General features: G+C 45.0%; 3 protein-coding genes across 5 annotated transcripts in view; 2 read left to right on the forward strand and 1 right to left on the reverse strand.

Annotated features, from left to right (window-relative positions):
• LOC118775755 (glutamine--fructose-6-phosphate aminotransferase [isomerizing] 2-like) overlaps window positions 1-12,477 on the forward strand; it is an 18,100-nt gene extending 5,623 nt beyond the window's left edge. The window contains exons 7-19 of one of the 2 annotated variants that reach the window (XM_036525828.1): window positions 1,385-1,446; window positions 3,377-3,456; window positions 4,800-4,917; window positions 5,991-6,154; window positions 6,722-6,817; window positions 7,246-7,343; window positions 8,180-8,300; window positions 8,773-8,930; window positions 9,437-9,551; window positions 9,855-9,982; window positions 10,286-10,453; window positions 10,564-10,725; window positions 11,335-12,477. In XM_036525828.1, the coding sequence (XP_036381721.1) occupies window positions 1,385-1,446; window positions 3,377-3,456; window positions 4,800-4,917; window positions 5,991-6,154; window positions 6,722-6,817; window positions 7,246-7,343; window positions 8,180-8,300; window positions 8,773-8,930; window positions 9,437-9,551; window positions 9,855-9,982; window positions 10,286-10,453; window positions 10,564-10,725; window positions 11,335-11,379 (1,515 nt within the window). In that variant the 3' untranslated portion in view covers window positions 11,380-12,477. Of the gene's footprint in view, window positions 1-1,384; window positions 1,447-3,376; window positions 3,457-4,799; window positions 4,918-5,990; window positions 6,155-6,721; window positions 6,818-7,245; window positions 7,344-8,179; window positions 8,301-8,772; window positions 8,931-9,436; window positions 9,552-9,854; window positions 9,983-10,285; window positions 10,454-10,563; window positions 10,804-11,334 lie in introns of those variants that run through there. The other variant, XM_036525826.1, reaches the window with a different exon arrangement.
• Window positions 12,478-14,065: 1,588 nt separating this feature from the next.
• On the forward strand, window positions 14,066-30,701 carry LOC118774332 (mitogen-activated protein kinase 9-like). Of its 2 annotated transcripts, none has more exons than XM_036523631.1 (12): window positions 14,066-14,286; window positions 22,569-22,721; window positions 22,976-23,105; window positions 23,801-23,859; window positions 24,099-24,237; window positions 24,719-24,884; window positions 26,864-26,935; window positions 28,677-28,859; window positions 29,281-29,405; window positions 30,025-30,088; window positions 30,297-30,368; window positions 30,460-30,701. In XM_036523631.1, the coding sequence occupies exons 2-12, from the start codon at window positions 22,606-22,608 to the stop codon at window positions 30,594-30,596; spliced, it is 1,263 nt and encodes a 420-aa protein (XP_036379524.1). In that variant the 5' UTR covers window positions 14,066-14,286; window positions 22,569-22,605; the 3' UTR covers window positions 30,597-30,701. The 2 variants fall into 2 exon arrangements, with proteins under 2 accessions (XP_036379524.1, XP_036379525.1); XM_036523632.1 differs by having other exon boundaries at window positions 30,037-30,088.
• Window positions 30,702-34,304: 3,603 nt separating this feature from the next.
• On the reverse strand, window positions 34,305-55,825 carry si:ch211-247j9.1 (rho GTPase-activating protein 24). Its single transcript, XM_036523875.1, has 9 exons — window positions 55,640-55,825; window positions 49,067-49,183; window positions 42,619-42,826; window positions 41,673-41,805; window positions 41,241-41,314; window positions 40,669-40,790; window positions 39,166-39,571; window positions 38,575-39,120; window positions 34,305-35,634 (listed from the first exon to the last, which is right to left on the reverse strand). Exons 1-9 carry the CDS (start codon window positions 55,689-55,691, stop codon window positions 35,397-35,399), a joined length of 1,896 nt encoding a protein of 631 aa, XP_036379768.1. The 5' UTR covers window positions 55,692-55,825; the 3' UTR covers window positions 34,305-35,396.
• Between the last annotated feature and the right edge of the window lie 11,684 nt (window positions 55,826-67,509).

Below are 67,509 nucleotides of genomic sequence, written 5' to 3' on the forward strand. Positions count from 1 at the left end.
ACATTTATTCATTTGGCAGACGCTTTTATCTTAACCACTATGCTACACTGCCGCCCCACTGCATAAGCAGACAGGGCTGGGGAGGGACGGTCACAGAGTAGGGGTAGGGTTGGCCGGGGGTGGAGGTGGGGGAAAGGGTGCGAGTACGTCTGTGAGAATACAGTCAGTTCTTCCAGACTGAAGGAGGACATACCTTTGGAACAGGTCAGATAAATTGAGATTAAAATTAAGGCTTAGGTTTAATTACAGGACAAACTCTCACAAGTCATAGATAGAGCTAGCGGGATAAGTTAGCAGAGATCTGGGTGGAGCCAGCGAAAATTAGCCTGCTCAAAGCCATCTTTCCTTCATATGGTTTTTGAGTAAAATTTGTTCAACTAACTTAAAAATGAGGGGACCCTCTGAGTCGTGCTTCATCTTTTTAGTGGTCTCAGCCCTCGTGCTAAGTTAGAAAAGCGGAATTTATACAGTGGGTATCAGGTAGTGCAATCATTCTGGAGATAACAGAAGTTGCTCAAACGTCATTTAATTCCATATGAGGAGTAGGGCCCAGGGGCCCCCAAAACCCTGAAGTGATTCCGTGTCGTATGTTCTGAGTATTGAGCGATCAGGCCACTGTGTGGTAGACAAGGCTAACCCAGCTCCTCAGAGGGTTTGAGTTACTTTGGGTTTGAGTGCCCTGGAGTTACTTTGCTGCCTTCCCGTTAACCTGTTATGTAATCAAGAAACAATCTCCATGGCAACTGGCCCAAAGAACCTCTCTGACGTCATAACCTTATTCAGAGAGCCCCCTAGTAATCTAACTCACATTACACATGGGTTTTGCTATGTTTTATTTTAACGCCCCTAAAAAATGTTGTCTGTAGAACTGGCTCAGTCACATAATCCTCAGTCACACCCCAGAAAGCGCAAAACCCAAAAACCTCCCCCGTAACCCTCAAGCCTTGGCAGAAGAAGGGAGGGTTGAGACAGCCGCTAATGGAAAACAGACACACTCCTGACTGTTTTGGTGTTTTATTTGTTTTTTGGAAACCCTGTCCCCTCCCCTCTGCTCTCCAGAGGGGCAATGTGGTCAGAGTGCTGGAAGTAGAGTGAAGCCAGGACAAAAGGAGTTTTACTCCCTGCCCCATCCCCCACCCCCGGGCCCCAGTGCAGAACACTGACCCCTAGTGTCCCCTACAAACCCCCCATTTGCAAAATGGAAAGGGGGGTATAATGGTACTGAGGAACAGGGACTGTTCACTTTTAGCTAAAAGTCTTTTTTTCTCCCCGACACCCTTCTCTGGACTCTGGATTTAAATGTTTAATCGATCTTGATTTTTCAAATCGGATTTCGATCCAGATTTTTCAAATGGTTGATTGATCTTGATTTTTCCTCTCATAGGAAGGGGCCTTTGCCCTGGTTTTCAAAAGCATCCACTTCCCCGGAGAAGCTGTCGCCACCAGGTCAGTACAAATCAGTGTCTTTTTTCTGTAGTAGTCATCATTTCCCTTTGTTTCATTCATTCTTTGTTTTTTCTCCTGTGTTTTTTGTGGTTTGCTGGCAGCTTGTACGGCCACATGCACATTCTGATCAATGCTCCCCTCATGGGTCATCCTTGACCTTTCACCCTTTTATCTGAGTCTGATAGGCTTTATTCACAGTTAGACAGCCTCCTGTTCATGCGATCCCCTCTGAAAGCTCTGGGCTCAGCCCCCCCTCCCCAGGGAAGAGTCTTTCAGGTTCACAGAGTAAAAACTGGGATGCTTTTCAGCAGCCACAAGCCTTGTGTAGCGTTGTGCCTCTGGTCTAGTCTAGGTGAGTTATGATCAGCTATGGGAACAGAGAAATGAACCATTACAGAAAACGTTACTAAATGTGACAATAGGGAGAACAGCATCAGGACGATGTTAAACAGGACTGGCAAACTCAATTCTGTATGTAAGCATATGTTTGTTACTGCAGTTTCCCTGCCTGCTATTAATTAGCTAATCTCCCTATTAACACCAGTGAATTTCCTGGAATATTCCTGGAACTGAGGGCATGAGTATTAATGCAAGATGACACGCATCTTTTACCAACATTAATAATTAGAAAAGTAACTGAACAAAGAGTGGGCTGATTAAGATCAGAACGAGAACACTGGGCCCAGGTCCACTGATGGTATCCTGCCAGGAGCTTGCACCCCCCCACCACACACATAGCGCTTTTGGCTGACTGCGTAGTTGGGTGACGTCGGCTGTGCGGTTGGACAGTTGTACGTTTCATCTCTTGGCAGGGAAGCCTGGTTACAATTAAGCGCCATTGCAAACCTCCCCATTCTCCCCAAATGTCGGATCCAGCAGCTGGCCGACGGCAGCCAGCCGGTTTGGATAGGCATCAATCGCTTTCTCTGTTTCCACGGTGATGGATAGAGAAGCGGTAAACAGGGGCCATTTCGGGACACTGAAAGTGAGACCCGTGTAGAGCCCCACTCTTTTCCCCCATCCACCGCTACAAAAAACGGAGGAACATCTCTGAATAGTGAGGAGAGGACACCCCTGTGTGTGACTTGTTAGGGAAGGACCATTTTGATTCCCTGGATGAAAAGTGCAGACCTCCCAACTGTTGTTCTCTCCCCTTTTCCCTCTCTCACTCCCCCCACCCCCCCCCACCCTCTGCCTCACTTTTAAACCCCCCTCCACTCGTTTCCACACCTCCTCACGATGGTGTGGCTGCCTCTGCAATGAGTTAGGAAAAGATTACTTTGAGAGAGAGTTGGTGAGAGATTTAGTGACTAATGGGGGGCTAATCCTTATAGCTGCTCTTGGCCTGGCAGCCTTCCAGTCAGCTGCCCGAGAAAAGAGACCCTCAATACGCCACCTGGAATTCCAACCCAACATGAGTCCAGTGCCTGAATTATTGCTTCATGTAGCAGTTTTCACAGTTGTGGGTGTGTGTGTGTGTGTGTGTGTGTTCCGTATGTGTTCACTGTGTGAGTATGCTGGTGTGAAGAGAACTCACAAGCTTGAACATGGCACATTGCTAGTAAGAGCACTGAGGCAGATAACCATTTCAAATGTTGGGGTGAGACCTCAGTGACTCTGAGCTGGGGAAGGCCTGTAGACTGTGTGTTAGAGGATGTGGTCAGCCCTGGTTAAAGCATGGTTTAGCGGATGTTTGTGGTTGTCTGGTTTCCCCAGGCTGGGCAAAAGGCATTGTCACTGATGGGAAAAATCTCAATGTTTCTCACTTATACACACTCACACACACATGCCTAGGCACATGCACACACACTCTCACACACACACACACATGCACACACACACGCACTCACACACACACATTGAGGGCATTTTCCTTTTTACCAGATGCCACTTCAGTAATGTGTTTTCTCTCTGTCTTGGTCTTTATCAGAAGAGGAAGTCCTCTGCTGATTGGTGTGAGGAGCAAGTATGAGCTGTCGACCGAAGAAATCCCCATCCTGTACAACAACGGTGAGCCCCAAATTCCAGTCATACCCCATATACCGTATATACCTCCAAAGTTCCTGAAGGTGGGGTTGTAGTCACTTATTAAAGATGACTGTCTTACGTCTTAGCAAATATAACCTTGGGGTTCTGCTTGCTCCCATAATGTTGTTCCCCTCATTTCCTGATCGTTTGAACCTTTGACCTCTGAAGAAGTGATCAGTGGAGACATGCAGTGATGTTAGCAGGATGCATCGTTGCCATGTTAGCTTTTCCTGTCCAGAGGAGAGTAGAACCCACTAGCTCTCTGAGAATCGTGATTGATAAGGATAGATTTACCCAAGGATGCGAACAACTGACAAAACGCTAAGGCTAGAAGTAAAAAAAAACAACTTCTGGTTTGGTTTTTAACTGTCAGCTAGCACGAGGGCATCTGACACTAAATGCAGTTTTTTTACAGTGTTTTTCTCTTATTTTATCAGTTGTAGTACCAACTGATGATAATCAAGATCAGCTTCTGAACTGACATGTTCTCTGTGGGTTTTTTCTTTTCTTTTGAAAGATTGCTGTAATATGGGTACATCTGATAAGTTTTTGAAGGAAACCACCAAATTATTCATGCTTGACATCAGAGAAATTAGGTTGACCATATTTTTTAACCCTAAGACTTGAAGCAACCTGTGAATCCCAGCTTCAGAGCCTAAATTGTTTTAAATTGGGTTGTGCCGCCCAGAATAAAGTCTACCTGTCGTTAATTATGGGGCACAGGCAGGGCCTGCTACACCTGTAGCACCTTAGGAATGTGTGGGTTTGGACATGTCAGCCGTCATGTGTTTTATGTGATTACGCAAGACTAACCGTCAGCTCCTCGCTTGTAATTCAGTCAGCCTAACACAACAGTGTAAAGTCCAATTATGAAATTGTGTTTATTAGATAACAGTTCTTACTACTGGTGTTACATATGTAAACAATAAGTAACTATGTCAGCTGCTGAAGTGACCAGACAATAATATAATACAATCAAACTAAAACTGAACATGGATTTCCTTGTGAACCTCATTCTGAAATAACACAGATATCCTGCCTCACTTCAGGCTATATAAACAAAAGCAAAAAGTAACTATCCCAAACACTGAAGTCAACATAAAATAGGCTCTCAGAATCTAACCCTGAACTCAGGTCATTTATAAAGGAGAATAATATATATAAATGTAATGTATAATATGTGTAATGTAAATGAGATGGTATGACATAGCACAGTATATGCTACATCTGATGTGACAACATTAGTGTATAACTTCAATGCCAGTGAAGCAGACTGAAATTTGGAAATGGAAGAATTGACGGGTGTCTTTGCGTCTGTCCCGCAGGTCATTACAAAGAAGGCGTGGAGGAGAGAAACTTCCGGAACAGGGTGGACAGCTCCTCTGCCCTGCACTCAGTCTGCGACAGGAAGGCGGTGGAGTACTACTTCGCCTCCGATGCCAGGTGGGCTTCAGAGCTTGGTCGCAGGGGGTGATCAGCCCCCTCTTAGTACTTAGACAACTGAGGGCTTTTCACCACCTTTCCGCATAATTACCTGGAGGCTCAGGTGAACTTGTCAAAACCCTGGACTCTGGAGTGATGAGATGACTGAAAAATGAGATGCTGGTAAACACAAGATAAAACTGAGGTGGGACTGGGGAAAAGAGCAAAGATCTCAGTGGTCTCCACAGCACCCTCTACTGGTGTGAATCCCTACCTATATTTAAAATGATACTGAAAAGACATGGATTGTACTAGTTACTACTTTCTCTTTATTGCGGTCTGCATGACTAAGATTGGCTTTGGAGCACCGCTGATATTATACATATTTGTTTATGTTTATGTTCTGCTTTGCTTGTGTGTGCCTCCTCTGATCACAGACACCTGCTCTCTGTAGCTTTTTATGATAATCATTGAATCAGGCAGACATCAGCCAAACATCAAAACTGATGCTGTCTATCTTTATGAAATATATTCATTTATGACTGATTAGATCAGGCAAGGAAGTAAAACACAGTGGTGGTTTCATTTGCATTTTAGGAGATTTAGCAGTTGGTTGTGTTTCAGGAGATAGTCCAGTCTGCACACAGTCCAAATCTTTCCCAACATTAACCTGGCGTTTCTCCAGAAAGAAAGAAAATGCAGACTCACTGCTCCAAAAAAAAGAGAGAAAAATTGGGCCATATCCGATTGTGTGCTGTTGAAACACTACCACCTAAGGCAACTTTTCATATCGTAAACCTTGTTTTCCATTAAAAGAAATAATAAATCTATGGTTTCATGCACTTTTATCTCTACTAGCTAGCTCGTACCATGTCTGGCCAACTTGGTCATGCTGCACTTCTAATATTGTTCACTCCTTATGTGCCTTTTTGCTTGTGTCGTACTCTGCCTCACTCATAAGCAGCGTTGGATAAAAGTGTCTGCCAAATGAATGAATGTAAATGTAAGTGTAGGCGTGCCCTTTGGTTGGATTACATTGATTAGTTGAATTGACATATTGAGCTAAAAACTTCATGGTCCCCCTCCCTCTGCAGCGCCATCATCGAACACACTAACAAGGTGATCTACCTGGAAGACGACGACATCGCGGCAGTGGCCGAGGGGAAGCTGTCCCTGCACAGAATGAGCCGCAGCGCCGGGGAGGACCCGGTCCGTGCCATCCAGACCCTGCAGATGGAGTTGCAGCAGATTATGAAAGGTCAGAGGTCAGAGGTCACGGAGAATGACCCTGAGACACTCACCCATGCCACTTGTTACATAAGCCTCTCAATCTGGCAGGCCCGTTTGCTTACATTTTAAAGTGCGGGGTCAAACAGAGTCACGGGCTCTGGGTGTGGGAAAGCAGATCCCTGCCGGTCCGAATCCCGGTTTGGTTCCAGAACTGTCCCAGAGCTGTGGATGTGAGCCAGCCTGATGGCGGCTCCCTGGGTGTGCCGTAGGAAACTGCTGTCTGTCACGCGGGGTAGGGGGGGACCTTCCCACTCACTTCCTGGCTGTCTGCTTGGCAGAAACCTCAGTGTAACTCTGACCCCTCCCTGTCTCTGGCCGGCCAGCCCACGCTGATTTGGGGATTACGGTTCCCATATTTACTTAGCAGATGCCTCTTTGTGTATTTTAACATCTGTCCAGCTGTACTGAAGGTTTAAATTACTCTGTTTACAGATAGGACGGCTTTGCCCTTCCTCTGGATTTAAACCCGCAGCCTTCGGGTTACAAATCCCTGATCTAACCCTGGACTCTAACTTCTGCTGTTTTCTTGTTGTAGGGAACTTCAAGGCCTTCATGCAGAAGGAGATCTTTGAGCAGCCAGAGTCAGTCTACAACACCATGAGGGGGAGGATCTGCTTTGACACCAACACAGGTACTGTCCACACGCAACGCCTTGTTCTGGGGGTGTTGGACCCCTCTCCTTTGCACCCTCCAGGAAAACAGGACAAACAATCTGATTCTCAACGAAAAAAATGATCCAGGTTCTAAATTCAGACATCACAAAGCAAAGCATGTGACAAGGAAATAAGACACTTTGAAGTCATCAATTGAAAAACCTAGAGGGGCTCGAAGGACGTCATTGGCTGTATTTATAAGCCCCTTTCCTTTGGCTGCTCCTTCTGTATTTGTAGCAAATAAAAAATAAAGAAATGCCACTTAAAAAAACACTGTAATGAGGAGGTGTGTAGCCGTCCTGCTCAACTGTGTGCGATAGGACATTCTCCACATGGGAATGTAGTGGTGGGGTCAGTATTGGTGGGCCCTCCTCTTGATGTTCTGACTTCCTATTTCTCTCTGCAGTTGTCCTGGGCGGGCTGAAAGACCACCTCAAGGAGATCAAACGCTGCCGACGTCTCATTATGATCGGCTGTGGGACCAGCTTCCATGCAGCGGTGGCGGTGAGTGTTCCTGGGGTCAGGAGCGTGGCTGTGTGTGTTTGTGCGTGTGTGTATTTATGTGTGTCTGTGTGTGTGTGTACGTGCATGTGTGTTTGCGCTTGTCTGTGTGATGGAATGACCTGTGCATGAGAGCGGGCTGAAATGACTCAACTTCACCATGACGGTGAAACAGAAACAAAGCAAGACAAGCCCAACAGAAACATTCAGCTCCCAAACACACCTGCACAAGGGGGCCAGTCTGAACCACATTCCTCACACAGAATTTTAACCTGAGCTTCACTCTGAGCCTCTGTTTGGGGTGCCAGTGTGGTGGGGCAGATAAGGAACGGTGCTTGTAACTGTAAGGTGGGCATTGCCGCTGTACCCTTGTCTGAAGGGTGCAATAACTGGGCTAGCAGTGTAGTATAGTGGTAAGCAGAAAGGCTTGTAAAGGTTTCTGGCTGCTACCCTTGGGCAAGGTACTAAACCCACAGTTGTCTAAGTAAATATTCAGCTGTATAAATGGATAATGTGAAAATTGTAACCTATGTTGCTCTGGAAAAGGGCATCTACTAAAATGACAATGTAATATGATAGTTCAGTAAAATAACTGGATAATAAGTTAGCTGTAAACTACATGAAATTGTCCAGGATAAAGGTGTCAGCCAAGCAAATTAAAAAATATTATAATATATGCACCACATGAACAGAAAATTGTTCCTGCAAAATATATACAGGTGATGCTGAAGAGGATGAAACCACTCCCAGAAGTCAATAATTTGTATGAATGATGTGAGTGACCTCCCCTCGTGATGGTACTGATTAATGCTGAACCCCCCTCCCCTTTTCTCCTCCAGACGAGGCAGATTCTGGAGGAGCTGACGGAGCTGCCTGTGATGGTGGAGCTGGCCAGCGACTTCCTGGACCGCATCACCCCTGTGTTCAGGGATGACGTCTGCTTCTTCATCAGCCAATCAGGTACGAGAGGGGGCGTGGCTGACAAGCCCTGGCCCAGCACTTGAAGAGCGGATTACCTCAGCACACTGTATAGTGCTTTCAGTGATACAGTGCAGACACTGATACAGCTTATTCAATTTTGTGCCAGCGCTCTTGAATAGAGTGCCTGTTCCTGAATAGAAAACTAGTGTCACAGATGTTTTTGTTTCATCATTAATCAGAGGCCGTTCCTCTACAATTGATCCTTATGTGTAACAAAAGTAATACAGATGAAGTACTACAGCCCTACCAGGGGTTCCAGCCAGCCACCTTCTGGTTACAAGAGCATTATTCACCATGACTCCAGTCTCTTGCCAGTTGTCTCCATAAGGGTTGGGGTTAGGCATGTCTGTCTCTGGGTCAGTCAGGATGAAAGCCATGGGGGCCATGCAATGCTCAAATTCGTGAAGGTGTGAAAGGTGTGGGGTGTATTAACCCCTTGCTCCCTGCCCAGGTGAAACGGCAGACACCCTGATGGCCCTGCGGTACTGTAAGGAGAGGGGCGCGCTGACCGTGGGAGTGACCAACACCGTGGGCAGCTCCATCTCCAGGGAGACTGACTGCGGGGTTCACATCAATGCAGGCCCTGAGATCGGGGTGGCCAGCACCAAGGTAGGGCACAAGAGCACCTTCAGAATCTTGTGTGTTTGTGTGTGTGAGTGTGTGTGAAATAGCCAGGAGTACGCCAGTCATACCTGCCATAACACTGAGCCCCGAGGTACAGTTTTGTGTGTGTGTGTGTGAGAGCGAGACAGAGACACAGAGCGCGAGTGAGAGAGAGAGAGAAAGAGAGAGAGAGCTTTTTGCTGACAATAATGTTGGTTTCTCCTAAACATACACAAGTCAGTTTGTGGCCTGGCTGAGAGTAAGAAAGTGAGTGAGTTGTGTTGTGTGCTTGCCATTAACACTGCAAGACCAGAGCTGCTGTTTTCTGTGTGTATGTGTGTGTGTGTGTCTGTGTGTCAGCATGATGGGTTTCTCCCAGGCTACAGTGGTCAGTCTGTGGTGTGGCTGAAGTTGAGAGAGGACATGCTCTTCACGCTGCTGTGAAGGGTGTGTGTGTGTGCGCGTGTGTGTGTGTGAGCCCTTGCACTGACAGCGTTGTGGGTGTCTCCTAGGCCTACACCAGTCAGTTTGTGGCCCTGATCATGTTCGGCCTGATGATGAGCGAGGACAGAATCTCCCTGCAGAAGAGGAGGATGGAGATCATCAATGGGCTCAGGACTCTGCCAGGTGAGACCTGTTGTAACCACCACCCCCTCTCCCCCCCCGAATGTACCCCCAAAAACATGTCCTCCAAAATGTCCCCCAGCAAGCGATCTGTCCAGATCTCCGCTCTCTGTACCCCTAAGCCTCAGTGCCCCCCATCCCTTCCATCAAAATTCCCAAATTGTGTTATCTCTTATCCCTGACCCCACCCACACGGTATAGTGCATGACTTTGTGTGCCCATGCATGGCCAAACTGTGCTCCATAACAATTAACAAAAACAAATCTTAGCATGTAGTTTAATATGGTTGTGTCCTTCTTTCCTCAGAAATGATCAAGAATGTCCTGGCTCTGGATGATCAGATCAAAAGCCTTGCTGACGAGCTCTACCAGCAGAAGTCGCTGTTGGTCATGGGCCGTGGCTTCAACTATGCCACTTGCCTGGAGGGGGCGCTGGTGAGTCTCACGCCTTCTTTGTTTCCTCTCAAAATGCAGTTTGTTTACTAATGCTAGCCCATGATCCTCTCTGATCGATCTATCTGTCTGCCTGCCTGCCTGTCTGTCTGTATCTCTAGTATTTTTGCCAGTGTCCATTCAGTCACCTCTGTCTCTTGCTGTAGTCTTCCTATATCATCCACCACTTCTGAGGTGTCCTGTGGCAGTATTTCTTTCGATGTGTCCGTATATCTCTATATGACTGTCGAGAGAGACGTGTGGGTGGAATATTGATAATTGATTATTGATTACTGATCTGCACAGAAAATCAAGGAGATCACCTACATGCACTCTGAGGGCATCCTGGCGGGGGAGCTGAAGCACGGCCCCCTGGCTCTGATTGACAAGCACATGCCTGTCATCATGGTGATCACGAGGGATGCCTGCTACACCAAGTGCCACAACGCTCTGCAGCAGGTGACCGCCAGACAGGTGAGAGCTAAGGGCCCGCGTGCATGCACACACACAGACACACACACTCATGTGAAACACAGTGACACATCACACTCACTTTTTTTTTCCCCCTTCCTCCTCTCTTTTAGGGGCGACCCATCATCCTCTGTTGCCAGGACGACCCGGAGATCGCCAAGAATGCCTACAAGACGATCGAGCTGCCGCAGACGGTGGACTGCCTGCAGGGCATACTGAGTGTCATCCCGCTGCAGCTCATGTCCTTCCACCTGGCCACGCTGCGCGGATATGACGTACGTCACCGGTCTCAGACCTGCCGTGCCCTGACGCACCCCACCACGATATAACATCACACTACCGTCATTACCATTTAGCAGACGCTCTTATCCTGAGCCACTTACATAGGCTAGAATTTTATCCATTTATACAGCTGGATATTTACTGAGGCAATTGTGGGTTTAGTACCTTGCCTAAGGGTACAGCAGCCGTGCCCCAGCAGGGAAAAGAACCAACAACCTTTCGGTCACAAGCCCTGCTCCTAACCACTATGCTGCACTGCCACCCGCATGTCCCTTCCAGCTAGGGCGATGCACATCACTCATATTTTAACTTTCTGCTTCATATTGCAGTGCTGGCTCAGTGCATGTTAGGTGCTCTACATGCACACACTTCTGTGAGAGTGCAGTTGCTGGTCACACAAGTTTCAGAGGTTCAGCTTTGGGGCTATCGGTTTAACCACGCTAACCTTTAACCTATGCGCCACACTGCTGCGTCTGAAATAGAACAGAGCACACTGTCTGTTCTTCTCACCCTCTCTGTGGTTTTTAGCTTTTCCTCAGAAACAGAAACAGAAATGAATTTGGCTCTTATTAAATGGAGATTTTTTTCCCTCTGAACTGCAGGTGGACTGCCCCAGGAATCTGGCCAAATCTGTGACCGTGGAGTAACTTCCAACAGGAAAGTGGCCAACCGCCAAAGGGGACACCGAGAGGCGGCCTTCCGGTTTTAGTGCAATCTGTGTGTGTGGGAGTGTGTGTGTGTGTGTGTGTGTGTGTGCATATTGGACATGCATATTTATAACGCAGGACTCTGAAGTACCTTCTCCACACTATTGTTAGCACGTCCAGGAGTTAAATGGGATGTAATACTGTGAAGAACTGAATGACTGACTATAGCAGTACAGTATGACCCATTCACCCATATTAATTGAAGAAAATCAGAACTATGCATATCAAATCTCCATATAGTGCCTTAAACCATACAGTCTACTTCCATCTCTGTACTGAGCCAGAGAGACAGTACGCAATCCTGATGTTTACTTGGTGTATTGAAGTGTTTACTACTGTGCAATATTCACTACAAGGGGAACCAAAGAGCTCTTGCATCAACAGGGCAGTGGGAGTGACAGATATTCAATGATGTGAATGTTTAATTTTGTTTTTTTTTTGTATCATAAATTAGCAAAGCCAGAAATCACCATCGTACCCAACACTTAATCGTGCCAAAGCAAAACTCCAGACAGCATGGAATGTTTGGGAACATTAGGGGGGGGGATATTTAGCAACAATGAAAGGGAATATTTGGGAATATTGAAGGGGAGTATTTAGCAACATTGAAAGGGAATATTTGGGTTTATTGAAGGGGAATATTTAGCAACATTGAAAGGGAAAGTTTGGGCATCATTCAAGGGCTTGTTCCTATCCTTTTACTTAAGCTGTCAACATCAGGCATTATATGAACGAAAACATGGTTATTGTATTGTGGGACTGTACCATGAAACCCAGGAGAGGGGGAGACTGAGCTTTGGACGCGGAGTGTGGGACTCTGTGATGTCTCAGCCTGTGTGAAATGGACCGTTCCTAGTACACTGTCCTTTTTGGATCAAATTCATAATATACAGGAAGAGGCATGAGATAGGCCTTCAGGTCTCCCTGATCCCAGATCAGTAGATATACTCTACTCTTTGCCCCACTACCCTGTCTCATCCCCAGAAAAGAAATGTATTTCACTTTTAAAATTAATTTTCTTTAGCCTGATTTTAATATTTCATGCCTTTATTTTCTCCTCCTCTTTGAACAGCATGTTTTGTGTATTTTTCACTAAATAGGATTTTTTCCTTTTTACGACATGGGGAAAAAGGTGGAATTTCAACATATATGGTACATTCCAGTATCTTTTTCAATTCAAGTATTTTATTATCATGTTTCTCATTATTTATAACTTTTTTAAAAGGAAAAGAAGCTTAACTTATTTTTCCAAACTTGCTTGAATCAAAAAGGTATGTTGTTTTTTTTTTGAGGTTCTATTTATTGTTATTTTTTGTGTCAATATTCCTGTATCTTTTCATCCTCTCAAAGCTGTGACTGGTTGTTGGGATGACAATTTACAGATTATATATGAACAAAAATTAAGTGCCTTTGAGATTATATTTCATATTTTATTGAAGTGAGAAGCCTTGTTAGATACGTGAATGTATAAGAAAATGTGATAAATAAAATGTGATATTCTTTGAATTTTATGTGTCATTTTTCCATCCCTATTTTACTTCTTTTCACCCTGTTAGCAGTTGTCTGAATTTTGTCTGAACTTGAAATTTTGTTTGGTAAATCCGTATCATACTATATATGACTTCAGTCTACATGGTAGGCCCAGTAAACTTTCTAGTATTAAAAGTCCTTGGGTTGCTGTAGGGCTACTGATACGATTTCTGTCCTTTTCCCCCGCGACTGACATTAAAAGAAAACACTAGGGGAAAAACACATTTTCTCAAGTGAGTCAAACCAGGGAGGATCAAACACCATCACACATTCAAAGTGCCACAAAGTTTCTTTGCCTTGGCCCTCAGTACCTTCCCAGACCAGCAGCTGAAATTAAACTTGCAGAGTAAAAGGCTAACAAAACAAAAGGTAGCCATTATGGGTAAATGGAAATGAACTTGTCAGGAGCTTAAACCTCAATTTTAACCTTCAACATCCTCAGCCCTGAGATATAAAAAAGCAGTTCATATGTCAGAGGCCTAAGGGCAGGCAATAAACCGCAAACTACTGAAATTAAGTCTTCAGTATGAGGAAGGTCTTATATTGTGAGACAGCATCAATTGTTGCATGCTTCTTTCTTTGCTAGGATAATTTCAGGTTGAGTTTAAAAGATTATGGACACAACTGGGCCAGGATTTGTTTTAAGAACACTTAAAAAGAGTTTCTATAAAGCACTAGAATTAAGATACTACTTGTTAGAAAAGAAATATGAGCGATGTAAGCCTACAAGATTGGGCACTCTACCTGACAAACAGTAGAGACGTCTTGCTTTGAAAAACAAACGGTATATGTCAGAGATCTTGCAGTATTCACACATTTGTCAACCAGTTTCAATTTGTGCTGTGAATATATGTGTACGTTTTTTTACTGTTGTTTTATTGAATCACAATATTCTTTAAAGTGTATGTTAATACTACATCTACTCGGTAAAAGTATGGCATGATAACTGTTTTGTAGACATTTGGAGCACCAGTGGTATTACTGACAAGGAACCGATTCCGTGGTCTGCCTCTGAGCGTTTTGCAGTAAAACTTGAAATTGACACGACGGCTGCGTCATTACGTCACCCACGTTCACAGCCTGCCGTCGAATTGTTGTCCGCACAATCCTCCGCCCCAAGTCATTCCATTGACTGGAGTTAGGATTTTGGTATCTAACTTGACTAGAAACCCTGCTCCCGTTCGCTGCGGACAGCGAAGTTGCTCGATCGCCGTTTCTCCTGCTCCGTACGCCGCGTTGTCGTGAATGTTGAAACGGCGAGTGGCGACTCTTCCGCGGCAGTGCATGGGAGCGGACTGCGAGAAGCGAAGAGGGAAGGTAGGTGTAACAATTTTTTAGCCCGCCCGTCGGCTCGCATGCACCCCGCTCCTCGCAGAGTACCCCCGCAACATGAGAGACACGAAAACCGGGGCCTTAATTTCGATCCGCAGTTCCGGTTTACATTACGCAACGGCGGGGAGTTCACCGCGGGGGTTAAAATGCAGTACTTGTCCGGTGCTTTTGAAGAATACCCAAAGTCATCATGAGAGTTCTGGCCCTCTGGCGCTGCCGCAGCCGCAGGAATAGCAGTTGAAACATGTCATGATATCGATGGACCGGCGCAGCGACGTGTGTATCGCATGGTTGGAATCGGTGTGGATAGTTAACGAGAGGGGTTGCGGCGTCGGTTCTTCAGGACGATCATAACGGGGGGAAGTCGTAGCCTGCTCAGACCTGCCGCAGTACCGGTTTGAAATTTTGCCAAGACCGAAAGTATCGAATGGTCACAGCCCAATGAAATGGGGAAATGTCTTGTTTTAGAATTTACAGGACTCGCGCTATTACTGCTTTTAGCGTAGGTCGTAAAACAGATATCGTTAAAAGGAAATTAACGTGTTTATGTGTAACCCAAGCCTATGCAGGGTCACGTTTGCAAATAGTCCAAACACTCAAATTCTCCCGCACGAGAGGTTTAGATGCAGAACAGCTGGACACATTGTAGCTACCTGGCATTGCGCGTGTGTGCAGCGGCGAGGAGGCACGCCCAGGACGGCCTATTAACTATTTGTGTACTTCTGTATGGCCTCATGGTCTTTTGGTTTCAGCTCGAGTTCATTTCAGTTCAGAAACCAGCTCGTAACAAAATGTTGTATATTTTATACAGTCAGTGGCAGTTTCACAGAGTAAGTTTATTTTCATGTCATCTCAGTGTGCTTTTGGATTTTATAATCTTCCATTCAACACAAAGATCATTGTTAATGTATTCCTTTGCAACACTTAATGTGTCATGTGGGAGTAACATATAATGGGCTTTAGATAAACGTTTAAGGCAGTTTAACCAGTTTAAAGAAAGACAGTAATTGAACATTAATGCTATTCATGCTATTCTAACCTTTCCTTTTAAATCTAAATCAACTGTTCTGTTGGCTGTCATCACTGCACAGCTTGTGTCTCTTAAGCAGGTTGCAGGATACAGATACAGTAGCCTGATCTCCTTCTTCTGTTCCATGTATTTGTCATTTTATATTAATACACTGTGCTAGACAGTCACGGCACTAATCAGAATGCTTATGTAGGCTATGTTATTTAAAGAACGTGCATAGACCATCAGCTTTAGAAAGGACCTATTAATGCTTTGATAAGTGCTGTAAAACTATGCTCTATGTAAAACAAGAGTCCTAAGCTCACATTGCACTATTGGAAAACCCAGGAGTGATGGAGAGAGTGATAGCAGCTGATAGACCTTCTCTTTGGTCAGGCACAATGCCATTTAGTGCATTGGCGGCGTGATTACTCAGAGAGAGAAGCAGTACTCATGTTTAATTCCCAACAAACGTCCAAAGATTTGCTGCAATATTGGATTACCCAGAGTTTACAAAGCAGATCCCTATGAAACAGGCCTTCCATAGAAGTCTCTTAAATGTGGAGTCACCACAGTCCTTAGACGTTAGCCAGCTTTGTAATGCGAATTAGCCTCTCTCTCTCTCTGTCTCTCTCTCTCTCTCTCTCTCTCTCTCTCTCCCTCTCTCCCTCTCTCTCTCTCCCTCCCTGTCATCACCATCTCTGCTGTGAATGAGGATATGCACAAGGCAAGCTCTTTTTATTAATATTGACTTAGGAATGTTCATTTCGAGAAGTAATCATTGGGGTGTTACATCTGGTTTTTCTGGGGAGACAGCAGTTAATGCAAACCAAACAAAACAAAACAGTAATTAACATTTTGCAGAACACTGCAATGGGTAACAAGAGGTTTTGAGGCCCTCACAGTCTTTGCTTATATAGCATATGATTTTATGATGCAATACCAAAGCATTTCAATGCTTATGCCTACTCACTCATACATGTACAGTAAGTAAGCATGCAGACACGTGCAGCATGAAATGAATGCTGTGGTTTCTGTAGTGTAATGGTCATCGTGTTTGCTTAACACACAAAAGGTCGTAGGTTTGAAACCAAGCAGAAACAACTTGGTGGCCATGTGGCATAGTGTTAAGGAGCAGGGGTTGTAATTGAAAGGTTGCAGGTTCGATTTCCCATGGCGCACTACTGCTGTACTCTTGGGCAAGGTACTTAACCCAGATTTGCCTCAATAAATATCCAGCAGTATAAATAAGCAACATGCAAAATTGTAACCTGTGTAAATCGCTCTGGATAAGAGTGTCTGCTAAACTCCAATAATGCAGGTTTAAACAGGCAAAAATCACAAGTGAAATGTATCCCCTGAGCTTGGAGGATGGATGAACTTGCTTGAGATCCATAGAAAGGATCTGGCTTAAGCCAAGCCAGGTAAATGTCTTCGGTTTAGGGACTTGTGTAGAGGTGGACAATGGACTGAAGATGATAGTGTTTGCTTCCCTCAACTAGCTTTCTCATGGTATGAAAGGCAGTGTGGGGGAGAATGATCTGCGTGTGTGTGTGTGTGTGCATGTGTGTGCGCGCATGTGCACATGCGGAGCACTGTCTCCTATCAGGATGGCCTTTATTTGATTTGCAGTCAGCCCGTTTCGGTCACACCCATCATTCACCAGCAGCATGTGGGACAGATTCAGTCTAAGCACAGAGGATTGTGGTTCTACACTGAGTAACAAAAAGCTAACAATTTCGGCCACTTGTGCAGTATTAGAACTATATTTATCCTCAGTGTCCTTAATATTTCCAGGTAATTCCACACACAAACAAAATCCGGAGACCTGACTCAGAAGGCAGTGCAATTATGCAAACCTCAGTCGATGAAATGCGCAGTAAAATGAAAAACATGAGCATAATATGCATACCACAAGGAAAGGAAAAGGCATAGCATGAACAGAACACAGCAGTTTGACAGATAAGGGCCATTGAGATTCAGAACACATAATGCACATTCTGCAGTTACATGACTGTGGGTAGTGTATCTAAATTCCTTTAGAGAAATTAAGGAAGCTTGTCCTAACTGTCCGTGCAGCACATCCCAAGTGACTGATAGATGTGCAAAGTAACGATGGTTTAATTTTGTCATTCAGAGTTGAGGACTAAAACCCAGTGTGGTGAGATTGAGTCTGGGCGTTATTCCATCAGCCTGAGGCCTAATGTAAAATGTTGGTTCTGTAAAAATGGATTATTATGGTTATAACCAGCATGTTTCTTTTTATTCCAGGAATGTATTTTTATATCATTGAAAGCATATGAGCAATTAAACAATAACATACTATGTAGTTTTTCCTTCACTGTGTGTTGTCATTTGAAACAGACACTGCTACTTTTGGAGAAAGCACTGAACTGTTGATGGTGATCTGAGTTGTACTCCTCCCTGCTGATAATATGAATATGAGCTGTGTCAGAAGAGGCAGGAATATTTTTAAGAGTAAGCTTCCCCTTCACATGACCACATTTGAGTGGTGAACATCGGCCTGGTTGTATTGTGGTCTAGCAGCAATTTTAAGATGCATGGCTGCTTCATAGGCCTTCAGTTTGCATGGGGAGGTTGCGGCTAAAGCAGAAGGTGCTATTGGTGTGAATGCTGTAGTCATGACACACACACACACTCGCACTTACAGTATGTACACACATACACAATACATACGTGCGCACACGCATACATACAGTACATATACACACAAACACACACATACGCACATAGTAGCTCTGGGTTCATTGTAATTTTTAATGGCAAACTCATGACAGAACTTGCATACTTTCTCACCTCCAAGCAAAAGAATGTTACCCCATTGACCTTTCTGTGATTAGTGTTATTATATTCATGTCTTTCCTTGCACAGATATTTTTAGATTTCCAGTTGCTTTTGTAACCAGACTTCCTCTCCTATCATTTGTTTTTTCTTAGCGTGTACAGCTGTGAAGTGTGCGCGACCTTTATTCTGAATGTGACCCATTGTCACGGATGCTGGGCAGAGCGTGTTGATGCTCCACACGGCTCAGGCTTATGGTTGAGATGAGGGAAAGGAGGGGGTCGACGCACGGGCCGTCCTGCCAGGAATTAGCCGAAATGTGATGAGCCGGCAGTCCCCCCTCCCCCGACGCTGTGGAGCATTTATGTCTCTGACGGGGCTTAATCATGAGAGCGCAGGGCACGGCTTGTTCTCCCTGCTCTCCGCACACACCTGCATGCCTCTCGGGGTCCGGAGATCCCCCGGGAGTATAACCGACAGGAGAGGGGCAGAGCGTCAGAGTGACACCCAGCCCGCTGAAGGGTGAGGGTGTGGGGTTGCACATAGTTCTTCTGGAGTGTGCTCATGTTATAGAGCATGTGGTGCTGTAACAATGGACAGACTAAACATTGCTGTGCTATCATTATTATTACTACTACATTAAATTACATTACATCGCATTACAATCATTTAGTAATCACTGTTAGTCTGAGCAACTTCCAGCACCAAAGAACAGAAATGTACCCATTCAAATTGAATGAGCAACAGTGTCAGACCCTTATAATTATTATTCTTATTATTATTTGTTCACTTAGTCATATCCAGGGCAATACATTTTCACATATTATTCATTTATGCAGGAAATCACCTGGAAAGGTTTGGCTTGTGTTACCCGTAGAGGGTCACAATGACCTTGTCTACTGGTTGCAACTTCCGTTTCCTCTCTACTATTGCACTTTACCAGCACTGTGTTTCTGTACTGGCTAGAATATCTCAGTCTCCACAGCCTGCCTGATCTTGGATACCAGAGTAAATGTAATGATTATCCTGTGTGGAAGGAGTGGTCCAGTCCAGCCTACAGTGCTATGAGGTTCCTAACACCCATGGTTTCTCCTGTTCGTGTGTGTGTCTTCATGTGGATATAGTAAATAAGGCAGAGCAGGGCCAATCAAGAGGCTTCGGAGCGTGGGGTGGTGTATTAGCTTTCTACTGAGCTCTGTCATTGTGTGGTATTAGGCCTCTTGCATATTTTCTCCCTGTTGAGGATGAGAGATTGGGTTGAAAGTTTAGAGAGGGTACCTTGTTATTCCTGTACGTCCCTCCGTCCCTGTCTCTCTCCTCTTTCAGCGTGACAGCGGCTCCAACCAGGGCACCCCTGACCTGCTGCTACCATGGCGATAAGTGCAGCTTGTGCTGACTGTTCTCGGCTGAAGCTCTGGGGGTTTGCTGCTGTAACTGTGGTGCTGGAAGAGCGCTTTCTTTCTTTCTTTTTTGACTGAGTCTCCTTTCAGGGAAGATTCTTCTTTATTCTTGATCGCAAGAGTTCCCTGATGGGAGGACTGGCCCCTGTTTTACAGGGAGATGAATTGGTGTACACACAGAGGCCCCCCTTCTTGGTATGCCTAAGAATCAGAAGACTCACTCATACCACCATTTTTTTCACCTCAAAATGCAAAGGAGTTGGGGAACCAGGAAGCGCTGTGGAATAGCAGGAGAGAGAGAGAGAGAGAGAGAGAGAGAGAGAGAGAGAGAGAGAGAGAGAGAGAGAGAGAGAGAGAGAGAGAGAGAGAGAGAGAGAGAGAGAGAGAGAGAGAGAGATGCAAATGGAAGGAGAGAAAGAAGCAGAAACATTGAAGTAGTTTGGGTTCTTTTTCTGGTTTTACTATCTGTGACGGACATTGCTCTGTTCTTTGGTGTAGAGCTGCTTAATCTCTGCCTTCAGACACCACTTTGCTTTGCACTGCTTTGACTTCCATTCAGGGATGCTTACTTAAAATTATTTGTAGGGGACCTTCTTCTCATTCAACATTGAGTTTTAGGTCATTTGATCTCTTCAGAAATAAAAGTCAAAAGTCTGAATAAAAAAAATAATAACCTCAGGGAAATGCATACTTACATTACATTATTGGCATTTAGCAGACGCTCTTACCCACAGCAAGTGCAGCAGTGCCCCGCAGGGAATCGAACCAGCAACCTTTTGGTCACGAGTCCTGCTCCTTACCCACTATGCTATACTTGTCAGTAATGCAGTTTTAGAGATTTTTGGTATGCCTGTCCCAGTCACACTCACAGGGACTTATTTCTCCACAGATGCCCTCCCTGGGAGTGATTCCCCCAGAGACCCTCCATGGCTCTTTAGCAGTCCTTGATTCTCATCTCATTTTAAAACCTCCAGCCAGCTGCATTCTGCGCATGGCCACACGAGGGCCCTGTCCCTTTCTGTCCTTGACACCTCCCAGAATGCCCCCCCCCCCCCCCCCCGAAATCGCAGAGGTTACGGTCACATGTCTGTTGTTGGTGGGTCGTGGCCAGCTCCCGGGGCAGGGAAGGGGTTTTTTGGTACGTATTATCTCACGAAGGGTGTGCTGTCCGCACTGGCCTCCTCTGAGTACCGGCGGCTTGGATTGGATTTCCACCCGGCAGATTTTAATGTCATGAATCATGCCGGATGGATGGCAGAATTCCCCAGGCTCCTTCGGCTTGTGTGTGTATGAGAGAGAGAGAGTGTCTGTGTGTATGTGTATGTGAGAGTGATTGTGTGTGTGTGAGTGAGTGAGAGAGTGTGACAGACAGTGAGAATGAGTGTGTGTGGGTGTGTTTTTTATTAGTGTTTTTAATGAACCTCTCTATCTTTCTGGCACCCCCCCCCCCTTCCCTTTAAGTGGCGTGATCCAAACTCCACCCCTAAAGACCCACGTGTCACCTCTCCAACCCCTCTTGTTTTTGAGGCCTTTTATTGGGACATACTGTAGACTTCAAAGGTTTGAAGACAGACAGCTAGATGGTGCGCTGGTCAGTCAGAGAGGGGTGTTAGTATGGAAGGGTGAGATAGACAAAGGAGGCAGAAACTGTGATGGTTCTGCTGACCTATCACTGCCTTAAGCACCATTTATGGGGGGTGGGTTGTGTATGGATGATTTATTCTCAGCCTTAAAGAGTACACGCATGCCTGTTCCAGTGTCCTTAAATCAGTCTGTCACCTGTCACATGCACATTGTCACGCCTCCACATACATGTCGAAGTGGTTGAATGCATTTACATGCTATCTGACCATGAGGGACGCATATTGTGCCAGCACTGGCATCCGATGTGTTTTACTGGCTGAATAAGCTCCGAGGTGCATCAGCTTGAGAGTGTTATGTGGATGTGGGTATCTTCGTTTCACAGGGACAGTTTTAAGCTATGCACATGTGAGGAGGATCCTTGTTTAGTGCAGTTTTTGTTGCATTTATAAAACATACATTCAGAAAAAGGCCTGAGCCTGTCCTGTTGGGGATAATCATGCCTGCTCTCGGGATGAATGGAGCTGCAGCCCCCAGCCTCATGTCCCAGAGGCCACCCTCCTGCTGGGGTTGGTATGAGGAAAGTATGAGGTGTCGGGCCTTTGAGTAACGGGGGTACAGAGCCATGTCGCTCTGTTCCTGCTCCGGGGGGGAGACCTGCCCCACTGACCCGGTCTTCACACCCCCCCAGGCGGGCGGGGTTACCCAGCTTGTTCATCGCAGGCACAGATCCATCTCCTCTCTCTCCCGGACACTGGCGTGGCTCTCCTCCCAGGATGGGTCCAAAGGGACCTCTGTGGCACCAGAGCGGGTGGTGGTGCTGCCGTCCCATTGAGAGGTCATGCACGCACCCGTCGGCTTAAAGCCAGGGAACAAAGCCGTGTGACCTGTGCACATAGCAGGCATACCAAACGCACAGAGTTTCAGCGTTCACAATTCCCATGCTGTCAAAAGCTAGGGGTTTGATTTAGGGTGAGTGCTGTGCTCTTGGGTACAACGGTAGCACCCAGTCCAAGAGTCTAGCCCTGGGGACCAATGGCAGTGGAGTTTAGGCCACTGATGTCTATTAAAACTGGAATGACTGTCCCTAATCGCACATATACATTGTCACATTATCACATATGTGAGAATACAGGTGATGATTGATATTTACATACTATCCCCTGAGGGACAAATGCCAGTGTTCGCATGTAGTAGTATCCTTCAAGACAACTTTAAACATAGAGTTTAAACCACTGAGTTTTGTTAGAACTGAAATGTCTGTCTGTAATTTCTCAGATCAGGAGTGACTGTTCCAGTTCAGTGGTCTAAACTCGAACTTTGAGTCTTATTTTTGGCCCCCAGGAGTCCAGGGTATTGGCCACCCACTGGCCCACTCCTGTCCGAAACTTCTCTGGGATGCGAAGCCCATTAGGCCACTGAAAAGATCCTTTAGCCCCAGCTCTTTTTCAGTAAAATGAATCTCTCTCCTGCAGGTTTGATTGGATCACTGGCAGCTCAGAGGGCGGAGCAATGAGTGAGGGGGACGGGCACTTCTACAGTGTCCAGGTGGGTGACTCCACCTTCACAGTGCTGAGGCGGTACCAGCAGCTCCGTGCCATCGGATCAGGGGCCCAGGGAATCGTCTGGTGAGAGAGCTTCCCACTTCCTCGCTCCAGTAATTCTCATGAAAATATCACACCCACCTCCTCCTTAATATTAAAATAAGTACTAATGCTTCTTTCATTGTATTTATTGTTATTATAAGTCTCACTCCATTCCCCCTGTGCCACAGAGAAAAGTGGTGGTGGTGGTGGTGGTGGTGGTGGTGATGATGATGATGATAGTGATGATGATGATGGCCACATTTTGTGTTCTACCTCTCCCTCTGTCTTCTCCACAGCTCAGCTCTGGACACAGTTCTCGGTTTTCCAGTTGCAGTGAAGAAGCTGAGCCGACCGTTCCAGAACCAGACCCACGCCAAGCGGGCCTACAGAGAGCTGGTGTTGCTCAAGTGTGTCAACCATAAAAACGTGCGTAGCGTCCAAAACACTGAGGAAGCTCATCTGTCTGCTCTGCACCCACTCCCTGCTCTGCACAGGAGTCTGTACCTGCTCCTGTCTGCTTCAGCCATTAATAACTGCTCTCCTCTGCTTCAGCTGCTAATACCTGCTCACATCTCCTTCAGCTCATATCTGCTCTTTTTAGCTTCAGATATGAACTGTTCTCCTCTGCATCCGCTATGAATAATTTTTCTCCTCTGTTTCAGATGTTAATAACTGATAGTGCAGTGAAATGTGTGCATTTTCTGCTGCCTACTTTCTCTAAATTATCCTCTAATTATACGATTATAAATCTAATTCAATTCAACTGAGAAGAGTGAAGTTGTTCATTCTGCTGGAGATTTTGTTTCCCTCACAAACAAGATTTTGTTACAAGATTTTTTTCCATTTGTTCCCTAAAGAGCAAATGGCTTATATTTGGTTATAGCAATATCTGCCTTTTTGCAGGGGTTCTGGAAAGATATGCAGTGAAGTGTTTGTTTATGGTGGATTGAATGATATGAAATGATATTAATGGTTTGAAATGCTCTGTGACATCTATAAAGAACGTGTTATTAAATTTAATTTGATTAATTTGCACATGCAGGTGTGCTGACTCACCTGTCTGTGATATTAACCTGTGTCGTGACCTGTCTCAATCACTGCTCTGTCTGGTCTCATTTCAGATTATTAGGTTACTGAATGTCTTCACACCTCAGAAGTCACTGGAGGAGTTCCAGGATCTGTAAGTAAAGCGTCTGCTGCGAAGAGAGTGGAGAAACTCCACATCCTCTGGGCTGCAGGGGCTTCTGGAAGTCATCATGCTCAGTTGTGCCACTTTACTCAAGTTATTGTTTTTGATAAGGAGTTACATCACCTGCTTGAAGGGGTTGAAGGAACAGTTTCCTTACAGATGTAGCAGAACAGGTCAGGTCACGGAGGTAGTGGGGTTCTGTGAGATTGAACGGCTCTCTGTGTCTGCAGGTACCTGGTGATGGAGTTGATGGATGCCAGCCTGTGTCAGGTGATCCACATGGACCTGGACCATGAGAGGATGTCCTACCTGCTATACCAGATCCTGTGTGGCATCCGACACCTGCACTCTGCTGGCATCATCCACAGGGTGAGTGACACCTAGCCATCAATCAGTGCAGCTGTCTGCAGAGTGGCCCCGCCCCTAACTGTGTCATTCAGAGTGTAGAGTATGGGGAGTGGTCCTGTACAAGGGCATCCCATTTACATTTACATTTACATTTTTTCATTTGGCAGAGGCTTTTATCCAAAGCGACTTACAAGTAAGGCAGAGTACAACACAAGCGAAAGCCATACACAGAGTCACAATATTAGAAGTGCTGCATGACCAGCTTTCAGTAGTTGGCCAGACAAGGTGCAAGCTATCTGGTGGAGACACACCTCCTTAGAGCATGTATGTGTGTGTACGTGTGCTTGTGTGTGCATGCACATGCGTGTGTGTATGTGTGTGTTTGTAAGTGCGTCTGTATGCATGTGTATATGTACGTGTATGTGTGCGTGTGTGTGTGTGCGTGCGTGCATGTGTGCATGCATGTATATGCCTACTTGAGCATGTCCCTGTGTCCCCTCAGGACCTGAAGCCCAGTAACATCGTGGTGAAGTCTGACTGCACGCTGAAGATCCTGGACTTTGGGCTGGCCAGGACAGCCTGCACTAACTTCATGATGACGCCGTACGTGGTCACCAGATACTACAGGGCACCAGAGGTCATCCTGGGGATGAAGTACAAGGAGAACGGTGAGGGGGCCCCCCGCTGCATCTCACTGCTCATGTTATATAAACACACTTCACCCGTTCACGTTTTATCCCTGTCACTAATCTCAGACCACGCTTCAACGATGGGGGCAGTAACTCCCCTAAACCCACTACCAGGACAGCAGTGTGGAGCAGTGGTAACGAGCAGGGCTTGCGACCAAAAGGTTGTTGGTTTGATATGCTATGGAAATCAGCACTGCTGTTGTACCCTTGGCAAGGTACCCCATAACTGCCTCAGTAAATATGCAGTTGTATAAACGGATAAAATTCTAACCTTCTCTATGTAAGTTGCACGGGAATAGGAGCATCTGCTGAATGTCAATAATGTGATGTAATGTACCAAAGTGTTGCACCTACCTAGGTGATGCATGGCAGCCATTGTCTACTAAATTGACCCATATATCAGTGCAAGTGGAGAGGCAAGGAATTATTTATGGAGTAATAATGATGTCCATACTGAGAGAGCAAGCTTGGCCATTTGACCAGGAGACAACGGAACTCCCTCACCCTTTCAGTGTGGGCAGCTGAACCTGTAATGTCCACAGTATATTACACCGAGCACTGTCCAATATGGAAAAATGCCTCTCATATCCAAGAGGTTGTGCTTTGGCTTCCAAACATCAAAAATTAGAAGCATTTAAGAATCTTGGTGAGCAAAATATTTGTATTTGGCACCGCTGCCAAATCTACTGACCCGGCGCTGCGGTGAATGAGTTCTTGCGATGGGTGTGATGATCTGTTGAATGTTATGGCACAGACTTTGCAGCATCAGGTCCACAGGGTGGTTTTTAATACAGGGCATGTTGTGGAGGAGCTCTGCACTTTAATTTGGTCTAGTTTGTTGACTCCACCGAGACATAGGATAGAACAGAGATCAAGTTTTACTCTATTACTGGTTTTCTGTAGAGAGAAATGACATTGCAGTTACTCTCCAAAGAATCTGAGGAATTTTCCGCAAGGATGTCATGATGACCCTATCGTGGTCAGTCGGCTTATTATGTTAATTAATGTAGCTGCTGGAATTCACCACAGACTCCTCATCAGAAAGGGAGTGTGTCCTTTGCTCCTCCCTTTTTTCCACCCAGATCAGGTAACAGTACTTTGATGGCATGTGTTATTTTTTCCTTCATATTATGTATGATTTGTGATAACTTACATGTAATATAATTAATATTTATAAAACAGGTACACGGGAAAGGCTGTGAAACATTTTGTGACAGTGAATTGTAAAAATGTACCCTAACAAATAAATTTGATTAGATATGTGCTTCTTACAAAATCAAAAACAATTTGCAGGCAAAAATAGGAACAGGAATAATGGCACCTATCAACAAGAGAAACAATAGTGATTGTTTGTAGAGAATAAAGTTATATATTGCAAGTAGTCACACATTCTGATGAAAAATTATACAATAAGCATTCCTGATTATTGTTCAAAGGGCCAACAGGAAATCCATCCTGGACCACGTTTGGTCCGGGGACACCTATCTGAATAGCTTTGCCCTACAATCTCACTGCTATAGGCCTGGCCACCAGGGGGGCGCTATGACTAACATAAAGACCTGCTCACAGGCTTTCCCTTTGAACTTAAAATTGAAAACACATATAACACATAACACATATATTTTATGCCATTTTATTTTTCTGTACCTGTTCATTTTAGTCATAAAGTAAATGTAGAAAATCCTACTCCTTGTGCCCCATACAGTTTCCATAGTTTCCTCCCGTGCTAGTCTCTGGTTGGTTGGTGATGGACGTGTGGTGCTCTCTGTTGGAGACGTGTTCCTGTTTCCCTCCTGGAACAGCATGGTGTGAATGTCATGTGTGAGCTTGCCTGTGTGGCCAGCTTGCCTTCACCCATGCGCTTGTGTGCTCCATGTAGGGGCACGCTGCAACCCATGTGTGTGTTTGTTTGTCTGTTTCTGTGTGCGTGACCAGTGTGTTGTGTCTTCTCTTCCCAGTGGACATCTGGTCTGTGGGCTGTATCATGGGAGAGATGGTGAAGGGGAGTGTCATCTTCCAGGGAACAGACCGTATCCTTCCGAGACCATCCCCCAGTGTGTGTGTGTGTCCCTCTGTGTGTCTCTGTCTCTCTGTCTTCCAAGAAACGGACCTTATCCTTCTGAGACCACCTCCCTCTCTATGTCCCTCTCTGACCCCTTTCTGCCGCTTCTCTCTCTTCTCTACCTTTCCTTTTCATCTCCTCTCTCTCTTCTACCACTTTCCTGTTCTCTGTGTCTCTTTGCTTTTCCTCTCCTTCTTTATTTCCATTTGAACCTCTCCCCTCTCTCTCTCTCTCTCTCTCTCTCTCTCTCTCTCTCTCTCTCTCTCTCTCTCTCTCTCTCCTCCCCCATTTATATTGGACCATGCCGTGTCAGTCTCTCCATCTGTGTTTGCCACTCACAATAACACAAGAACTTGTTTCATTCAGTCCTCTTCTTTATTTTTCCTTTGTCTTTCCTTATTGTCATCTGTTCATCAAAGATCACATACCTCTCCCACAACCATGTTGTTTCTCTGTGTATCTCTGAAATGACATGAGTCAGTGGAGCCTCCAGGGCCTGCAGGATGCAGTAGAAGAATAGAGGTACGATAGAAGAATACGCATTATGAGCTTCATGGAGACGCACTGTTGAGTCCATTCAGTGCATTTCCTGCGAACATGCATACGGTAGCAGGAAGACGGCAGGCGCAGTGCATTAGACTGCATCCTGGCCAGGGTATGAGTGTCCGCTGATTGAATGAAACAGATGTGCTTTTCCCAGAATGCCTCTCTGTTCCTCGCACAGTGTCTCTCTCTCTCCTTTGGTGTGGGAAACGGCGCTTTGAGGGGTCTCCACTCTCTCACTAACTGCTTGTTTGGGTGTGTTCAGCAGCAGCTGTGTGGAACTGAGGATTCACTGTGTCGTTGAATTTCACACAGCGTTTTAATACATAATCCTGTTCCCTGTGAAAATGTGCATGAGAGCACAGAGGATAGCCTTTTCTGTGTGTGTGTGTGTGTGTGTGTGTGTGTGTGTGCGTGTGTGTGTGCATGTGTGTGTGTACATACATATGTGTTCTTGCATGTACATGTGTGTGTGTATATGCCCCTGCATGTGTGTTTGTGTGCATGTGTTGGTTCACATGTGTTCACTGTGTTTTTTTTCATGATGATGCCAGATATGTCAGTGTTTCCTTCCTCTGTGTGTGTGTGTATGTGTGTGTGTGTGTGTGTGTGTGTGTGTGTGTGTGTGTGTGTGTGTGTGTGTGTGTGTGTGTCAGTTTGAGGTCCATTTAAAGTACAGCTGGATTTACAGTAACATCAGTGCTCTTGCTTCCATAGCTAGACTCCGTGGTGCAGGAGGTGGCTGTTTACATTGTTGTGGTGGTACAGTAATGTAGGCTCTCCATGATTGCCCCATTTACATGGCTGTTTTTACGTCACTCGGCCTGGGATTGAGGCTCACTCTGTGGTGTGTCTGCACTTCACCATTTATCCACTGCATCATTTCTTAGGATTCTGTTTGTTTGTGCAGTGTGTGTGTGTGTGTGTGTGTGTGTGTGTGTGTGTGTGTGTGTGTGGCCTGTGAATTTGCATTTGTGAATTGCTGTTTATTTTCAACTGACGTGTCTGTGCCTGCATGTGTGTTTTGTGTGTGTGTGGGTGTGGCAGTAGGTGTGTGTGTATGTGTGTGTGGGTATGGCGATAGGTGTAAATGTGTGCATGTTAGCTGTCTGTGCAAGCAAACAGTGCCACCTGAGTGCTGTTCTCCTGAACCCATCCCTTCTCAGACATTGACCAATGGAACAAGGTGATTGAGGTTCTGGGCACACCCTCCCTGGAGTTCATGAACCGCCTGATGGAGACAGTCAGAAACTATGTGATGAACAAGCCTCAGTTCCCTGGAATCAGCTTCACCGAGCTCTTCCCTGACTGGGCATTCCCCTCCGAAACTGAGCACGACAAGCTGAAGAGTAAGACCCTGTCACACCTCGATCTGCCCCCTCTCTCTTTCTGTCTCTTTTTCCTCTAACCCCCCTATACTTGTATTGTTTCAAATCTGATTCATAGTTAGCAGTATCCCTGTTTACAGAGCTGTAGGGTGCTGTAAAGTAAATCCTATCCCTGTTTATAGAGCTATAGGGTACTGTAGTGTAAACTTCATCCCTGTGTACAGAGCTTTAGCGTACTGTAGTGTAAACTTGGTCCCTGTGTACAGAGCTTTAGCGTACTGTAGTGTAAACTTGGTCCCCGTGTACAGAGCTATAGGGTGCCGTAATGTAAATCTTACCCCTGTTTCCAGAGCTGTAGGGTACTGTAATGGCACAGATGTTGGTCTGGCCCAGCATTCTCTTGGTATTTACCTCTCAATCTGTTCTCTCTTTTTCTCTGCAGCCAGTCAAGCTCGGGACCTGCTCTCCAAGATGCTGGTGATCGACCCCGAGAGCCGAATCTCTGTGCAGGAGGCCCTGAATCACCCCTACATCCACGTGTGGTACGACCCAACCGAGGCAGATGCGGTGAGTTGGACCGTTCCATTGGTAGAGCACAGGAAAGCTGAGCTTGACTTTCCATTCAACATTCCATACTTTCCATTCCATCGCATGACGATATTGTCATTTAGCACACGTTCTTATCCAGAGCAACTGACATATATTACAGTTTTTACTTGAGGCAGCTGCGGGTTAAGTACCTTGCCTAAGGATACAGCAGTGCCCCCCAGCCTGGAATTGAACTTGCAACCTTTCGGTTACAATGTCTGCTTCTTACCACAGTGCTACACTGCCGTCGCAGTGTACGCTTTACCTTATCTACTGTGTGTGGCCTCTTCAGCCAAAGCAGGCTTGGATTTCAGCCAGTTTAAGACGGGGGTCACTGCGCCGCTGATTAAGTCTTGGGTTTTAATTTGCGATAAAGAGGGAAGCAGGCCGATAAAGGAACCGCCCTCTCAACCGGAATATTGCAGGTTCCATTTTGCCGCTTTTCACTTAAGCAAAGTATTAACCACATCTAGCTCTGTTAATAACTGCATGTAAAAATGTGAGCTTTGTAAGCAACTCTGCATACAGGCACCTACAAAGCAAATCGCTGAAAGGCTTTTGCATTGTTCACATGTTGATCAGAGCTGATGTGTTTTAGCCTCCTCCTCAGATCTCTGACAAACAGCTGGAGGAGAGGGAACACAGCATCGAACAGTGGAAAGGTAAGGCTGACCCTGCTGGCTTTCTTCGACCCCTCAGCTGGTACCTATCAAGACTCAGCAGGCACTGATTTCTGCTTACCATTTCGCCCCCTAGTGGCAAGGCTGTGTAGGCAAGACAGCTCCTTCACAATTTTTTTTTTTTTTGGTTTGTACATGGGTGAACATGAAGAAGATGAGAAATACATAAAGTTATCCCTTTTTCTTCCAGAACTGATTTATAAAGAGGTTATGGACTGGGAGGAGAGGAACAAGAATGGTGTGATGAAGGAAGAGTGTTCAGGTGAGTTGTCTCTTCTGAACTCGCCTGCATGGAAGTGGAGATGAATGAAGGGATCAGGATCTCTGACGCTCGTCTCTGTCGCCCCCTGCAGATGCAGCTGTGAACAGCAGCACCACAGCCTCTCAGTCCTCTTCCATCAATGACATCTCATCCATGTCCACAGAGCAGACGCTGGCCTCTGACACAGACAGCAGCAGCATAGACGCCCAAACGGGGGCTCTAGAGTAGCCACTCCCTCCCTCCTTCCTTCTCTCTCACTTTCTCTTCACTTCAGTCTTTCTCCGCATATCTGTCTGTTTGTCTGTTTCTGAGCGCAAGGCCTTCAGGCAACAAGACGAGGTGCCCTGTTGGGTTTTTTTTTTTTTTTGAGGGGAACTTTTGAGCTGAAGTACACCCATGTCTCAGACATTAGTCTGTTATTTTGTGTGTGTGTGTGTGTGTGTGTGTGTGTGTGTGTGTGTGTGTGTGTGTGTGTGTGTATGTGTGTGTGTGTGTGTGTGTGTGTGTGTGTGTGTTGGGGTTTTGTCCTGTTTCCTCGTGTGTGTGAGGGACTGCTGTGGTTTCCTTTACCACAGAAACAACAAAAAAGCAAAACAAAACAAAAAAAAAAAACAATTCTGGTGACCAACCTGTTTTTACTGTTAAATATTTTAAACTTTAAGACTGACCGGTGGTTTGCCTGTTCCTTTTACTTTGGCCTTTTACTTTTTCTTCCTTTACTGGAAGCAGTTTTAAACGTGCATTGTGGTGAAGAGGGCTGGGAATGACAGCGTCCCATCTGATCAGAGAGTGTTGCACCTTCCTGCATGTCACCTGCACCTTATTTGAGTGATCCATGCATGGCCCAGATTGCCTCTACTCTTTTAAACACACATTAATTTCATCTTAAGCCAAGATGAGCACAGACAGATGGAAGAGAACATCCATCTTCACCAGGGTGATGTGCGTCAGTCATGAGAACTGCTGACAGTGACATTATTGATGATGGTAATGTGGTATGCTTGACTCTTCGTTCTAAGAGGTATTTGCTGTAAGCCGCCAATCAGAGAATGGGTCATTAAAACGCCTACAGTATGTAGTGTTATAATTGGGCTGCCTTTTGATAATAATGTACTCATTAGCATATCTGTTGCTATGTTTGTGGTGGAAACATATCAGCTGATCAAGTGTGGAGGTATATGTATGTACATAAGTACATAAGTACATATCAGTTTATTTACAAAAGATCAGTATGAAAATAATCAATCAGATTAGAGGTACTGACTATCAGTATATACTGCGAAAATGTGTATAATTTCCATAGCAATTTAAAAAAAATCAAGCCTTGTGCTTATGGATGCAGTGCACTTTGTAGATATTTCTGCCGCTTTCAATCATGCCAATCATGGGTAAGAGAAATGGGAAATAATAGTTGTGCAAAACATGTTGCCCCCCAAAAGAGTCCTGCAGATCAGAAATGCCCCAGTGAAACGGCGTGCAGATGTGCAAGCCTAGAATCTCTCCCGGCTTGTCCCCCGGGGTGTGGACTCCCATTGGCTTCCAGTGCAAGGCTTTGTTGTGCAGGTGGTCAGTGCTCTGGTGAGAACTCTGTTGGTAGGGGGCGTTGTTGTGACACACTCTATCTCCAGTTCACCTGGCTACCTGTGGCTGACTCCCCCCACCCTTTCCTCACTCCAGTTCACCTGGATACCTGAATCACACGCTCTGACGTGCAGGTGACTTCATGCTTTTTCAGATCCTTAGTGAAAATGTGCCAGCCCCACCTTATGTAATTCTTCTTGCTCTTCTCTTCCTCCTATTTCTGTAGTCAGCCAAGAAAAGCTGGCCCTTTCCCCCGGAGACACACTGCTCTGAGGCGGGTGGAGGGTGTGGTTAGGGGTTAGAGACAGACTGATGGACGGGACTGAGTCGGAGGACAGAGTAGAAATGTTGGTCCCTCCAATGTCAGACAACCTCTGGAAGACCAGCTACCTCTGTCTGGAGATGCTCCTTCAAAGAGCTGCACTTGCCTGATCTCAGGTCAGCTCTGTACACTCTGCTCTTTGAAAGAGCTTCACTTGTCTGATGTCGGGTCAGCCGAGTCCATCCTGCTCCTTGCTGCAGTGTCATAGTTTCAGTTCTGTTTTATATTTTATTTCTTCGTTAATCTGTAAATGTTGGACATGTGATGTTTACGTGAGTCCTGTGCTGTCTCCTGGCATTTCCTGTCAGTGTTACAACCTGTCTAGTGCACATTCAGTGTTCACCCAAATACACTAACAATGTGAGGTGACAACCGAAAGGTTGCTTTGCCCTTGGGGCCCAAACACATAGACACCGAAGTCTCAGCATTCCGGAATGTCCCTCACTGTTCTAATTTGGAAGCTCGGGAACCTCAAAGAGAATCTCGGCAGAACTCGGGATTCCACAGCTGCCTGTATCTCAGCCTGCCTTTGAACTGAATGTATGGGGAGAGATTTCGGATCAGGTGCTAGAGTCTGAGGCGGGCTTTATTTTCCTTGGTGTCTGTGTTTCTTGGGAAACTGCTCAATCTTACATTCATCTGTCATGCCTTAAGAGACAATGGGACTTTCATACAATGTGTGTGTGTGTGTGGCGGTGTGCAGGCGTGTGTGTGTGAGAGAGATATGAAAAGAGGAGACTCCATGTACAGCCCTAATAGGCTTTTTGTTCTTTTTCCTCTTCCTGTGTTGACTGCCTTCACAGGTCTTCTCTTTCCTGTGCCATTCATGCCCTCATTAAGCAGTCATATTGAGAAAAAGCTTTTCATTTGTATTTCCAGCTCCAAATTCAGACCTGATCAGAAATATCTCATATAAAATTGTTAGAGTGTGTGACTGCTTGTAGTGTATGTGTGTGTTTGTGTGTTTGTGTATGTGTTTCCGTTTCACAGTCAGCTTCCTCTCAGGCTGCTCTCTGGACAGCTCACACACTAAAATATAAACATAGCGTTGCATATTGAAAGCCCCCTATATAAAGTCCTGTTAAGCAAAACTTGAACTTTGTTGTCTTAGTCTTTGAGATCACTAAATCACTGTGCCAAGTTCCGCAAGACGTTCCTCATCCGAAGCATGCTCACTTTCTGTGCACTCAGCTCTGTGTAAAACATTTAACACCCAGGCACTCAGAAACTTTCTGTAGACAGTGGGGTGTATGCTTTGTTTTTAAATATGTAAAAGACCGGGGTTTCTCATTCTCTCAAGGGCTTATTTCTCTGGGTAAGTGTTTCTGCGCGATAGCTAGGGCGAACAGTTTACGGAGAGGGAGGGCAGGTATGTTTCTGTGTGTGTCTGTGCGTGACCGAGAATGTGGGAGGAAGAGCTCCTAGCCTCTCTCACATGTCCCGCCCAAAGCCTGTCAGCCCAAGTTACCTCATTAAAGGACCTAACGAGCTCCCTCCCTCCTAAAGAGGTCCAGCGTGCATTTTGGAATAATACGACCCAGAGCTTCACCTTCTCATGTGTTTCTGAGAAACTTCTGTCTTTTCTTTGTCATTGAGGTCAAGAATTGTTTTTTTATTTGACAAACTCTTTGTGACATAGCAGAATGACAGAATACTCCAATGAACTGAATATGTGATGCCTTGTGTGTCTGAATGGGCCTCTTGTGTGCTATCTGCTGAAGCACTGTCTCAATAGTCCCCCCTGGTGGACACATCAGGGAAGGAACACTACACTGTTTTTCCATGCCAGGTGTCATTATGCACATGCTTGCTCTATCTGAAAAACCAGAGACAGGTCAGAGGTGATAATCATTTTACAGAAAAACATGAAAATATGAAATTATCAGAATCATTATTGTGTGTGTGTGTGCGTGTGTGTTTGTGTGTAGGAAAACCAGTTAAAATCTGCAAAATAAATGCTTGAACAAAGGACAATATCATATAGTACATTCTTTGGTTATTTTATTTCAAGAAAATGTTCATCATGTTAAATGTTTGTGTGTGTGCGTGTGAGTGAGTGAGGGTATACATGAAGATGAGTGTGGGTGTGAGATAATGTCAGTTGGTTGTGCCTACTGGATTCTGATTCTCCTGCGGCAGAAATAAAGGGCATTACCAGGTGCAGAAGGCCTCGGGATGTGCCTCACAGGTGCACTGATTTATTGTGCAGATCAGCTGACACAGTGGGCTCTGTGAACACAATAAACCGTCCAGATTATTTAAAAATTAGTGAATCTACACAGCAGTAACCTTGGTTCTGCTCCTGCTGCTGTCTTGACCCCGTGATCATGTGGTTCAATTCCAGCTACATGACCTGGTCAAGTGCACTCTTTAACAAGAAATGGTCTGCTTTCATACAAACAGACATTAATTTCACAGACTGATTCAAGACTGGAGGATTGTACTTTGATCTGTGTATGTGAGAGTGTGTGCATGTGTGTGTTGTACGGTCAGGCAAAGATGTTTTTTGTCTATGCATATACACTAAATGATTATCACAAAATCTCAAAATTTTGAAAAGGCCATCGGTTTGGTGACAGTAGCACAGAATGGGACCCCCATGGAATTCTGGGACGTGTCCTCAAAGGCCGCAATGTTCGAGGCGCTCAGGGTAGCGGGCGTGTTTCAGTACAGGGTTGCATAGCTCTCACTCTGAAGAGTTCCTGCATAGAGTGGACCCAAGCACCAATGAGGCAGAGACCTGAACCAGTGCAGTGATCCAAAAAAAAAAAAAAATCCTTCACTAAAAGTAAAAAATCCTGAGATCACATGAGGAAAATGCTCAAACCGGAGTGTCGGCCGTGGAATAGCAGTCTTGGTTACTGGCTCTGATCTCCCGCTTGCAGAGTTTTATGCAGAGAGTCTAGGAATGGGGGGGGGGGCATCAATTCTGATATTCTGTTATTAATCTGATATTAATACTTCCACACTGCACGCATACATGGTCCATAATAACTTCATTATAGCCGCTAATAGCTTCACACTGTGGCGGTTTCTTCGACCTTGTGGCGGGCCCCAGTGATCGGGTTGGTCCCTCCACAGGCCGCTGCTTCTCCCCTCTCCTCACGTCTGCCCTCACAGGAAGCTCAGAAGCTCTGCACGATGCGCTCGGCCTTCCTGGCCTCGCTGCTGAGCTCGCCGAAGGTGTCGAAGAACTGCTCCATCTCCTGCTGAAGGGCGGTGTTGCGGCGGTCAGCGTCGGCGCGGGCCCGCTCGGCGTTGCGCATCTTCATCTCCACAACATTGTACCAGCGCCGCTGCTGCTCCAGGTTGGCCTGCAGCCCCGCCACCTCCCCCTGCAGGGCCTCGTTCTGCCGCTCCAGGCTGAGGGGACGCAGAGAGCCATTAGAGTGTACACACACACAGTGAGAGGAGGCAGAGCCCATGTACGCATACAAAGAGTGAGAGGAGTCAGAGCACATGTACATATCAGGGTTTCCGCTAGGATTTTTTCTTGCTGGTCTGGTGTCCAGAAAGAATTTATTTTACTGGACAAATTTGAAACTTACCGGTAACGTTTCCATAACAGTCTATGTTTCAAACGCAAATATAATTCACACCTAGGTTGAGGAAAGAATGACAACAACCTCAAATCAGTTTAACTATTTAATGAACAGTAACGATTGAGCAAAACCTCAACATTAGCTGCTAAAATGTAGGCTATTACGAAACAAATGCAGCCTGTTTTAAAAAAAAATCTAGGACTACATGGTATCAAATGTAGCCTATAGGCTACCAGGTAACATTTTATTTTCTCCTTTTTTTCATTGCAGCAAAGTCCTCTGCTGCCGACTTGAAATCAAACGTGTCCAATGTGACTTTGCAGCTTGCAATGTGCATAAGCCATATCACACTCTCCTCCTCTAGATGACTTTGCAGCACCGTCTTAATACGATTCTGCAGAGAGAAGTGGGCCTAGTAGCAAGTATCGCGTAATAAAAGAGTGCAAGAGGGCTGTTTCGCTGTCAAAACACAAATGTCCTGTTTAGGGATAGCCTTCATTATAGCTATGCTTTGTATGGGCATTATTACTGGACATTTTGACCGGCAAGTTTTATTTATTTTTTTATAAATTTTAACAGGCAAAAACCAGTAATTACCGGATAATGGAAACCCTGGTACATATACACATACAGAGAGTGAGAGGAGTCAGAGTACATGTACACATACATGTGCTAGTGTGTGAGTGTGTGTTAGTGTGTGTGTGCACGTAAACTAGGGTGAGAGTTTGCATACACACACACGCACACAGAAAGAGAGAGGGGGGCCAGAGTATACACATGCACTGGAAGAGAGAGAAGGCTAGGACCAGAGTATGTGCTGACACACACACACATATACACACAGAAACACACAGGTGGATGGATGAATGGAATTGGGTATGTACATAAAACACACACACTCAGACAGGCAGGGAGGTTGAAGGGGTATTAGAGCCAGAGTATGCACACTCGCACACTGTGAGAAAGGGCACCCAGCCGGAGTACACACGCGCACACAATGAGGAGAGGTTTCAGACTCACGGGCACACACACAAATCAACACAGTGGACAGGTGCTTCACGGCATGCACCAAGGCTGCGGCGTGTCAATCTCTTGCCAGGCATTTGTTGTTTGTTACACCCCCCATCTCTAATGGAAACCTCTATAAATAATTCACAGGGAGATCACTAACAGCCAGGCCGCCCTCTCCCTGCCTCCTCAGAGCCACTCCGCTCCACAGCCTGAAACCTGTGGCTTTATCGGGAGACACAAGGAGGTCCCCGCTGCTCTTTAGAGCGGCTTCCCGCCAAAATGCCATCGGCTTCCCGCGAAAACGCCATTTACGTCAGTGCGTGTTCAAACTCGCCCTGTGGGCACGCCTGGGTGGAATCTCACTGTTGTGCTGAAGGAAGAGACTGTTCTGGACAGCTCCCTGAAATAGCATCCTGCCCACACATACACTTAATACATTAACAGCGCTCTAATTTTTCCCACCCCTTGGGTGAATGCTGAAATTCTGCTGTACAATTCCAGAACATAACCATGGTTATGCAGTTGACTGAACCCGACTGGACCTTGACCTTTGACTCTTGCTTGTCCTGTTGCATGCAAGCTATTCCAGTTGTTGCAGGCGTTACAATAACAAATGTGCACCATTACCAGTGGCTGTAGTTAAAATCATTAAAAACACCCCAATGTTTTCCATTTACGTTACATTTATTCAAGAAAATACATCTTACACATTATTCAAATGAATATGCTAAAATCTGATCACTGAATATTCAAACTCAATATAATTCTCAGCAGATTTCCATGAATATTAAAAGTGTATTCACATGGTAGCAGAACGGCACTGTGCACAAGCTCCTCACATTCTTTGACACTGGCACCTGTTGCCAACCATCACAGATTTCAACCTGTCTCTAATTTTGACAGCTTTGGGTTGTTTTGTCTTTATTATCCTCTATTTTTCAGTGGATAATTTAGATCCAGCTGTGTAATTATTAATATGAAGCCAAACAAGGATAAAATGACTACAACCTTTTTTCATGGTTGCTGAATATGTGTTTTTTTCAATGTTGGTTAGCATGTTTTTTTGGCACTCAAGCCATAACTTTCTATTTGATCTTGAGATGTGGCAGCCACGGTAAGCATGGGGTTTTGAGTCTTTGGTGTGGAATGAAATCGGAATTCCTGAGGGACACAAACCTTGCTTGCATCTGAACCACAAAGCCAATATCCTCCATAATAGCACATGAGCAAATAATAATACTAGTAACACTAATACTAACACGAACACTAATACAAATACAAACATTAGTGCAGCAGGGTGAGACAGTGGTAATGAGCAGGGCTTGTAACTGAAACTGAAAGGTTGCTGGTTTGATTCCCCACAATGGCACTGCTGTTGTACCTTTGGGCAAGGCACTTAACCCACAATTACCTCAACAAATATTCAGCTGTATACATGGATGAAATTGTAACCTATGTAAGTTGCTCTGCATAAGAGTGTCTGCTAAAAGACATTAATGTAATTTAATGTATATACAACTACTAATAGTAATAATAGCAATACTAATGATAATACCAATACTACTACTAATAACATGATTAGTTTGAAACTAAGATAACACAGATATCTGACTAACTAAGATATCTGGACAGACACACAGAGGCAAAGAACTTGTGCCATGCCTGAGAGTATGAATCAAGGTGACTGTGAGAGCACTGATGGGAGTGTGGGGCAGGGGGCCCGTGGAGCTGTGGAGTAGAGAGACCTTACCTTCTGATCTGGGCCTCGTACTCGGCCTTCTGCCGGGCCATCTGCTGCCGGAGGCCCGCCAGGAGGCACTGCATGGTGTTGGAGGAGGCAGGGAGTGAGGGGTCCGGGGGGGCAGAGGGCAGGAACACCTCACTGCTGCCGCTGCTCAGGGGGGCGTCGGTCAGGGCGGTGGAGGAGGCGGGCGAGTTGACCCGGAGCTCCTCAGGGTCCGTCCTGAGGGAGGATGCCCGGCCTGCGCCGGTTCCGGGTCCCGTCCCGGCTCCGGTATCGTTTCTGGCACCACCCTCCTGCAGCAAGACCTCGCAGGATGACCAGGAGCTTTCATCTGCGCTGGTCATCCCGTCATCTGGGGCGACGGCGGCTGGGCTGCCGGGGCTGACGGGGCTGGGGGCACGGCCGCGGCTGTCGATGTTGTCGTACACGGACAGGGTGCTGTCGTTTGCGTCGCTGCCCCTGCGTCTCTCTGCTGCCCAGCTCCGCCTCTCTCTGCGGGCCCAGCCGCCTGGGAGCGCGCTGTCTGGCACGGGGCCATCCTGCCCCAGTGTCGGCGTGGGAACCGTGGGGGTGGGGGTGGGGGGAGAGGGAGGGGGCGGGGGAGGGGGAGGGAGGGCGCCTCCGGTTTCAGCTGAGTGCCGCTCTGGGCGGGACTGCTGGTGGCCGTCGTGCAGGGTGTTGCTAAAGCTGCTCAGGGAGGGTGTCTCGGGGTGGCGGTGCTCCGCCTCAGACCGGCGGCGTGGTGCAGTCTCACTCTGGGAACTCTGGAGCTCTCCTTTTCTGTCAACTGCGAGAGACAGGGAGAGCTGGCGTGTGCAGGCCGCGGGGGTGTGCTGCTCTGCCGGGTGGAGGGCCCCTGTGTGGGCCCCCTCCTCCTCCGCATCTCCGTGCTGGGCCGAGGGAAGGGCGGGATCCGGCCACGTCACGGCGTCCGTGTCTCTGCCGAACAGGCTGTCACACTCTCGGATCAGCTCCGACATCAGCTGCTGCACCACAGCTGCTCCTGAGGGGGTGGGGTCACACACACTCAGTGTCAGGTTTCATACTCTCAGTTTCGCTGTCCTGTGTTGGTTCTCACAATCACACATGGTCACACTTACAGAAACTAATACATATACCCTGTCTTACACACACATACAAACACATATGAATTCAGACACTTTTTAATGACTTAATGATTCAAGATTTGAAAACGTCTGAAAAAGAATTACACATTTCTGTGTAATAACAGCATTCAAACCTTGAACATTTCTACATGAGTGTTTACAGAAAGCATATTATGGTTTCTTTCCCCTAGTATTTAAAGTTACAAACTGTGATGCCATGTTAGCCGCTTCAGAAATGTCGGGGTTTCAAAGCGATGAAACGACTGTGAGCAGAAATTGCAGTCAGCATTGTGTGAAGGCTGCATGTGAAATTATCACTTGAACAACATCACTTTGAAGCTAACTTTGGAAGCTGCCGTGAAGCCCTCAAAGAGTAACTGTGTCTTTGAAAAATTGGTGAAAGTCATTGCCATGTATTTCTTCAAAAATTGAAAAGCTTTTCAAAATATTGGCAAAGTATTAAATTGAGAAAACATTGTTTTGTATTTAAATATGTTCTCAAAGCAACATGCATCTACATTTATTTGAAAATAATGTCTGAGAAATGCTTAATACTTAAAAAACTATGTACTTCCTCAAATTCTGGCATACACACACACAAGCACAAGTTTTCAAGAAAAAAAGTGTCTGGGTGTTCAAGACCAGGCTTAAAACCATCAAAGACCCACTCTAGACCACAGACAAAATCATGAGCCTAGATGGGCTTGACAGCCTGTTTGTTAAATTTCTTAATTTAATAAAAATTCCATGGTGCTGGCTCAAGATGGGTATTCAGCCAGGCCAGATGAAGGCTGGCCTGGTTTACACAGCAGACTGCAGTGGGAGGGACTGAACCACAGGAGCTGCTAAAACATTGAAGCTGGTCAGCTAAGCTGCGGATTCCATTATTTTAGTAAATCATACTGTACATAAAACTAGCAGCCTCTACCATGCACACAACTCACACACATAAACACACACGGACCCACATGCACATACGCACACACTAACAGACCTCCTATGATGCTCTCTGGGTCCTCAGCTTTGGGCCGCAGAATGTTGGGTCCGAACACAGTGGCCAGGTTCTGGATGCTCATTCTGTTGCTGCTGGAGTAGGACTGAACCTCGTTTAAAAACCTGCCAGGAAAAAAAAAAACAGACCTCTTGCTTTAGTACCATACCATGGCATACTCTAATATACTACTGGATTGGAGTGTCTGAGCCATAGCTGAGGGATCTGGGTTCAAGACCACAGGGAGAGACACAGCACCGTACAGCTTTTACACTCCTCTTTTACCCTGAATGACATCTGAATCAGTCACTATAAAAATATTGTGATAATGGTTATGTTTGGTCAAGTTCTTCCCTCAAATGGCTCCGGTGGATTTCAGTAACAAGAATGGGAGGTATGTCAGGTATGACTAATGTATTTCATCTGCCAAGTGAATGAATGTCATGTTGTGTGATGCTCTGAAATATGAAAGGGTCACTGGTGAATGAATTAGCTATGAATAATAATGCATATTCAGACGGGGGCTGCCTCACGGTGAGGGCGAATGATTGTTGGAGCGTGTGCTGCTGACTCACTGGCAGATGTAGTGCAGCAGGTTGAAGTTAGCCACAGGAAGTTCGTGTAAGAGTTTCTTCAGCTCCACCAGCCCCTGCAGAGAGAGAGAGAGACAAGGAAGGAGAGGCCAGTTACATCACATTACATTACTGGCATTTAGCAGACACTCTTATACAGAGCGACTTGCACAGATTTTTCTTATACAGATAGATATTTATTGAGACAGTTGTGAGTGAAGTCCAAGAATACAACAGCAGTACCCCAGTGGGAAACTGAACAAGCAAACGTTTGGTGACAAGCCCTGCTCCTTACCACTATGCCACACGGCTGCCCACTGATGCCCATTTGATTGATTGGTTGATTACAGAACTATGTGATGTAGCATTGTTTCCTGTTTTTCTGTGTGTGAGACCCCTGGGGTATGGGCGCTGGTGTCTAGCAGTGACGCATACCTGCTTCCTGTCTGTTAGAGTGTGTTTGCCGCACAGCAGGAAGTGCTGGTATCGGGAGAAGGGCACCACAGGTTCCGGCAGCTCCCTCAGGTACAGCTTCAACAGAGATGCCACTGTGTGCACGTCTGTACTGCTGGAATACACAAAACACACGTGCACAAGCATGTACAGACACAGATACACCACATACACACAGACACACACAGATACAACACATACACAACGACATACAAAGAGGTGCACAACACACACACAAACACACGTGCACATGGTTGCACAGCGCACACAGGCAACCACATACACACACACAGGACACACACATGCACCCGCATACATACAAAAAACACACACATACACAACAGGTAGGGTAGGGTTTTCAGTGGTTGTGTGACCATTTCTCCAAAAAGCTCACAGGTAGAGACAGGAAGAGATACTATAGCATAGAACAGGTGTGTTATGTCTGTTTTGGATTTGGGACAGGTGATTTATCTACACAGATACAGTTGAAAGGATAGCGATGATTTATTCATAATGAATTCAGAGTTGCTCGATTTAGAGTGTAATGGTCTGTCTTGTCCTGCCTCTTTCAGAGTTCCTATAAACATTGATGTATGTTTGGTCAGAGAGTGATGCAAAACTGGGTAGAATGCTGGGAAATTAGACTTCTTTTCCTTTAAGATGTTGCTTTATTTTTTTATAGACGTGGTCTATAATTTGTAATTCTAATTCTTATTAAACACTGAGGTGCACTGCCACAGCAAGGAGGTCTATTTGCTTTAAATCATCTTAACGTGCACTTACAAGCTAATGGAGTTACATGTTTTCCCAATCCTCCTCACCTTGCTGCCATTACCGTGGAGGGGTCTGCAGCTAACAAAGACTGTCACAAGAGGGCCTCCTCCCTTCTATTTGCACCTTCAGTGTCGGGAGGGCATCTCTTCCCTACCTGTCGAAGGATGGCTTCTCTCCGGCGTCAAAGGCCTCCTGCAGCTCCTTGACGAGTGTGGCCTGGCCGGGCTGGCGGAACAGGCCCACCTCCAGGAGCCCTCGCTCGCGGATGAACGCCACGCACTGCTCCACCACCAGGGGCGCCATGTGCTCCCCGTACCGCCGCTCGTACACCACAGTCTCCTCCAGCCGCTGGCCAAACACCCCTGGGGAGACAGAGAAGGAGAGAGGAAGATGCGGCCTCTGAGTGTATGTTTGGGGAGAGGGGAGAACCATTACTGCAACACGCTGAGAGAGAGAGAGACAGACAGACAGAAGAAGAGAGACAGACATGCAGAACGGAGATGCTGGAGATTTTTCCTGCATTGTGATTCAATATTCAAAAACAAGAAATTTTATGTTTCAAAACTCTTCCAAATAATCAATAATTCAAATCTGACATCAAATAATGAAAAACTGAGAAGGAAGAGAGAGACAGAGAGAGAGAGAGAGAGAGAGAGAGAGAGAGAGAGAGAGAGAGAGACAGAGAGAGAGAAATCCCACATCAAAGAAAGCCTGCTGTTTCAATTAAATATGCCATGCCTCTTTGTGAGAATGTGTTTTGAAGACAGAGAACTCATTATGGTTAAAAAAGAAAATTGTTAGAACCAGAATTGAAATGCTCATCCTCCATTCATCTTTCATATACATACATAAAATAAGCACATTCTGCGTATCACGCCCAGCTATTCATAGAGAATATTCCTCGAGAGCGATGTGATGGAGTTGTTTTTCTCAAAGGTTCTGCAGCTGTGTCCCTAACTAACAACCCTTTTAGTTAGCCCCAGCCTCCTCCCTACATTGCAGCCACCTGTGTGTGTGTGTGTGTGTGTGTGTGTGTGTGCGTGCGTGCGTGCGTGCGTGTGTGTGTGTGTTTTTTTGGGGTACCCTGCACACTCACGTCTCCTGAAGCTTAAAACCCTCCTAATCCTCCTGTAGGTGGCGCTGGAGAGGTAGCTGTTGCTGCGGCACACGGTCTGCTTGCTCTCAGGCATCCTTGTGTCCCGCGGTGCCTTGCTCCTGTCCCGGCCTCTCTCCCTGTGCCCCTCACTCCCTGGCCTCTCGGGGCGGCTGGGGAGGAGCCCGCCAGGGTGAACGCGGGAGTACTCCGGCGCTAAGGTCAGCGCCGCCGTCACTGGCATGCTGCCTCCTTCTGTTGACACAGAGGCCTGTATCCTCAGCTTCCCCCCCTCCACCTCCTCCTCCCAGCACTCTTCTCTTTGTTTAGTCAACTTTCTGCTGGCGAGGACAGGCTGTTCTGTCTCCTCTCTCTCTCTCGTGCTCTCTCTCTCTCTCTTTTCTTCAGGTACGCAGGCAGGAGTCCCTGTTTTAGTGTCAGTCAGTGAGGGGACCCAGCTCTGATGCTCGTCTGCCTCGGGTAAACCTGAAAATCTGACCCAGTGAAAGATACTGCCCTATCTGAGCTGTTAGCAACTTTTTGGAGCAACCTGTTGAACTTAATGACATTAAGCCAAAGATGTGAGCACCATCCGGAAACAGCACGTTAGTCTCAGCTGTCAAAAAAGTTACGCGTTTTAAATGTCATCAGAGGATGCAGGACTGTGCTAGAGGCTGCTGAGGCTGCAGCACCACCATCAGGCCACCTGTCAGTCAGGACAGAGCGAGGAAGAGAGGAGTGAAGTGACCGTGGATAAATGCGAGGCTGCTCTTATGGCTATGAAAATCCATCCATTCTGGGAATCCTTGTAATCCGAGCTCCAGATGAAATAGGTCCTGGTTTTGGTTCCAGTTCTGTTGCTGCTGCTCTCTCTTTCTTCACTTCACTCTGGTGCCGGTTCTGATCTGGTGAGGTATAAGACACGGGTGGCCGGACCGCACGCGTGTCTCCTCTACCTGTATCCCGGTCTGCGGGTGGGTGGTGAAGTTGGTAAGGGGGTTGGTGCCACAGAGAGACAGGAAGTTTAATTCTGCTCAGGACCAGGACTTCTCTCGGGTGGTGAGGTTTGTGTCGCTCTGCCAACTGGTGGCTCTGAATAGCTTTTTAATTTACACCAAGCTGAAAGTTGCCTCCCTCCTTCTCCCTCCCTCTTTCTCTCACACTCCTGGAGGGTCCTCCCTTGTTCCTCAGGAATGTGTTTTGTTTTTCCTCCTCTCTGAAGCAAGTGGCCCCCCCCCCTCGCTCTCTCTTCCCTGGAAAACAGTTTAATCCGTCTCCTTCGCTGCTCATTGGCACTCTGAGGTGTACTAGCAACGGGGCAGAAATCTTAAGCTTGCTTTTTTTTTTATCAAACTTTGCTCCTCCTCCCACCCCATATCCCAAAACCTCAAGCTTTGCCCCCAACACCCGACAGGTCCACTGCCCCCCCGCACTTCACATTCTGTGCTCAGTGGAGCGCAGCCAAGATGAAACCAACTTCACTCACCTTACTAACCATTAACAAGAGCGGACAGTGGCACCGGATTTCCAAAAATAAACACACACCCCCCTCTGTGCCCCTGACTCATTCTTCCATGGGGTGTCTTTAACCCCTGGCCCCCACGTTCCCACTGCCACCCGTTTTTTTGTTTGCACCCTGCAGCATAATTTCATTACTGGCTACTGATAAGATGCCCATCAGTGCATGACAGTCTGAACACTGGCTGAACATTGACAGAATGTTTAGTGGATTAAAGTACTGTGAGAACTCTTTCATCCTGTGGTGCCGACAGGGGGTAGAAAGAGAGAGTAAAGCAACAGGCTGCACAGGGGAATTCATCACTTGGTTAACCACTCCACGGCTCTGGCTTTAATGAGTGGATTCACCCTTCAACCCCCTGTTTCAGGGGTTAAGGTCACCCTGAGTGGGGGACCACATGGCTCAGAACAGTTTACCCACAATCCTGTCTATGTCCCCTGACAGACACTTACGTTGCAGCAGTGAAAACCTTTCAGCACTGCGATTATGTGAAGTAATATTTGGCAACTGTCTGTGAAAGGGCTAAAGCAAATAACATTTCATTGATAGTAAGACTTCCTTTTTTACCATATTCCCTATATTCACCAATCTGGCTTGAATGCACAGTATATTGATCATTGTTCCCACATAAATAACCAAAGCAATAGGTCCTGGCAGGAGATGGATGGATGGATAAGGGATCTGAGATAAGATGCCATGATTACAAATGGGAGACCAAATGGCTGGGGCTTAGTGCTTGGACAGATGTACACACCCTTGACCAATTCTCACATTTTGCTGAATTACAAATGATGCACTGAAATGTTGTTCTGTGTGATATTTAAAAAAATGAAAACTCAATATTAATAATGATGACACTGGTTTTATTTGAGAAAATATTAAGAAAAAAAAAAAAAAAAAACTTAAATATTGTCTTTCATTATATGATTTCTAATTCAGTAAAATATGAGAATGGTTTGGGAAGGGTCCGAATACTTTTGCAAGGCACTGTATGTGTGTTATGACCCCAAGTTGTGCTGTGATTTCACACACAATCTCCCTCTGTGATCTAGATGTGATCTGCTGGTTACTGTAAACAAAATGGAATGACTATGTGTGAGGAAGCTGGCCAAAGCTTCTCAGAAAAGTCACACACCTGTATTTAATGCACCTATAATTAGGCCGGTGTGGCCCACTAACCAATGGCTGGCTTCCTATGCACATCAGACAATTACATTGACAACAGACAACAGTTAACAATTAACAGGTTTTGGTGCAGTTGATGAAATATGATCTGCTGTTGGTAGGTTTTAATTGGATAGAATGAAAAGGGCCCTCGAACATTTAACAAACATAACAATCAACACAAACTAACAATTAACGTGCATTCAGTTTCTAGGGGTGGTGAAGGCTCTTCTTCACATTATGTCCACATTCTCCGTTCCATCACTGGTATATGTATAAAACAAAGAGAACACAGAGGGATGGCAGATGCTGTACGGTCAGAGCACCCAGGAGGGGCCGGTGCAGCTCCATGCTGGTGTTTATTTTGGGCTTCTCCAAACACAGAGACGCTGTGCCCACAGGCTCCCCGGCTATAACCGGGATAACCTTTCACCCACATGGTAATCCATGCCAAGCCACCGCACCCCCTTCCCTCGCTGTACAGTTATCCGCAGGTTCTCAGCACCTTCTGTGCTTTTTAATAATCGCTAAAACACCAACACCAAAACTGATCTGAGATTTAGCTCCAGAACTGTGATTTGCAAATGTCCAAATGCATGGTACAGGACAAAATACAAGATGGGAATTTTCAAATGCACACACAGAGCTTCCAAATCACCTACAAACACAAGCATTCATTCAGAAAAATGCTGCACCAGTTAAATATATTTTTTTATACTAGGCAATGATTACAGTAATTACTGTACAGTACAGTAATGATTGTATCAAATAGAGTCATTATAACTGAGTGAAATGTCAGTGATGAAATTACTCTATAAATGATTAGATATGATCAACTTTGTGTAGACAGACTGTTGGAGGAAATAGGCGCTGATCAATGCAGCTGTCTTTAAATTTAGTACAACATATCTGTTCTGTTTATGATTATGAGTACAATATTTTACAGTGCAGTAGCTCCACCCACAGAGGACACTTCACACATTGCAAAAAGATAAGATATTTAATCAGCCAGAGGGGCATTGCACAAGGTCAACAGCTTAAGAGAACATGGTCTGATGACATTAAAAAACAGGATCAATAACAATTTGGGGGGGGGGGGGGGGGGTGGACTGGAACCTTTACTCTTGAAAAGACTAACATGAAAAGGTATCAGAAGGAAGCAGCAGGTAGGGGCTCCAGGATCAGGGCCCTTAGTGTAAAAGTTGCTGGTTTGATGCCCCGCTGGGGCATTGTTGCTGTACCTTTGGACAAGGTACTTAACCCAGAATTGCCTCAGTAAACATCCAGCTGTATAAATGGACAACAGTTATAACCTATGTAAGTCACTCTGGATAAAAGTGTCTGCTAAATCCCAATAAAGTAATGAAATTTCACTACAGTAATATCCCTATGCAACACCCAAACACAGAAGGTGTATTCAAGGGTAGGATATGAACTATACACTCTCACAGCCTTCACTCTGAGCAGTAGGTATGTAACCTGAAATCCCTCCCCATACATCACACCAGACTACACCTTAGCCTACTGGCAGAAACATGAGATGGCATAACGAAGCTTGTTTCGCAACACAGACCCTCTTGTATTTCCTGACGTGTTGCACAAGAGTCTAGTCTGCTTTCAAATGAATTAGAGCGCATTGGAATGCAAAGGAAAACATCTGAAAATGATTTCATTTTCACAGCATGCGTGTAGACTGCGGAACCAATATTTTTTTGCTGCTAAATTTGCCAGTCCTATGAATAATCTTTATTGAAATTCTGTTAGAGATAAACATTTTCCAATATTTTGTTCTTGGTGCCTTAATCTTCATGGAGTTCAAATTTAAGCATTTCACAAGCACCAACAGTGCTCAGTTAATGTACTGAAAGAGAGAGAGAGTGGGGAAGACTGTTGCTTTTGCCTATAAATTGAGCACTGCACAATATAGGATATATTATAGTATATAGCGCAATATATATACTTAAAGCAGAAGAATCAAAGGCAGTCTCTGGAAGGACAGAATTATGCACATTTTTTCTTCTGTGTTTCCTGATGGCTCCTTGACTGCTCAGTGACATGGCAACAATGTTCAGGCTCCACCCATTTCACCTTGCATAATGCCCTCATACATACATCACAGTGACTGTCATGTCGATGTCATGTCAGGTGACAGCATTGCTAGGGTGCATAAGGTACTAAACTCACTCACAAGACAAGAAGTAAAATGGGCAAAAAAAAAAGAAAACACACTGGTCGCCCAGGACTTGAGGCAGGCATCCCTGATTTGGCGGGTGTATTTTGGAAGTCCCTGCATGTGGGGGGGCGGCATAGCTGAACATGAGCAGTGAGCTGCTTGGTCAGCCTGTGTTTTGACTGTGCTGCAGTCTGGATGCTGTGTCTGCCCTGATTGATTGAGGAACTCTTTCCAGACAATGCTGAGTGGCCACCTGGGTCCCCCATCACACCACCCTGAGCCTGCGTTATCAGCAGCAGGCACGCAGAGACGTGTTTGCAGTCCGCTCATGACTTTCCAGGTGAGGATTATTACATGTGACGGAGGTGATGGTACAGGTATATGGAAGTAAGTGTCCTGCCAATTTACCTGAGCATGTATGCTCTGAGAGGTACATGAGTTCAGGTGTGTAATCACTGGGATTACATGAGCCAAGGTGTGTTGTATATGTATTCATCTGACTCCAGGTGTGTTGTAAGTGGATTTACTGCACTCTAGGTGTGTTGTGTATGCATTTACATGATTCTAGATGTGTTGTATATGGGTTTAACTGACTTCAGTTGTGCAGTGTAGTGTTGTTCACCTGCTCCCAGGTGACTTGACTGGGGCTTTACCTGTGAACGGAATCCACACGCCCTTGTTGAGGGTCTTCAGCCACTCCTCGCCTTGACCGCAGCTGTTGGACAGGAAGAAGTAGGAGCCAGGGCTGACTGGCACGTCTCGGTTCCCTCCTTGGAGACAGGAAGAGGGATCAGTCTTCATTTATTTACCCATAAACCCACTGTAGGGCATTACATAATGTGGCATTACCGTGTAAACTCAAAAAATAACCCTAGCCAGTCCAGCTGACGTATCTTACATTTCACACAGTCTCCAGAAACTTCGTTTTGGTTCTTTCATCTCTTCCCAAGGACAGAATATTCTGAGTGGAAAACACATAATACTTACTCATGTAATAAAGCCGCACAAACAGGATGTCACTAACCACACATGAAATTAACGTCAGTGCTAAATATAGCGCTGAGATCACAAATCTGTGATTAGATTCACATGTAAGTGTAAAGCAATGTGTACAACTTAAGGTTTCATCATCATTCCACATGTAATGTTAACGTATACCACACACATGCAAGAAAATCTCCAAATACCCAAAGTTTCGCTTTGTTTCTTACAGACAACAAAGGAGACTGATAGAATGCAATTATCTTTCTCGCATTTTACATTCACTGGGGCAGATTTGCTTAGATAATCTGACCTCCTGACCTTGAAGCAAAGACAAAGTACCACCCAACTGTGGTAAAAACACTACACTGCCATATTGGTAATGCCAGTATAATATTATGTAATTGTATTTTGAAATATTCTGATATTTCAAAATACCCACCATGGCCACATAGAGACATAAATGAATAAAACACATAATGAAATGTATGGTTTGCAAAGTCATTTCATCTTTTCCTGAGACAGACTCATATCACATGGCTAAGATAGGCTTAGCAAAGGTGCTGATCTTCAAGTTATGCATGGACTTACACTGTATCGACTCTACAGGTACAATGTTAGTCTTACTGTCCCAAAAGTGCCATGTCACCCTTAAGTAATGCTTACAATGAATACTGTGAAAAGTATTTTATAGAATGTACACTATTTGGTAACATTTTTCTGCATAAAATTATGGAACAGTGCTGTGGCATAGTGGTTAAATTCATGGGTTTGTCCACAGAAGATTATAGGGTTTACTCCCAGATGGCACATTGCAGCCAATTGTGCTTAGCTATATTATTGCATAAAATGTCAAGCTGGGGAATATCTAAAGTGCCATGGAAAGGGGGCAGTTGCCCAACAAATAAATCCATTTTATGTATATGTATTTTGGACATTGAGCCAACAGCAGTGGTTCTGGGGCATGTATATTCCTCTAGCAACCAGCTTCTTCTGTTGTTTTAATGAATAGTTTTGCGGTCTGTGTAAAAAGTTTTGACAAGCGGCCAGGTGTTTCAAAAACTTGGTTTTAGGACTTGTGGGAGGGGGAAAGAAGCTGTAAATGAGGCCTATTGTTTTCTTTCTGTGGAGATCAGGCTTTTAATCTTCCATAAACTGTTTTATCCTGTCTGGATTTGGGTGAAGGAAAGTGCGCCCAGCGAACTGGTAAACTGTTATATTTAGTGGTCTGTTGTGTAATCACTCAGATGAATGGTGCCAGGCTCCTTATCTCATTGGAGCTTTGCTTCATACCATCTTGCTTAACAAATGTTAGCAAACATTGCATTCTGCATTATAAACTTACATAATGTCTGTTATTTCAGTACCCACCAATCTTGCGATGGTATGCAAGAACTGGAAAAAAAAAAAAAATCTTTGCTGGCTTACATTTGCTACTTGCTCTTAAGGATGAGGCGCCATGGAGGACACAGTGATTGACTCCCTAAGTGTGAGAAGAGGGGAATTGTCTGGCTTGTCTGCCAGTTATCTTGTCTTTTCCCACACTGATGCGGTCGGTGCTACCTGTATGAGCCTGCTCATGGGAGCTCAGAGCTACCTGTACAAACCTGTTCACTGAGCAAATCATGGCGGCTCCCCGAACCTCAGCAGCCAGCCTATATGAGCCCGCCTGTCCTGGCTTTGGAAATTTACCCTTCCTCCGCATGCCAGGATGCCGGTGAAACAGGACCAATCCCAAAAAATGCGAACAGATGAGAGGCATTTGCTGACTGTACCAGGCGTTGCACATATGCTATCCCTGAAACAAAGCCTGCCTCTTCTGAAAAACACGCCTGGAAGAGCATTATATGATCCCTTTTTCTGTTAAGAGAGAGATTTCTCAGCAAGAGACACTGAGCTTAAAACACCGACAGGCTTTCATGCTGTCTGTGCTGATAACAACTTTGCTGACTTTTATTTTGAAATAGTCTCCCTTGCGCCCCCAACACCCAGGTAACCTGTTCTAGTCTACTGAGCAGCCTTGACTTATCCTAACATGTACATGTTACATGCAGAGTCATGTAGGCACCTACAGGCACAGAGGCCTTGCTAACAGTGGCGGCTGGTGATCTTAATTAAACAATCTCACATTGTAGCTTTCGCAAGCACACAAACTACAATCTGCGCTGTTTTGCCAGCATAATCATTTACTCTATTTATGCGATTGGTGTCGATTGTTCTGTGAATTATTTGTTTTATTGTTAATCAAGGAGGATAAAGGGGAATAGGTTGAAAGTAATGATAGATTTAAAGGTAGTGTTTCCGCTTCCCTTGTTTCCAGCCGCCACTTGTTGCTAATCATGAGTAAAACCTTCTCAGATGTCGTGTGAGATGGTTTTGGGGGACAGTCTGATTTTAGTCCCGGACAGTCTCTGAGTCCCCTTTGGCGCGGTGATAAGGAGACGGCTGCTCAGAATGAATTAGCCCATCTCATCAGTTACCCTCCAGCACTAAATGGGTTCACGAGGGACCGGAGAGCATCACATTTCCTAATCCAATTAAAAGTAATATTGCCTTTTCTTACATTTCTCCCTGGAGTTATTAATCACCATCCCGAGATCTGACCGTAATTAAAGAGCACTCTCAATTCCGCTCACATTCAGGGAGAGTGCAGTAATTAATTTTGGAGCAGACACTTTCCTTAACGAGAAGGGAGCTGTAAAGATCCTGTTTAAAGTGGCTGATCAATACCTGCTCAATTGTCCTGTTACCCTGTCCTATGCTGGGCTGTCGCTGTGCTGTCCTGCTATGGGCTGTTTCAGATGCCAGACAAAATGCTGCCTTACATTTAAAACTATTACAGGACTCCATTACAATGCTGTCCTGTTCTATAGACTACTGCATGGGCCAGACTTTACACTAGCCTGCTCCATAGACCATTGCAGTTCTGTCACTATACTGTCCTGTTCTTCTACAGACTTTTGCATTATATAGACTGTTCATTATGCTGTCTTGACCTCTAAACTATTGTACTGATCTCATCACTGTGTCCTTGTGATCTATATAATATTGCATCATTAATTCACTATGCTTTGTTGCTATTTCACGATCCATTCCCTGCGCTATCCTACAGAGTCCAGTCACTATGCTAATCTGTTGCAAAGGCTATGCGCAGGATCCAGTCACCTTGTGCTTGTACACAATTACAGGGTTCAGAAAAAGGGTCTCAGTGCAGAAAATCAGATCTGTACATAAAGACAACCCTTACCCAGCCTTTATCCTTAAAAACTGCCAAATTTACTACAAGCCAGAGCGGAACGCAAAATAATATAACTTCAATAAGAGCCTCATCACAACCCACTCTCCCACTAGTTAGGAGGTATCCACATCAGCTGTCTGCTACTCCTCAGTATCAATCCACAACTATCCCCTATTGAAACATGCTTAGACAGGCTATGCTTTTGGTGCCATTCTCAAAGATAACTTGCTGTTATCCAAGCCATGCCCCATCCTCTTCGCAGCACTCTGATGCAGAATTACAGTGTACTGAGTAGACAGTTCATTGCACCCAAAAAGCTCTGCTGAATTACAAGAAACGGCTCTTTTTAAACTGTCCATGTTTTAACAATTGAAGCAGTTACGTTGTCGTCAAAGGGTCTCCTGATTGCAGGCGAGCAGCTCAAAATGCTGCACTCTGAGCTGGGTTAGAGCTGAGTGGAACTGGCTCCTTTTTTAAACAACAACAGTGGTATACTTGCAGAAAAAAATGTAATATTGCGCCACTGTCGTTTCATTGTTTCATTTTATTATTGTTATTATTTCTGTCATTCACATCTCTTTGGGGAATAATTCTATTGTATTCTGCTCTATTCTATTCTATTGTGTGCTGTGCTATAAGTCACCCTCATAGTTGCCCTCTACTGCTCCCATGGGAGAGTGACATTGTTGTTTAAGGCGTTTTCCTCCTGTTCCCCTCCCACAGGGATGATATGGCCACATCATCCATGATGAATAATGGAAGTGAAGAAGGTTCAGAGGGCACTGGGAATGCCATCCCTAATAAAAATTTGCTGTATTTTGCTGGCATGTAACACGGATTGAACATGTGACTGCACTGTATGCCTGTGTAAATACAGCACTGAGTTGCACAGGGGAAGGGGTGTGGCGTAAAGGGACTTTCTCTCTCCGCTGTGTCCTACTGCAGGAATAGGAGTGTGTGAAAGAGAAAAGGGACATGTGAATATTAATGATCCAGTCTGAGTCAGACAATAAAGACCACAGCCAGGCTTTCCCCCAGAAAAAGCTGTGAGATCACCCATAACAAAATTACACACTCACCCATGAGGTCATGTTTCAGTGCTGTACATCACAAGATGAGGTATTCACTTTAACCACCATGACACCATAATTATGAGAAATGTATGTAAACGTATGTGCCAGAGTTTTCAATATTTCTCTAAATGTAAGCAACCCACCTAACCACCAAAAACAATATTCTTCAAAATTCAAGAAACCAATATGCAATGATGCCCAAGAATATAGTAACAAAAATGTAATGCTTGATTAAATTCCGATTTAAATGTTAAGAACAAAATGCATTGGAGTTGGAATGATTGCCCCACAATGTCACACATTGTTTAGGGTGAGGTGATTTAATCAAGACCAGTTGTTTTCTTTATGTAACTTCGTAATCCCTCAGCATGCCAATAAAGGGACATAGACCCCAGAGGACTTTGTAAAGGTCGTGTAAAATGCAGCAGGATTTGTGGAGGATTGGTGTTGCCTCACCACAGCTCTGGGGCGCCCACATCCGCTCCCAGGATCCAGATCCTGCTCTGGTTTCTGAATCTGAGAGATTAGGCATAGGCTCCGTCACCTTGCCAAAGAAGGAAAGCACCCACCACCCCTTCAGACCCACTCCAAGAGAGCCCTCGCTGCAGTGCATGATGGGGGATTTCTGGTGGCATTCTGGGTGAACCTCTGGGCTCCTGCCTGGTCTGTCAGTGCAGACTCTGTTTGGACCAGAGCCACCAGCCCCACAAGCCACCCAGCCCCCTGCCTCGCCTCCCAGCTTCAGCACTTCAGGCTGAGGTTCTCGTCATTACAGTGAGTGCCCCCTGCCCCCCCCCCCCCCAATCACCGCCACCCCCCGAGCTCCACCACAGTCATAAATCACCTGGCCAATTAAGACAGAGCTGATGAGATGGCTGTGTTGACCCCGCCCATATCCACCCGCCCACCGCGATGACCGCTCCCCTCGATGGGTGTGCGCTTGCATTTCAGTCAAGGACAGATGTGCCTTATATTATTGCATTGTCTCAGCACCAAACAACCCTGTTTACATGTTTCCACCGGTTACCCTTTGCATTCACAGTGCGCCATGCTAGTTTCTGATCATGCAAATAAGTAAAATGAGGTTAAATAAAAAGGTTTCACTCCTATACAGGTCTGGAGGATTGAATCTGTGAATGCTTTCTTTAACTGTCAAACAGCACTCAGAGAACACAAAAATGTGGTAGTCTGCATATGTATAGGAGCGACACCTGAGCATAGACCGAAGGGAGAAACAGCCCAGACAGATGCAGGTTCCCAGACAGATGCAGGTTCAGTGAAAGGTTCAGGTTCAGCCTCGAGTTATCCAGAAACCTAGAACCAGAAGTTATGAAGCCAGAGCCTTGTCTTGTAAAAGTAAAGCATTAGGTGCAGTAAATGTGGTGATTTTGAGTGGATCTCAAAGCTCAGGTAACCTATAATCTCACAGAGTCACATGTATAGTGACTCACCTGTCATGCCCAATGAACCAAGTCTAGAATAATTCTAGTCAAGAGGTCAACTGCCTGACATTTCCTATGCCTGCAGTCCAAAAAGAGATTAAATGAGCAAAGAAAGCAGAATGGATCTCTACAGGGATGGAAGATTTATCCGTATTGCTAGCAAGAGGAAGCACATAGGGCTGTGACTATTTCCGTGGATCACCAATCAGTCCCTTTTTGCCAAGTAGTGGTAAAATGAATGTGCTGCAGTTATTATAGCGGGGAGCAGCTCACTTAATACATGATGGAGGCAGCTAGGCAGACCCTCAGAGCTGTGCATCAGAAACCTGTTGATGGTGATGATGATGATGATGATGATGAGGATAATAAGGATGATGATGGTGATGGTGGTGATGATCATGATGATGGTGATGAAGATGATGATAATGAGGATAGTGATAATGATGGTGATGTTGATGATGATGAAGGGGACACAGCAGGAGCAGTACTCACCTTTCCGTGCAGCACTGTCATATTTCCAGGACTTGAAGCAGGCGAGCCCCATGCTGCCAGTGTCTGTCTCACTCCCAGACACCTCCTAACCCCTGTGGCATCCCATCGCCGAACCTCCGGTGCTTTCCCCGTACGTTGCCATATTCCCTGAAGATTGCAGAGAGGGAGATAGGGACAGAGGGAGAGGGAGAGGGAGAGAGGCGCTGTCCCCGCACCGAGGATCCAGCCACTGTGGAGAGTCTGCCCAGCTCTGCCATGACCTGGATCACCGCCCAGAATCTCCCTCCACAACCCCCTCCCCCTACACCCCCCCCCCCCAATCTCATCAATAATCAGAAAGCCCCCACTCTACTCAGAGTGCCGGGGCACTGACGGTGGGTGGTAGTGGTGGTGGAGGTGGGGGTGGGGGTTGTTGTAATGTGGAGTTAAGACTGGGAAAGTCCCCCAACTCAGTCATGCATGATAGGGCACAGACACATACACAAACACACACACGCATAAACAGTCACAAACACACACACAAACTACAAACTCGCATACACACACACCACACACACCACACACACCACACACACCACACACACACACACACACACACACACACACACACACACACACGTGCTGGAAAGCACAGTATCAGCATCCCGGCACCATAATCATTTCAGCGCAGGCAATTACCCTAATGCACCTCTCCCATCCTCCCTCGGAGACGGGCATCGATGAGGGCGGCCCTCGCCCTCCGCGCGCGCAGAGCCTCCGCCTGTAATAAAGAGAGAGAGATCGCATGCAGCCAGTGCGTTAAACTTTTGAACCGTTGTCCATTACGCTAAGAGGAGCCCCCCCACCCCGCATCCCGTCCCGTCCTATCTGGCAGAGGCCTGGGATTTATCATCCCTGTCCTGGCAGATGCTCAGAGATATATCGATCCTCCCCGAAGCTCCATTTCATTCGCGAAACGACGCCCGCTCCGGGCTTTACCACCGCCATCAAACCTGAGGCAGGTCACACGCCGCGGTTGCTGTGGCTGCCGTGGCTGCCCACTGGAACGCGGCCCAGAAACACAGAGATGGTGCGGCGAGATGCAAGCAGAGGAAAGATATAATTTGTTATGCCTGGTTAGGGCTAAGGGGCAACCAGCACAGATCTGTCTGCCTGTATTTTGTGTTTATAAAGGAGAGAATGAGGGAGCAGTAAACAAAGACAAGCAGAGAGAGAGAGAGAGAAAGAGAGAGGGAGAGAAAGAGAGAGGGAGGAAGAGAGAGAGAGAGAGAGGGAGAGGGAGAGAAAGAGAGAGGGAGGAAGAGAGAGAGAGAGGGAGAGAGAGAGAGAGAGAGGGAGGGAGAGAGACAGAGAGAGAGAGAGGGAGAGAGAGAGGAAGAGAAAGAGAGAGGGAGGAAGAGAGAGAGAGAGAGAGTGAGAGGGAGAGAAAGAGAGAGGGAGGAAGAGAGAGAGAGAGGGTGAGAGTGAGAGAAAGAGAGAGTGAGATAAATAGAGAGAGAGAGAGAGAGGGAGAGAGAGAGGAAGAGAGAGAGAGATAAAGAGAGAGAGACAGAGAGAGAGAGAGAGAGGGAGGGAGAGAGACAGAGAGAGAGAGAGAGAGGGAGAGAGAGAGGAAGAGAGAGAGAGATAAAGAGAGAGAGACAGAGAGAGAGAGAGAGGGAGAGAGAGAGACACAGAGAGAGAGAGAGAGAGAGAGAGAGGGAGAGAGAGAGAGCTCACAGTTATGTTATCTTCATTTGGCTGATGTTATCTTCCATTAGTGGTTTTGCTCTTTATTACCCCCTGTCCCTGTAATGGAGATGTATCTGTGTTGTGCTACTTAAGAGCCTCCACCATGGATTAATCAAATGGCCAAGATTACTACCTTTCAGTTTTCCCCTCCTCTTTGCCCTCCTCTCCCTTGTTTCAGAAAAGCAATCTTCAAAACCATGAATAAGTGTGCATCCCAAAATGGAAAAATGAACCAATATTTTCATGAGGTCAGCATAATCAAAGTATAAAATTTCCTCCAATTCATGTTACAGACCTCAGACAATGGACAGACAAACAGCGTTCGTTTGAAGCACATTCCCCATAAGGGGTTGCAGTGTAACATAGTGGTAAGGAGCAGGACTTGTAACCGAAAAAAATTCTAGTTCGATTCCCTGCTGGGGCACTGCTGCTGCACCCTTGGGCAGGGTACTTTTGCTTCAGTAAATATCCAGCTGTATAAATGGATAACATGCAAAAACTGCAACCTATGTAAGTTGCTTTGGATAAGAGTATCTGCTAAATGACAGTAATGTAATGATGGCCTCTACAGGGAGAGTTATGAAACTGATGCACCACACTTCTGATGGACAGCAGATTTAACACTATTAATAATTCATTATTTTCAAGCTTGCCAGCCTCCAAGCACACCTGAACCATCAAAATGTTTGGAAAACATTTCCACACATCAAAGTTTACCACAGGTCTGCTTTCATCATATATGAAACAGGCAAGGACAAATCTACTTGAGAGAAATTTTCTGAAACAGTGCCTTTGGCGACCCAGCCAGGAGATGGGTGTGATGCATTTCCCTGTGAGGAAAGTTAGGGAAAACTCACTTCTGAGTGAATGAGAGAGATAAAAAAAAAGCCTAATTGTTCATTCTGAGCAGGCACTGTTCGCATGTGAAATTACCTTTTGCGCTTGAGAGATTATTTAATCCTATTTTACTTTGTTGATCTTGTTTGATGCTTTATTTTATCTTTGATCACAAAAATAAGCAATATATTGCAAAATATGTGAAATAAAAATAAATAAACAAAACCAGGCCCAATCACAGAAAAACATAGAAATGAAAACGGGAAAACAAAGAGAAACAGAAAGAGAGGAAAGGACAGAGAAAGAGAGATTGTTTGTCTTCCTCTCATGTGAATGCTCCCCTTCTACCCTCTCTCTTTAACTCTTGCTTTTTCTTTCTCAGTCTTGCTCTCAAATGCAAATTCAAAAGATGTTTTATGGACATGAACCACATTTGTAATAATCACCAAAGCATTGCATCATGCATACATCATTGAATCAAAGAGGATTATTGACATAGTGGAGTATATTGTAAGAGACTAAACAAAAGGTAATCTAATTAAAAGTGATGCTAATCTCTCCATCTCTCTCTTTCTGTCTCCCTCTCAATCTCTGTCTCCTCTCTCAATTCAACTGAATTCAACTGTGATTTATTGGTAGGGCAAGTCATAGCAGTGTTGCCATAGCAGCCACATACAGTACAACGCCAATAGTTTCTGCTGCAAACTACAGTGCAATTTCAAACATAGAAAACAATGTCACCCATCTGTGTGTGTGTGTGTGTGTGTGTGTGTGTGTGTGTGTGTGTGTATGTGTGCGTGCGTGTGTGCGCGCGTGTGTGTGCAGGACACATGTGTGATAATGTTATTTATTTCCCTACTGTTACAACATTGCTAGAATTCTAATCATTGTTGAAAGCTTCCAAAGTTCTTTGTGTCAATACAGCTGACCTACTCAATACAGGACCGATTCAAAGAAAAGCTCTCCCGAAAATTAAAACAATCAACCCACCTCCCCCACACACAAGCATCTCTCACACACACACACACACACACACACACACACACACACACACACACGTGCACCTGCACATGCACACACAATGTGCTTCAAGCATGCTGGCTCGAGACACTTTTTGCAGTGATTTATTTGCAGAACATGTTTTAGCCGTTCACTTCCATTTATGGGGTCTTTCCTCAAGATCAGATTAATTTCTTTGACTTCACAATGCTGTAGGAGATGAGCGGAGAAGTGTACTTCACTTTACCAGACACTAAATGGAGAATGCGCAAACACCAGCAGTACCACAATGCACTGTGAAATAAGAATGAACCCTAATTTTCAGTGAGGGGCACTTGTACCTCTTGGGACACAATGGTGGTATTCAGGTCCTTTGTTGAGTATTGTTCTCTCCAGACAGCATGTTCACTATCTGCAAAAACCAAATTGCAATCGCAACTTCATACACGCAAAACTATACCAGATTTGCGTTTTGCAACTTCCGGTCTGAGCGCTCAGGAGCGTAATCTTATCACGTGATTTTTGACCGCTTTCTCTCGCCATTCTAAGTGCCAAAAACGAAAGAAGCGCGACTCGCGTTTTGCAATTTACAACTTGCTCAAGAAACCGTAAGCTGTGGCTCTTCTAACATAAGAATCCAGTAGGTGGCAGTGTACGCGATTGATTGGTCAGGAACCTTGCATGAATCTTGTTTTTTGCAGTTTTACAGATCGGAAGCTACAGTTGCAAACTCCAAAATGCGGTCTCGCAAATTGAGAATTACAATTGCGATTAGTGTTTCGCTTTTACAGTTCGCCGTTTACAAGCCCAAATCTTACTCTGCGCTACTTCGTATTCAAGGCACGATTCTACCGTCATATAATTTAATGAGTTAGCCTGTGAGACTAGCTTCCGTTGCTCAATGAAATGATTTCATTTTGCTCAAATCTCTAATAATTCAGTAGCTTATCATGACATTAAATGAAATGGCAACCTGATGCTATATTTAGATAACATAGAAATTAGTCACATATATGTCTGCTTAACAACTATGAACAATCGGGCAGAAGGGATGTGGCAGGAACAAAACTAGAAGTTTTATGGTTGCCCTCTAGTGGAGAAAACACACAATAACAATGCCAGTCAATGTAAAACAGATTCTGCTTTTATCAGGAGCTGGAGTATTACCTTTATTGTCATGCTGAGATGGTGTGGCACATGACTCCCTAGTTTTTTTAGTCCTGCCTCCTATCTGAAATCTCAGAACGACTGTTTGGTTTCTAAACAGAAAACCAAATCCTGTTCCAGAGACATGTGTGGCTGGCTGGCTAACAAAACCAGAAACCTTGCCCTGTCCAAGTGCTGTTTAGCCACCTACTTCTGGAAAGGGTTCTGCAATTAACATTTGTCCTACCACATATCATATACATATACATTTAAGGATGACAGGTGTCCAATTGTCCTGTTAGCCGGCCAGAGGTGGGCTTACCTCCCTTTTATTGGGGAATATGGAGGGAAGCTGGCATACTGTAAGACATTAACCCCATGTTTAATATTTGACATCAGCTTCTTAATGTATTCAAATTCAATCAAAATGTAAATTTGTATTACATAGTACACACCACAACCCACATGGCCTTCCTGAATGGTTTGAGTAAGTTCAGTTCTCTCAGAAAGTGACTGTGAAGATTTGTTCATTTCCTTCAGTTTGTTCAGTTCTGTCAGTACATTCTATGTTGCCAGTACAGAACATAACCCGGCTAGGAACAGTGCACATTTTGCAGAGGGTGCTCTCCATTACATGAGACAATCTATCCTATATGTGGTGAGTACAAGGGAGGATGTGGAGAATATTTAAAAGTATGACAAGGGGGGTAGCCAACGACGCCATCCTGGGGATTCTACCCAGGGAGATATAAAACGGGTCAACACCAGTCTAACCAACCCTAGGAGGACATACCAGGCACACAGGTTCATTCACTGATAGAGGACAGAGACACTGTTTCCAAATTACAAAAAACAGAACTTTATTTTATCTTGTTACAGTCCAGGTTAAAAAATATTTTACTAAACAGGTACATTAAAAATGCCAATGCGGAGAGGGCTTCAGTCAGCCACGGGGAGGCAGACTACAGTAGCGTGCGTCTAAAAAAGCAATACTGACACAAGCGCTTCGGCAGAGAAAACAAAGGTGTACCTTCTGTGAACGCCAGTGCAACCTGCAAGCAAATCATGCAGTGATGGGACCTCACCACCGAGTGCCTAGCCCCGACGAGCAGCCTAATAGCAATGGACATAAAAACAGGGCAAAATTTCAGGGCATACAACTAACGAAAAGGCAAAGTAGCGGCGGCAGTCTTCCTGTTAAGGCAATGACAACAGTAATATTTACAACTGAGGTCAAAACGGGACATGCCGGACAACTCATGATACTGCTGCTATAACTACCACCTGTTAAAATGCCTCAAACTCACATAAAGTTATATAATTTTACCTGCCCAGTGGGCTTGGCTGCTCCTGTGTAGGGAGGCAATGGACGGGAGGGAAAGAAGAAACAGCCACCGCGAAACTCTTCCGACCCAGCAGGGAACAAGGATGCCAGCAACCTCCTGTTAAGCGCATTACATTGGTTACCGTGGAGGTAATGGGAGCTTGCCCGCAACACACAATCAACCAAGTCAGGAACCTACCTCAAATCAGGAATACTACAGCGCACGGAAACAAAAAATACGCAAAGGAGCGGTTCAGCTCTGTGCATGTTACCTGGCCTATATATACCCGTTTTGTGTGACAAGTTAATTGTTTGCACGGCTAACTTCCGCAGCAGCATAGCAGGGGGCGTGACCGCAAACAAGCACTACGGTGCCTGCAATGGTCATTCCATTTTGCCGGTTACATATAGCGCCCAAGGACCATTGTTATTATGCAGCCTGGTATATCCCATGAGACTAGGTAGTTATTTATATCATATTATATTATATTATATTTTTATTGTAAATTCTTGGGCAATAACAGTTTGAGCAGTAATAACCTTTCCTGGACAGAAGAAAATCCATCCTAGAGTGTATTTATTCACCATAGTACTGCACGTCAGAGACAGTGTTATAGCCTTTGGTATAAAAATTCAAACACCAACAAATTTCAAGGGCCATATTAAACACCAAGCAACTTCCTGTTCTGCTTCCTCTGTCAGCTGCAGATGACAACCACAACTATTTTTAATCAAACACTGTGCGCCAGCTCTCAAGTGGAATTAAAATACAATAAAAAAGCTTACTTTGTTATGACCAAAAACACTGCACCCCAAAATTTTACCAGCACCCTTTGTCCTCCTGCACAGAAAAACGCAAACACAACTGTTTAACACAGACATGTTTAAATAAAAACAGTAAATTTTCCACTCAGCGTCATCCAGCATTGAGGGAGGGGGGATGCTGGAATCAGTTCATGTATAAACAGGAAGGTGAAGGAAGGTGCTTAATAACCCCAAATATATACCTGCATCCTGCATCTACACGTCAAATTATTTTCTTGTAGCATAATGGTGTATGCTACCAAGTAGATTTACAGTAGCACTGGGCTCTGTTGTCTTAACTGAGTGCTAATCCTTTTTTAAGGTACTTCTGTGTAATAAAATATCAACTTGGACTACCCAAAACTGTATTCTGGCATCCTTCAGTTTGAAATTGAGTTATGCCTGTGAGAGACAGTTTAATGACTAGTTGTAAAAATGCATTCCATCTTCCACATTTTCCAACATGTTTATTTTACCTAACCAGTATTTATAGCCCAATGCAGCAGCACTGCAGGCCAAAGAAGGCAGGTAGATCAGATTGTGAAAGAGTTTTGTCTGACATGAACACCATAGCAAACAATTGAAACTCGAACATACACCAGCTCTCATGTTAATTTCTTTCGTTGGTTCTTCTTAAGAGAACTGGGATCCAACAAAATACATCAAAAATGGGTGGGGAAACTGCTGATCACCCAGCGTGCAGAGAAAGGAGTGATGTTCTGCAGAGCCCATCATTTCAGCAAGTTTGGAAATTGTTTCACTCGACTCTCATTGTTGGTACTATTTTCTTTCATTTGTTTATTTCTTTATTTTTCCTTTCCACTTACTATATGTTGCCAAGTCTTACAGTTCCCACAACTTCTAAGTTCCATGAACCCCTGGTTATGAGCCCAGTTACTTCTGCCTGTTCTTCAGGATCTTTGTTTTTGAGTGCCACATAAGCAATCATCAGCATTGTGCCAGATAGGAAGTCATTCAATGTTCCCTCTTTGCCAGGCTTCTCTGCTTCCCTAGGCCTTCATATGTGACATCATGTGCAAACATCCATTACAAATGTAATTAATACTATGATTACAACTGTTTTTTTGGCTACTGTGGAATATGTAATATTCTCTGGGCAGCATGGTAGGCTTTGACTGAATGTTAAAGGCTTCCATCCCCGCCTCTCCTCTCTCAGTAAGCTACGATGAGGACGTAACCTATTCTGAGGTGAAAACCACTGACTTCTCCCTCCACACAGTGTCCCAACATGGACCAGCAGGTCAGCCACATGTATAAAAGATGTAATAATAACAGACATCACACTCATGATGTGACAGCTTATTTGATCAAAGCTGAGGAGTAAACCATCCCTGGACAAGATACATTCATAACAGAGCATTCACACATGAGACCACTGAGCCAGAATAATGACGATGTTATGAGTTTTTCATTAGCTTTATAGATACAAAACACATCTTTAAAGTGAATATGAGAGTGAGAAGGGTGTCAAAGTGACCAACAAAATGCAAGACCAGCTTCAGTCCTCAAACAACTTCCTTTTTTTTCAGTACAGCTCATTTTTAAAGCTAAAATCGTACAAACAACGAAAACGCCCAGAGCTTGTATAGCAATAACATACAGATGAAAAAAGAAATCTCTAGAAGCAACAGCCTTCATTGGTAATGCACACAATGCATGCATCTACAAAAGATAATGAAGGGACATACACTGCACTCGCCTTCCCTAGCAACGACGTGTACAACACAGTGGGCCAGACCTCACACAATATCCCAGGAGCCCAGAACAAAGGTAAGGATCTGTACAGTATACTACAGAGCGCGTGAATGCTTTATGGGAGTATTAAAACATTAAGGATAAAAGTTATATTTTAATTGTATTTGGTTATCATCATATCAGCACCAAGACTGAATTGTTTCTGTAGGTCATACACCATGAAATGATGATTTGTGTCTCAGCATTATGTATCTCAAAAATATATTTTGATCAAGCACAAAAAGACCAAGTTAGTCACATGCATGAAGCAGAAGGTCTCTGGTAGTCAAAGTGTTATGGAATGTGTTAAAGATCTATTTCTGGGACTTGATATATGAAAACCAATAAGGAACTGTCCCTTTATTTAGAGATACTGTATGTTAAGAAATGCATGTTTGGTGCTTCTGAGTGGCTCAGTTGGTAAAAGCCCCCTGAGTCCTATGATACTGATTTGATCCCAGCCGTGTCACCACCTTACAGTGACTGGGAACCCATAGCAGCGGAACAACTTGGCTTTGTTCAGCCAGCAATATGAATAAATAAATGAATCAATAAAGTTTCATTTGATAGAGCACACTTTTTTACAGTCAAGATGATTGCAAAGTGCTGTATACAGTGCATTTTCCAGAGGGAATAAAACAATCAGTAAACTCAGGCTAATTGGGAAAAACAGGGAAAATTATTCCCTGACCCAGGAAAAGGCAGGGTTTGTTCATTCCATTGCTCATTAGCACCCCCATTGGTCAGCCAGGGCACCTGCAGTTCGCTTGTGTAAAACAACTTCTGTGTCCTCTGGGTACGGGGATTTTGGTGTGTAAAGAAGTGGCGGTTGGAATCATGTCTCCGTCTGCACCCTCTCAGACTGTAGAGGAGGGGGATTCAGCAATGAGAGGCTTAATGATACAACTGGACATTCCAAATTGGGTTAGCTAATTAGTTAGCCAATGATCTATATTGGGGACAGTGTGGAATGCAGCTACCTAAAACTTCCTATTTTTTTAGTCTTGCCTAATATCTGAGATCTCATAACAACTGAAATGGTCAAAAAGGAAAACGAGATAGTGTTTCAGAAACATGCATCACTGGCCAACACAAGCAATGAGCTTGCCCTGCCCACTAACATCAGGGGTAAGTCACTTATCACTGGAAAGGATCTTTTGCTGATCTTCAGCCTACCATACACCCCATCTGTATTTCATGAAAGGTGTCTTGTGCTGTTAGCTGGCCAAGACTGAGTTCAGCTCCCTTTAATTGGGGAGTATGGAGGGCAGCTGGCATACAGGAAGACTACAATGTCATTAGCACACATGGTCAGTCAGAAATTGCAGCCATCATTTTAAAATGCTTAGTGGGCCCTGGTGAAAGTTCAGGTGTGCCACACTCACCTAGGCCTACTTGTGGAGGTGGTTCTGTTTAGATCACACCAAAAACACAGCCCAATTCAACCTGTCATCCTGTGAGTTACGTTCAAGCTGTGCAGGTAATGCTATACCAAATATTTGTGTTTAATATGTCAGAGGATTACAACAAGCTTTATGAAAGTCTACAAATTCATTTTCTCAATCGCTGCAGTATACTGCCGACCACGGCATTTAATTTTATCTGAGGAAGCCTGTGTTTTCTTCAGTCTGAAATTATTCTATTTGCATCTCTGGTCAACAGTTGCATGTGCACCGCCCACATTATGCTCTATCTGCTTTCCCCTTCTTTTTCTACTTCTGCATTTTTCTTTCCCCTCTCAGTTTGTGCATCTCAGTTGTTGTTTTTTTCATTTTTCATTTGAAACATCAGTTCCAATGTCTGAGGGGACATTATATTCCGTTCTAAAGTTCAGTAAGGACTCAAATCGCAAGCCTGCAGGTGAGTAAGTGTTATTTGTGCAAAAGATGAAATTCGGTTAATATTACTGTTCAAATTCTACAGTCAGTGAAACGTTCTCTGTCACTTGATTGTGATTGTGGACACATGTTAGGATCATGTTCTATACATTTAGTGAGACTGTACTCTATCAACCTGCTTTTACTCACAGTCAGCATTCAGTTTTGGTGTCATGGAAGCAGTTTTATGAAATAAATGGTTCATTCAGTAAGTTTCAATGGGGGATGTGAACTCCAGGCTGTGGGGTTAACAACAGTACTTTGAGAAAATGAAAGTAAATATCTGGGGTGAGGGAGATAAGAACATGCTATCTACAGTATTCCATTTTAGAACTAATTGTCACTCTTATCCAAATACGATCCTGGATTTAACACACAGATCCCCATATAACCACAATGTCAATATCTGTGAATATTAGAATCCTCAGGTGATTTTTTAATTTTTTTTTTTTTACATCTATGCCACCTTTAAAACGTGAAAAAATGTGAATTCTACTCACCTTTCAATTGATTTTTCACATAGCTATTTTTAAAAATTTTTAAATTACACTGGGCACTGAATTTATAGTTTACTGATTGTAGTTTGCAGTTTATGGATTGCTTTTAATTGAAATGTATGTGATGGAATCTACATGTATAGCATATAAGTAGTCTTTCTATTTTCAAAAAGGTAAAAAACCTTGCTGAATTCATTTTTAATTTTGCCTGTCCTCTCTCAGGAACTCAGGAAGAAGCTATAACCTATTCTGAGATCAAAACTACAGACTCTTCCTCCCCCAAGACAGTGCCCCACTGTGGACCAGCAAGTCAGTCACTCGTGTAACATCACAGATATTGTTGTACCCAAAGTCAGTATAGTTACATGTTATACATGTTATAGCCACAGCTCATGCGCTGGTGACATAGAGAAGAGAGGCAGCAATATCACACTTTGATGCTCTACAAAACAGGAACAAAGTTAATGTAATAAAGGGTATGATATTGCACTGTACTGTTTACTTAGTACACAGCCTTATCCAGGTTATATAGTTCATATTTTACACATTACCCATTAACACAACTGCATTTGCAATAATTAGGCCATTCAGGTTAAACACTCTTAAACAAGAGTACCACAGCAGTGCCACACTTTAGAACTGAACCTGCAACATCAAGGATATAAATCAAACTCCTTAACCAGCACTCCACACTACCATTTGTGTTTGATATGTAACCCTGTGAATGAAAATCTTGTGGGAACTGTCTCTGCAGTGCATGTAAACACTGTAATCCTGACAGGGGAAACAAATGGGCAAAGCTCACACCCCTACAGACAGGCTGCAGTGTGTCTGGTGCTGCTGTGTGCTCTCTTACTGACTGCCATCATAGCCCTGAGTGTTTGCTGTGAGTATGATACA

This window comes from Megalops cyprinoides, chromosome 3 (genome assembly GCF_013368585.1).
Source record: "Megalops cyprinoides isolate fMegCyp1 chromosome 3, fMegCyp1.pri, whole genome shotgun sequence".
In the NCBI taxonomy this organism is placed as follows: Eukaryota; Metazoa; Chordata; class Actinopteri; order Elopiformes; family Megalopidae; genus Megalops; species Megalops cyprinoides.

Coding starts and splice junctions, on each gene's coding strand:
- LOC118774332 (XM_036523631.1), top strand. CDS start 22,606: ATGAGTGAGGGGGACGGGCACTTCTACAGTGTCCAGGTGGGTGACTCC. Junction 23,106..23,800: donor AGTGTGTCAACCATAAAAAC/GTGCGTAGCGTC, acceptor GTCTCATTTCAG/ATTATTAGGTTACTGAATGT. Junction 28,860..29,280: donor TGAGCACGACAAGCTGAAGA/GTAAGACCCTGT, acceptor TTTTCTCTGCAG/CCAGTCAAGCTCGGGACCTG.
- si:ch211-247j9.1 (XM_036523875.1), bottom strand. CDS start 55,691: ATGGGGCTCGCCTGCTTCAAGTCCTGGAAATATGACAGTGCTGCACGG. Junction 42,827..49,066: donor CGTGTGGATTCCGTTCACAG/GTAAAGCCCCAG, acceptor CTGTCTCCCCAG/GGGTGTTTGGCCAGCGGCTG. Junction 39,572..40,668: donor CCCAGAGAGCATCATAGGAG/GTCTGTTAGTGT, acceptor CCACCCCCTCAG/GAGCAGCTGTGGTGCAGCAG.